Source organism: Moschus berezovskii, chromosome 5, assembly GCF_049115385.1.
Source record: "Moschus berezovskii isolate FMDL1 chromosome 5, NW_MosBer_1.0, whole genome shotgun sequence".
NCBI lineage: Eukaryota > Metazoa > Chordata > Mammalia > Artiodactyla > Moschidae > Moschus > Moschus berezovskii.
The window spans coordinates 45,965,794-46,037,882 of NC_142464.1; positions in this window are offsets into that span (position 1 = coordinate 45,965,794).

Consider the following 72,089-nt stretch of genomic DNA (forward strand, 5'->3'; position numbering starts at 1 on the left):
AGAACGGCATTGTAGCATGTATATTATCATAAGTGACCAGTCCAGGTTCGACGCTTGATACAGGATGCTTGGGGCTGGTGCACGGGGATGACCTGGAGGGAGGATAAGGGGAAGAGGGAGGTGGGAGGGGGGTTCAAGAAAAGGAACACGTGTACACCTGGGGCGGATTCGTGTCAATGTATGGCAAAACCAACCAATATATTAATGTAAGGTAATTTGCCTCCAATAAAATAAATTAAAAAAAAACCTGAAAAAGAATATGAAGATCTCATAGTCTAGGATTTCAAATAAGGATTTTTCTCTTGTGACAACTCTAATCTCCTGAAACACAGGCTTTGGAGAGATTTGCAGGTAGGGTGAAGAATGGGACTTGGGGATACTTTTACAGCTGACATCAGTAATCTCTCCAAAGACTGCTTTTTCTTTAGGATGAAAGAAGACAAGTTATCTATCCTTTGATATTTGCTAGTCTTATGCTCTCCATGTTTCTATTAGGGACCACCCCAGTGCTAACTTTCTTTCACAAGTTTAATTTATGTTACAATTTTGCATTGTTTGGTTGAATCATCATTGAGATGATTGAAAAAGTGCAGGGCATTTGGATCCTCAGGCTGTGACTTTGTACTAAAATCCAGTCCACATTACACATTAATGACTTCTGAGGCAAAAGTCTTTGTCTTTCTTTGAAGTGTTACTTGTTCCAAAACCAAATGATTTTTTTTTTTTTTTTAGTGTACCTGCAAACAGCAACAACTAGAGAGGGTGAGAGAGGGAGACAAATTACATTTTGAAGTAGTTTCTTGGAAATCAGTTCAAAGGTTTTAGCAGTATATTTGGATATAGTGTTAACCACCATGTGAGTTCTCAAAAACAGCTTTGGAACTCTTAGAATCTTGTCTATTTTTACATTTTTAAATTAAACATTTTTAGTCAGCCAAGCGCATTGAAAAAAAAATGATTTGAATTGAAGCAATTTCTTTAAGGTGAATCTTCAATTTTAAATGCGACTAATTCTTCAAAATGGAATTAAACATCATTAGTGGGTAATGGTTTTGATTTGTTTCCAAGAAAAAATAATTCATAGCTGCATATTTGTTACAGTGCTAATTAATTATTGCACCAGCAAGCACAATATTCAAAAAGATGAGAAAATACAAAACATTATTAGCAGTAGTAGTAGTAGTAATTGTTCAGTTACTAAGTTGTGTCCAACTCTGTGCAACTCCATGGACTGCAGACACCAGGCTCCTGTGTCCTCCAGGAGATAGTCTGGAGTTTGCTCAAATTCATATGAATCATTGAGTTGGTGATGCTATCTAACTGTCTCCTCCTCTGCTGCCTCCTTCTCATTTTGCCTTCTATCTTTCCCAGAATCAGGGTGTTTTTCAATGAGTCAGCTCTTTATATCAGGTGGCCAAAGTATAGTGGGGGCAAGAAAGAGGCAAGACTAAATAGGAGAGAGGAAGGAGGAAGGAAAGGGCATAAATAAGGAGAGAAAAGGGAGAGTGAAAGTGAGACAGACAGACAGACAGACAAAGATAGAAGGAGTAAGAATGTGCGAAGGGTGGGTGTCAGCCTCTGCTCCCTCTACCCCACCCTTACTAAAATTGTGTCATTTCCAAGGGATGAAGCAGCTACTTTTCAGTTTTAAGCTAATGCTTTCCCAGAAAATGTTTTTTTTTTTTGCTCCTTAAATTATTGATTGGGCTATTAAGGGTCTAAAATGAAAATTTAATTTATTGTTAGCCTTCCCAAAGTGTGACCTCCTGGAACACACTGATTGAGTTGCTACTCTGCTGTCTGACTAATTGAAGAGAGAGGATGGAAGTGCATGAGAGCAGAAAGCAAATTCCTGTGGGCAGTTGCAGTGGACCCTCCTCAGGGGCCATTCTGCAGGCTGGGCTTTGTGGGGGTGTAAGACCAATAAGAGGTTGGAAATTGTTCTATACTGTCCTTAGGAGTATAGGATCTTCCTGCCAGTCCCCAGTTAGCAGAGTTGAAACTGTCACTGGATTCTGTTTAGAGGTCAAAGGTACCTACCCCCACCCATCTGTCACACCTGACATCTGAGATTGGTGACCCAGAAGCTGAGGGTATTTAGTCATCAGGCCCTGTTAGGGCCTGAGAAAGTTCTGAGAGCCTTTCAGAACTTTCTGAAGGTGCAGTGGAATAGCTGTGGAAAAGGAAGTATTTGGCCTTATAAGACCCTGGATTTCAATCTTTTAGAGAAAAGATCAGTGACACAATCTTGGAAAAGGCAGTGTCTCTGTTACTCAGTGTTCTCAACTGTAAAATGGAGATGATGATAAAACAGGAAGGCCAATATGTGGAGAAAAAGATGTAATGTAAATAAGTTTAAAGCCATGCCTGGGAAGCATCCTCTGTTTTTACTGTCATTGTATTTGCGATTGCATTTATGTTGTCCATTATCAGAAGCAGGAAGATAAGGGCCAGATTGGGGTTTTAGTTCATTAGATCAGGAGCAAGTCAAAAGATCTGTGAGTAGGGAAGTGTTCAAGAAAAGAAATCAGCCAGGTCTTGGGAGAAAGATGGGCAAAGTATGGAGATCAAAACTTAAGTGAACACTTAACTAGTATATTACCAATACTAGTACTTATTATTTGCAGCTTATTTGCCAAGTGCTACTCTCTTTCTCTTGTATTATGCTATTGTTTCTAATCCTCATATCTGTTCTACGGAAGAAGAGAGTATAATTTTCCTGTTTTAACTGATGAGGAACACTTACATAACACCAAATAACCCAAGTTCCTATCCCCTGGTCTGTAATCTTGCCATTGCACCCACACTTCAGATTACTGCTCTCTGGGCCACTGGAAATATCTGTGGGTTCTGGTTTTTCTTTTCTGCTTTTTTCCTTTCATATGGTAATGGCTAGGATTTTGGGCCCCAGAGAAAAATTCAGAGCTCTGATCCTCACCCGTATCTTTCTGTTCTCATCTCCCTTTAATTTCCTGGCTCCAGTTTTATTTTGTGTTGTTGTTAGATCTTATTGTACCTCTGGTTTTATTATGAATAAAACATCTCAGAGTAAAGAGTATATCAGCTTGATATTGCATGTAATAAATAAGTCAGCCCCCCACAACAACCATTTGTTATTTCTCATAGTCTGTGTGTTGGCTGGGGGTTTGTTGGTGTAGCCTGGGCTTAGCTGCAGGTGGCTGTGCTTCAAATACCACATTCTCATTCTAGGACCATCAGGCCAGCACCAGTATGCAAATGGCATGCAAATAGAAGAAGTGCAAGAGAACATGTGGAAGCACACAAGTCTTCTTAAAGCTTAAAGTCAATATTGGCACACCTCACTTCTACCTCATTCCTTTGGTCAAAGCACATTACATGGCTGAGCCCTAAGTAAAGAAGTAGAGGGTGCTCTCACAATGGAGGACACTACTGTGTACATTTGTATATTTTCAAAATGCTGTGTGTGTGCTCAGTCGTTTCATCCTGTCTGACACTTTGTGACCCTATGGACTGCAGCCCACCAGGCTCCTCTGTCCATGGGATTCTCCAGGCAAGGGTACCAGAGTGGGCTTGCCATGCCCTCCTCCACAGGATCTTCCCTACCCAGGAAATGAACCCAAATCTCCTGAAACTCCTGCACTGCAGGTAGGTTCTTTACCACTCAGCTACCCAGGAAGCCCATATTTCCAAAATATATATTTCCTACTTATATATACCCAAAAGTATAATTAATTTATTTCCACAGGATATGGAAATAAGGCTGGGGTGGGAATTGGGGCCTTTTTTACAATTTGTCATAGAATCTGTCAACCAAGCAACCATTTTGCAACTTACTGTTGCCTGTTGATGTATCTGACTCTGACTTGAGGGTTCTCTCTCTTTCAAGTCCTGATAACAACCGTGGATTTCAGATGTCTTCCTTGGAGTAGTTGACACTGAGTGTTACTCTTTCTTGGCTCTCTCTCCACCCCATGAAATTGTAAACCCCAGAACAGAAGCACGGTCTTTATACTCTTGCATCACCAAGCAGGACACATTTGTGAAGTAACAGAGATTTTTTTCTTTGAGTCCCCAAACATGTTTTTAAAAAGTCTCTATTTTCTTTCATACGTTTAGGGACAACCCAAGTGGACAATTTATACTGTAATCCGATATTCTTGTGTTTTAAATGGTATTATATCTCTGTATTGCTTTTCTTAGTATTACTGTATTTTCAATGAAACTTTGTAAGACACAATACCTTTTGTCCAATAATAGTAGAATTGTGAGAAAGAAATATGCTGATTGAGTAACAGAGGGGCTCTGAAATTGAAATGTACTTGGGTGTGAATCCTGATTATTGCGTAGAATGGATGCTCAAACATGACACTAATGGACCACATGAATAAAATTCTCTCTTTTTGGTTCTGCAAAATTCTATCCTTCCAAGGATGGAATCTGAAACTTTTTGACAAAGTTCTTGGGAGGGGTTATAACATGCCATTTAAATCACTGTTAACCTCTGAGCCTCTCATTCTTTGACTTTTGTGCTCTCCTTCCTTTCCAACAACATTCTTAACACACAAACCTCTTTCCCTCTTAAATGCCAAGTTACTCCATGCTTCAGATCTTTGCACCATCTCATTCCCACTGTCTGAAATGTTCTTTTTTCAGCCTTCTGTCCTTCACCTGGCTAAATTCCTGCACATCGTTCAAGATTCAGTTGGCTCCTAATTTATTTGAGAAGCTGACCTGACTTCAGAGTTGTGGTTATCCAATCTGTTACCTTGTCGTGACACTCTCCATCTTTCTTCCGAGAACATTTCTAGAGAGTGAATGAATAATTGTATAGTTTTTGTTTCATGTCTGTTTTCCTCTCTAGTTTCTCAGCTCCTTGAGTATAAGAACCATTTCTTTTTTAAAAATTAATTTATTTTTTTATTGAAGCATAATTGCTTTACAGAATTTTGCTGTTTTCTCTCAAACCTCAACATGAATCAGCCATAGGTGTATATATATATATCCCCTCCCTTTTGAACCTCCCTCCCATCTCCCTTCCCATCCCACTCCTCTAGGTTGATACAGAGCCTCTGTTTGAGTTTCCTGAGCCATGCAGCAAATTCCCGTTTGCTACCTATTTTACATATGGTAATGTAAGTTTCCATGTTACTCTTTCCATATATCTCACCCTCTCCTCCCCTCTCGCATGTCCATAGGTCTATTCTCTATGTCATATCCTTTGCAACCACAGCTGTTAACCTGTACCCTTTGGTACAGAATCAGTGTTTTGTTACTTGTTAAACAAAGGAATGAACAAATGAAACTTTACAGAGAGATAAATGTTCAAATCTGGAAGACACTCTTGAAACAGCTCACATCTTATGAGTTCTACAGTAGCCCTCCCAGTCGCTGATTGCCTCTGCTTAAACTCTTCTCCCAGTTGGAAACTCATTCTTCTTGAGGCTGATGAATTCCATCTTTCTAACAGTTATAAAATTTCTATGCCCATTAAACTAAAGTTTGTCATTCCATAACTCATTCATTGGTTTTATGTCTTGCCCTTGGAATTTTATAAAACAACCCTAATCTATTTTATTTGGCAATATTTTGAAATTTTAAAACAGTGATTGTAACTCCCAAGCAGTCTTTACTGACATTGATATTCACACTTTATTACCATTATCTCATGTAATTCTCAACACAGTCCCCATTTTACAGACAAAACAATTAGCCAACAGCATGGAGCTCATAAGTGATAGCATCTAGATTTGAAACCAGGGACCATAATTTGTATAAGCTAGATATTCTTTTATGACTAGAGGACTAATATAGATGATACATTCAACAAATATGAAAGGCTCTAAAAAATTAACATACTAAGTGGTTGTTCCTTTCTTCCTTTTTAACTTTTATATTCTTTTGTATAGTTTTACAAAATTCTTTTGTCTGTACTTCCTTAGTGTCGGTGATCTTTGATTCCTATCTGCATTCACCTAATGGGCAACTAACACCCAAACGAACACCCAAAAAGATGTCCTTTGCATTATACGGGACTGGAATGCAAAAGTAGGAAGTCAGGAAAAACCTGGAGTAACAGGCAGATTTGGTCTTGGAGTACAGAATGAAGCAGGGCAAAGGTTAAAGCAGGGCAAAATTCTGCCAAGAGAATGCACTGGTCATAGCAAACACCCTCTTCAAACAACACAAGAGACAACTCTACACATGGATATCACCAGATGGTCAACAAGAAATCGGATTGATTATATTCTTTGCAGCCAAAGATGGAGAAGCTCTATACAGTCAGCAAAAACAAGACCAGGAGCTGACTGTGGCTCAGATCATGAACACTTATTGCCAAATTCAGACTTAAAGTGAAGAAAGTGGAGAAAACCACTAGATCATTCAGGTATGACCTAAATCAAATCCCTATGACTATACAGTGGAAGTGAGAAATAGATTTAAGTGACTAGATCTGATAGACAGAGTGCCTGAAGAACCATGGACGGAGGTTCGTGACATCGTACCGGAGACAGGAATCAAGACCACCCCCATGGAAAAGAATTGCAAAAAAGCAAAATGATTGTCTGGGGAGGGCTAACAAATAGCTGTGAAAAGAAGGGAAGCAAAAAGCAAAGGAAAAAAGGAAAGATATAAGCATCTGAATGCAGAGTTCCAAAGAATAGCAAGGAGAGATAAGAAAGCCTTCCTCAGGGATCAATGCAAAGAAATAGAGGAAAACAATAGGATGGGAAAGACTAGAGGTCTCTTCAAGAAAATGAGAGCTACCAAGGGAACATTACATGCAAAGATGGACTCAATAAAGGACAGAAATGATATGGACCTAACAGAAACAGAAGATATTAAGAAGAGGTGTCAAGAATACACAGAAGAACTGTACAGAAAAGATCTTCACAACCCAGATAATCACGATGGTGTGATCACTCACCTAGAGCCAGACATCCTGGAATGTGAAGTCAAGTGGACCTTAGAAAGCATCACTATGAACAGAGCTAGTGGAGGTGATGGAATTCCAGTTGAGCTATTTCCAATCCTGAAAGACGATGCTGTGAAAGTGCTGCACTCAATATGCCAGCAAATTTGGAAAACTCAGCAGTGACCACAGGACTGGAGAAGGTCAGTCTTTATTCCAATCCCAAAGAAAGGCAATGCCAAAGAATGTCCAAACTACTGCACAATTGCATTCATCTCACATGCTAGTAAAGTCATGCTCAAAATTCTCCAAGCCAGGCTTCAGCAATATGTGAACCATGAACTTCCAGATGATCGAGCTGATTTGAAAAAAGGCGTAGGAACCAGAGATCAAATTGCCAACGTCTGCTGGATCATGGAAAAAGCAAGAGAGTTCCAGAAAAACATCTATTTCTGCTTCATTGACTATGACAAAGCCTTTGACTGTATGGTTCACAATAAACTGTGGAACATTCTGAAAGAGATGGGCATACCAGACCACCTGACCTGCCTCTTGAGAAACCTGTATGCAGGTCAGGAAGCAACAGTTAGCACTGGACACGGAACAATAGACTGGTTCCAAATAGGAAAAGGAGTACGTCAAGGCTGTATATTGTCACCCTACTTATTTAACTTCTATGCAGAGTACATCATGAGAAATGCTGGGCTGGAAGAAGCACATGCTGGAATCAGGATTGCTGGGAGAAATATCAATAACCTCAGATATGCAGATGACACCACCCTTATGGCAGAAAGTGAAGAGGAACTCAAAAGCCTCTTGATGAAAGTGAAAGAGGAGAATGAAAAAGTTGGCTTAAAGCTCAACATTTAGAAAACTAAGATCATGGCATCTGGTCCCATCACTTCATGGGAAATAGATGGGGAAACAGTGGAAACAGTGGCTGACTTTATTTTTCTGGGCTCCAAATCACTGCAGATGGTGATTGCAGCCATGAAATTAAAAGACGCTTACTCCTTGGAAGGAAAGTTATGACCAACCTAGATAGCATATTAAAAAGCAGAGACATTACTTTGCCAACAAAGGTCCATCTAGTCAAGGCTATGGTTTTTCCAGTGGTCATGTATGGATGTGAGAGTTGGACTATAAAGAAAACTGAGCGCCGACAAATTGATGCTTTTGAACTGTGGTGCTGGAGAAGACTCTTGAGAGTCACATGGACTGAGAGCAAATCCAACCAGTACATCCTAAATGAGATCAATCCTGGGAGTTCTCTGGAAGGACTGATGTTGAAGCTGAAACTCCAATACTTTGGCCACCTGATGTGAAGAGCTGACTCATTGGAAAAGACCCTGAGGCTGGGAAAGATTGAGGGCAGTAGGAGAAGGGGGCGACAGTGGGTGAGATGGATGGATGGCATCTCTGACCGTCATCATCAATAGACGTGGATTTGGGTGGACTCCAGGAATGGTGATGGATAGGGAGGCTTGGTGTGCTGTGGTTCATGGGGTCACAAAGTGTCGAACACAACTGAGCGACTGAACTGAACTGAATGGGCAACTATGTGTGTATGTGTATGTATATCCACATATCCATATATATGTATATGTATATGATATTTCTTACCAACAGTGCAATGTTTGGCCTGAAGATGACACTAGTCACTTGGCTCCACCCAGTCACAATCCTGGATGGAGGTTATGTACCTGGCCAGAGTGTACAGTCCTATCATGTGTGCTGACACTGGTGGATTAATATTTGGTTTATATTTGATAGCTTCCATAAGACTAAGATATATCTTAGGGAAAATTTGATTGTATTAAATTGATACCTACTCAATATAACTCAAGTAAAATGAAAATTTATTACAATGAATCAAGGAATTTAATGGAATCCAGGGATTAAAGTACAGTAACTATGTACTTCATAAACACTGAAGTATATAAACTATGTGTATGTGTGTGTGTGTGTGTGTGTGTGTTCTGTCGCTCAGTCGTGTCCGACTCTTTGAGACCCCGTGGACTGTAGCCTATCAGGCTTCTCCGTCCATGGATTCTCCAGGCAAGAATACTGGAGTGGGTTACCATTTCCTTCTCCAGGGGATCTTCCCGACCCAGGGCTCAAACCCGGGTCTCCCGCATTGGAGGCAGACGCTTTAACCTCTGAGCCACCAGGGAAGCCCCATATAAACTATAGATGCAGCATCCATAATTATCATAAGCTATGAATATTGAAAACTGGAAGTCTTCCAAGGATGAGTTTGAAATTCTGTTACTTTCTGTGTTTTTAGGGACAGTCTTCTATCTCTGTTTACTTGCACATTTGAATCAGTCTTTTTTTTTCCTGTGCAAACTCTTTCTCTGTTTATTTCTTAGCACATGTGCCCTTAAAGTTGATCATCCCAGAATGGGAGATGGAACTCTTGAGTGTTTGTCTTTACAGTTTCAGGGTCTGCATCTGGCTAATCAGACTTTCTTGGATCCTTGTGTCAGTATCTTTCCATAGCCAAGTTAATAATGACTATCTTCAAGAGCAAACATGATGTCAGATGGTAGGTAGTAGTCCTGTCTCTAGGGAGCATAGAGGAAGATTTGATAGGCATCTTTATCACATTAGCCTTTTCTAGCATCAGCTTAAATGACCAATAATTTATAGTTCCTGGAAAAAGAAATTAGTCGTCATCTTCCCAAATAGTGTAGAACTTTAGGCAGCCTTAGTGTTCTTTTGGTTTTGCCTTTTCCAGCTGATTTCTGCAATTCTCCCTTATCACTGTACCTCTCAACTATTAAGATTTAAATCTCACCTAAATTTAACATTCTCTCCCCCAACCACTCCATATAGTCTCATCTACTAATTAACTGATAATTAAACAAATGAATATTGAGAGGATAGTATGTAGAGAGTATACTTCGTGTTGGATATGACCACAAAGGACTGCCCTCAAATTGCTTACACTCAAGTATTGACAGGTTTGTGTAAATTGAGATTCTAAAATCATGTTCCTGTGAGCAACAGATGACAGGCATCTGAGTATGGACAGACAAGAACTGACTTTTACAGAATATTCACTGTGTATCACCCACCATGTGCTGGGCCCTCTATAAATAATTTCTCATAAATCCTTACATTGCACCAACACAGATCAACATTATCATTATAATTTAAAGAAAATCAAGATTTTACATTCCACAGTCTTTTTTTATTCTCAGGTCAAGCTCCCTCTAAGAATGAGGTGGTGATTTTGGCCAGAGTTGATTAAACTGGATTAAGTCTTTGACTCTGTTCATTCTTCTTGGCTTGTAGCAATGGTTTTACAATCTTTCTTCTAAATCTTTTTATGAGAAAATTTGCTTCTCATAGTCAATAAATAACAGTGGTTTTTGATTTTGGTTCTTTGTTATTATTATATTTATGTTCTAATCTAGGTAAAGCTTCATGATAAGATGAAAAGGCCAAATGAGTATGTTGATCATTGAAGCTGAAAAGTGATGATTTCTGACACTGGCATGGTGGGAAATAAAATCTTATCAGAAATAGAGTTAACAATAACCAGGTTGTCCCTGAATGAATGCCTCTCTTTATGAGGAAGCTGACCCTTGGGGAGGATGTAAGACCTGGTTGCACTGTTTTATCTTAGAGTTGATAATTGTCTTTTCAGTTTCAGAGGCTCATCCAGCAGTTTATTAAATGGTGCCCTCATGGCCTCAAAGAACTCTGTCTTCTATGAATTACCATCTCATTCTGGGTAAATTGCTTAAGTCCTGGTAGAATACTGAAAACTGTAAAACTTCTTGACTTTCTCTGCTCTAAAAGGTTTTCACTAATGATCAATAAATTAAGGAGAGGCACAGTGGGGTGGTGGAAAAAACACAGAGCAAGGCAGATCTGGGTTTTAAATCTGGCTCTTCAACTTAGTAATTATGTAGACATGGGTAAGTTATTTAACCTCATTGCTAGTCAAGTTCCAGATCTGGATTAGAGAAGGATAATAGAATCTACCTCAGAGACATGTTTTAGGGCTTAAATGAGATAAAGCATATAGAAAATATTCAATGCAATTGTGCAACTGTAATGTATTTATACCAGCCTGCCATGAATAACTGTGTAAACTGGGAACTGTATGACTCTAAGGATTGCCATTCACATGTGGTCAGTACTGTGTAATGGTCACCTTTTAGAACCATGGTCTAAAGGACAGAAGCATACTGAAGGAATGAGCATACTGCCCAGTGCAAAGCAAGTATGTTTTAAAGAGCAGCCATTACTATATCCCATAAGGAATTTTACCACCTGGTACTCTCTCTTGGCATCTTACTTTTGGATTATTGGTTCTACTGAGCAACCTGCCTAACTTCAGTTTATTCACTCTGGCTGGACATGTATTCAGTTCAGTTTATTTCAGTTGCTCAGTCATGTCCAACTCTTTGCGACCCCATGAATAACAGCACGCCAGGCCTCCCTGTCCATCACCAACTCCCAGAGTTCACTCAAACTTATGTCCATCGAGTCGGTGATGCCATCCAGCCATCTCATTCTCTGTTGTCCCCTTCTCCTCCTGCCCTCAATCTCTCCCAGCATCAGAGTCTTTTCCAATGAGTAAACACTTTGCATGAGGTGGCCAAAGTATTGGAGTTTCAGCTTTAGCATCAGTCCCTCCAATGAACACCCAGGACTGATCTCCTTTAGAATGGACTGGTTGGATCTCCTTGCAGTCCAAGGGACTCTCAAGAGTCTTCTCCAGCACCACAGTTCAAAAGCATCAGTTCTTCAGTGATCAGCTTTCTTCACAGTCCAACTCTCACATCCATACATGACCACGGGAAAAACATAGCCTTGACTAGATGGACCTTGGTTGGCAAAGTAATGTCTCTGCTTTTTAATATGCTATCTAGGTTGGTCATAACTTTCCTTCCAAGGAGTAACCGTCTTTTAATTTCATGGCTGTGGTCAGCATCCGCAGTGATTTTGGAGCCCAAAAAATAAAGTCTGACACTGTTTCCACTGTTTCTCCATCTATTTGCCATGAAGTGATGGGACCAGATGCCATGATCTTAGTTTTCTGAATGTTGAGCTTCAAGCCAACTTTTTCACTCTCCTCTTTCACTTTCATTAAGAGGTTCTTTAGTTCGTCTTCACTTTCTGCCATAAGGGTGGTGTCATCTGCATATCTGAGGTTATTGATATTTCTCCCAGCAATCTTGATTCCATCTTGTGCTTCTTCCAGCCCAGCATTCCTCATGATGTACTCTGCATATAAGTTAAATAAGTAGGGTGACAATATATAGCCGTGATGTACTCCTTTTCTTATTTGGAACCAGTCCGTTGTTCCATGTCCAGTTCTAACTGTTGCTTCCTGACCTGCATATAGGTTTCTCAAGAGGTAGGTCAGGTGGTCTGGTATTCCCATCTCTTTCAGAATTTTCCACAGTTTTTCGTGATCCACACAGTCAAAGGCTTTGACATGTCAATAAAGCAGAAATAGATGTTTTTCTGGAACTCTCTTGCTTTTTCCGTGATCCAGCGCATGTTGGCAATTTGATCTCTGATTCCTCTGCCTTTTCTAAAACCAGCTTGGACGTGTGTTAATTGTGTATTAATTACTCAATCGTGTCTGACTTTTTGCAACCCCCGGACTATAGCCCACCAGGATCCTCTGTCAATGGAATTCTCTAGGCAAGAGTACTGGAGTGGGTTGCCGTTTCCTTCTTCACTGGCTAGACATAGCTTCTTCAATAGCCCACTTCAATTTTGGACACAGCAGACTGTGACCTTGAACCTTAGAGTACTTTTCCCCATCCTGGCGGTAGAGATTAGCTTTTCTGGTTGACTAGAAGGTGGAATCAGAGACCACGACTAACATGAGCTGGGTTTGGACAAGACAGAGGGCCTGCTTTTGTGAGTGACGGTGGTAGCTTCCTACTGTTGGCACTTGAACTTAAAATTGTGGTTGTTTACTTGAACTTATACTTCATTATCACAAGCACAAAAAAGCTTTTGAAAATGGTGACAAAAAGGGTTAAAGGATCAATAGAACTCTGTGAGTAGACATTTGGCACTTTTTTAGAGAGTATCTGTGGGAGGCAAAATTTGTAATTGGGTCATCATGCATTAATATAAATTTATGAATGTTGAACCTTAGGTGCAACAAAATTCCATTGTTAACTGGAGGAAAAGAAGTTTATGAATCTTAAAATGCATTGATTTTGCAGAACTTGGAATCATATTCCTATTTTTAACATGCTGACTACAAGGTAATGTCTTAATCAAATTGGTGCTATTTGCTCCATTCCTTTGGAAGTGCATCAGGAAAGAAAAGAGAAAAATGAGAAATTAGCACTCCCTTGGGAATCATAAGAAGGCTTGTTTTTTATTCTTCCTATATAAGTGAATTTATTTGAGACAAATATTTTGTATGTCGAAATTTGCATTGCTTAAGAGAAGGAAAGTGGGTATGTGATGGGTGGGATAAAGGATGAGATAAAGGAGGGAGCAATTAATATTTGTGAGCTCTACTCTGATCCAAATTCTTTCCATATTTGTTTATCCTCATGATATCTCCATGAGGCTGGGGTTATTGTTTTCATTTAACAATGAGAGAAACCAGGTTCAGAAAAGATAATTTGCTCAATAGCAAATCTTTATCCCACCTTTCATGTTGGCAGAATTTGGGTTCTAACCCATGTCTGTTGACTCCAAATCAGTTCTCTTTTCTTTAGACCAGGTTAGCAAATATTTTGGGGAAAGGGCTACAGTGAATAGGTTTTGTGGCCATATGGTTTCTGTTGCAACCACGCAACATGTTCAGTTCAGTCGCTCAGTCGTGTCCTACTCTTTGTGACCCCATGAATCACAGCACACCAGGCCTCCCTGTCCATCACTAACTCCCGGAGTTCACTCAAATTCATGTCCATCGAGTTGGTGATGCCATTCAGCCGTCTCATTCTCTGTCGTCCCCTTCTCCTCCTGCTCCCAATCCCTCCCAGCATCAGAGTCTTTTCCAGTGAGTCAACTTTTCGCATGAGGTGGCCAAAATATTGAAGTTTCAGCTTTAGCATTACTTTGTCAACAAAGATCCATCTAGTCAAGGCTATGGTTTTTCCAGTGATCATGTATGGATGTGAGAGTTGGACTCTGAAGAAAGCTGAGTGCCGAAGAATTGATGCTTTTGAACTGTGGTGCTGGAGAAGACTCTTGAGAGTCCCTTGGACTGCAAGGAGATCCAACCAGTCCATTCTAAAGGAGATCAGTCCTGGGTGTTCATTGGAAGGACTGATGCAACATGCTTATGTAGTGCAAAACCAACCGTTGACAATTTGTCAACATGTGAACACTGCTGTGTTCCAATAAAACTTTATTTATAAAAATAGGCATTGAGTGGAATTTAGTCTGCAAGCCTAGTTTGCCAAGCCCAGAAGGCATCAGAATAAAAATCAAATCAACAACCCCCCCAATCCAAAAGAATAGAAAAGAGCTAAGTGAAGGTAAAGCTTGGAGACACTTTGTAAAGGGTATCATAAAATATATTTAGTTTTCTGCGTATATTGAGAGGAAAGGCCATTTCATATATACTGTGTCAGTTGTTTGTGTCAGTCTCTGGAAGGCAATCAAACTTTTCCTCAAATATATTCATGATTAGAATTTCAAATATTGCATCTTATTTAACCACAGAAGACCAGGTCAAAGTATTTCCTTACATACAGAAACTGACTTGTACAGTTCCTCTCCAGCTGGGTGACTCATTCCTTCTCTTCATGTCATTGAGTAAATTTTAATGTAATCCTAAATTCTATTATATAAACAGGTCATCATGTTGTTGAAAGTGAAAGTGTTATGTCTCAGTCATGTCTGAGTCTTTGCAACCTCATGGACTATAGCTCACCAGGATCCTCTGTCCATGGGATTCTCCAGGCAAGACTACTGAAATGGGTAGCCATTCCCTTCTCCAGTGGATCCCAGAATCCTGATCCTGGGATCAAACCCAGGTCTCCTGAATTACAGGCAGATTCTTTACCATCTGAACCACCAGGGAAGCCCTTATATTGTTGAAACAATTCTAATATTATAAAGCCAGACAGATAAAATTGACTTTTAAGGTAAAATTATAATGTTATTTTCTCTACTGAAGATACCAGGGATAAAACACCTATAAAAAATATTTCTTTGACATTTCTTTATTAGCTTTACATGCTGAACAGATAAGAGACCCGAAACAAGATGCTAACTAAAATTTGGTGATAAAGTACTTCTTTACAAACATAAATGTAAATATATGAGAAATATGAAAAGAACAACTTCTTAACTCTCACTAAATTCAATAGGAAATCACCAACTTAGTCCCATATAAAAATATTCAGGGCATCTGATAGAAATTACCTAGTGCAGTAACTAAACCAAATAATGTGACTGAGGAATATGAAAAACTCAAAGTAATTTTGCAATAGGTATAAGGTTCAGTGGCTTAATACTCTGGTTCAGAAATTCTAATACAGTGGTTCAGGCTAGAAAGGATGGAAGTCTGAGTTGAGACAGTAACTCCTACTGTGCAAGGAAAGATGACTATGAGAAGTTTTTAATATTATAGAATCGACAGAATGTGGTGTATTAGTGAAAAATCAGTATAGTTGATGATAATAATGGTGGCTGTGATGATTTTTTCTGGCAGGTAGCAGAAACTGACTGGTGAACTTAAACAGAAATGGTGATTTATTGAAAGGATACTGGGTAGCTCACATAATTGAAGAAAAGCAGTGTGCATAATTGATCAAATCCTGGGAAGGCAGAAATCAGGAAACCTCTAGGGACATTAGCATTGAGCCTCCATGCATCTTCTTTCTAGGGTGTTGTCATATGGTTATTGACTTCCAATCTGTGGTTGGTTAGTTGTGTTAAAGGTCCCAATTAAAGACCTCATTGAATCCATGCCCTTTGCTCTGTAACTCTATAGTCCCATCACATTCTGATTTTGAAATTCTTCCTGGACCAGTAGCAAACAAAATGTAATCAGAAACTTGAATAAGCACTTTAGATTTCTGATTCCTTGCTTGTTCCTTTTCTTTGCCATGAGAATATGTCCAGGCTAGCCTATAGCATGATATGGCACATGGTGAAGGACTGAGTCATCACAGCTCTCTGAACTGAGCCTCTAGCTGTGACAGAAAGCTCACCTGAGAATTGCCTATCCCACCTGCAGCAGACTGATGCACATCATTAAGCCTCATCAAACCTAGTGAAGTTCAGCAGAACTATCTACCTGCCCCATAGACTAATGAGAAATAATGAATTGCTGTTTTAGGTTAATTTTGTGAGTGTTTGTTACACAGCAACAGCTAGCTGATACACCACTTCTGTGCCTCTTGATTCAAATTTCATTTTCTTGATAAGAGCAACTATTTGATCCAGCTTGGTTCTTGTGTTATATTCCTGAGTCATTTATCTGTGACTAAAGTGTAGGTGGTATGGTTAACAGGAGAAAAATCATGATTTGGAGAAATACCTCGGCTGGTAATTTACATATGGGGGAGGGACCAGAATAAAGAGAGTAAAATCTCCTAAAATATTTGTAAACATTCTCAGGGTTTTACCAAACTCTTTGTAAAAAATTTTATGTAATCGGTTTTCTGAAGTATAGTTGATTTACAGTGTTGTGTTCAGTTCAGTTCAGTCGCTCAGTCGTGTCCAACTCCCTGCAACCCCATGATTCACAGGACGCCAGGCCTCCCTGTCCATCACCAACTCCCGGAGTTCACTCAAACTCATGTCCATTGAGTCGGTGATGCCATCCAGCCATCTCATTCTCTGTCATGCCCGTCTCCTCCCACTCCCAATCACTCCCAGCATCAGACTCTTTTCCAATGAGTCAACTCGTTGCATGAGGTGGCCAAAGTATTGGAGTTTCAGCTTCAGCATCAGTCCTTCCAATGAACACCCAGTGTTGTGTTACTTTCAGGTAATACAAATAGCAAAGTGATTCAATTTCATACATATGTATGTGTGTGTTTGTGTATATGAATGAATATATATATATATATATATGGACATATATTTTTTCAGGTTCTTTTCCTTTGTTGGTTATTATGAAGTATTGAATATAGTGTCCTGTGCTATACAGTGTACACTAGATTTAAAAATTCGAAAAAAATCCACCAAAAATCCCATAAAGATAGAGTTAAAATCCATGTTAATTAACTGCCTTGTCTTCAGGGGAACTGCAGTTTTGCTCTTGAAGAAAGCAGGGGTGATGGCTCAGGCTAAAAGTCTCCTGTCCAGGGGCCTGAAGCAGTCAGACAGGAGCAGCCACCAGGCCTGGATTACAAGCCTTAAAGACTCAGGGTTCACTGTCAGTGTCCTTTGCTGCTTAAAATTACAACAGAGAACTTTGCCACAATTAAGATATTACCCATTTTTAAGGACATATCATTTTATTTTTTATGTGAAAAGCTCTTTAAGATTTTATATATTTTTTTTCATGATTGCAAAGTCTTTTTTTTTTAAATTGGAGTATAACTTAAAACATTTACAATGTCATGTTACTTTCTGCCATACAACAATATGTATCAGCTATATGTATACATATATCCCCACCCTCTGGAACCTCCCTCCCACTCCACCCCCATTGCACCCCTCTAGGTCATCACAGAGCACTGAACTGAGCTCCCTGGGCTATACAGAAGCTTCCCACTAGCTCTATTTCACACATGAAAGTGTGAACATGTTAGTCGCTTAGTCATATCCAGCTCTTTGTGCCCCATGGACTGGGGCTCGCTAGGCTTTTCTGTCCATGGAATTCTCCAGGCAAGAATACTAGAGTGGGTAGCCAATCCCTACTCCAGGGGATCTTCCCTACTGTTGGGTTGAACTCAGGTCTCCCATATTGCAGGCAGATTCTTTACCATCTGAGGCACCAGGGAAGGAGAACTTTATGCATGGTAGTGTATATATGTCAATGCTACTCTCTGCTTTGTCCACCCTCTCCTCCTCACTGTGTTCACAAGTCCATTCTCTATGTCTGTGTCACTATTCCTGTCCTGCAAATAGAATCATCAGTACCATTTTGCTGGGAAAAAAAAAGGATCATTAGCACCTAGCAAAATATGGCAGTAGAAAGCAAGATTTATTTTAGATGGGGGCTGAGCATCAATAGAATTGTCCAGAATAAAATAGGAACTGTTAATATGGAAGAGTGACTAAATTACATTGGTTTTAGATATATCAATACATGATGCCAGACAATATTAATTACAAAAAAGTAATAAATTGTGCAAGAAAGAAAAGCATTGATGGTATCATACAATAAACAAATGCATTTTTCCAGCAACCAGCCCTTGGAACCACCTGTTTATGGTATTTATGACTGTGATTCTCTTCTTTGTCATAATCATGGAATTCTAGAACTGGCAGTGAACTGAAATCCTTTGGTTTAGAGAGCCTCCTGTGGTATCAGGATACCTGACTGTAAAGTCGGTGCCTTCCCATTGCCCTACATGTTCCTCCCTTGTGGAAGTGAGTGTGATCTGAGTCCCCTCTCACTAAGTCACTCATTCATCTTGCACTCAACCAGCACATAGTTAATTACCGAACTTGCATGTGCCTATGCTCATGTCCCAGGAGCTGGGTGCTGCTGACTACTGTTCAGTCTCTGATTAATGGGATCCTAAAAAGCCAAAGTTGAATGGTTCTATGAAGACCTACAAGACCTTTTAGAACTAATACCTAAAAGAGATGTCCTTTTCATTATAGGGGACTGGAATGCAAAAGGAGGAAGTCAAGAAACACCTGGAGTAACAGGCAAATTTGGCCTTGGAGCACGGAATGAAGCAGGGCAAAGGCTAATAGAGTTTTGTCAAGAGAATGCACTGGTCATAGCAAACACCCTCTTTCAACAACACAAGAGAAGACTCTAAACATGGACATCACCAGATGGTCAACACTGAAATAAAATTGATTATATTCTTTGCAGCCAAAGATGGAGAAGCTCTATACAGTTAGCAAAAACAAGACCAGGAGCTGATTGTGGCTCAGATCATGAACTCCTTATTGCCAAATTCAGACTTAAATTGAAGAAAGTAGGAAAAACCACTAGACCATTCAGATATGACCTAAATCAAATCCCTTCTGATTATACAGTGGAAGTGAGAAATAGATTTAAGGGACTAGATCTGATAGATAGAGTGCCTGATGAACTATGGATGGAGGTTCATGACATTGTACAGGAGACAGGGACCAAGACCATCCCCATGGAAAAGAAATGCAAAAAAGCAAAATGGCTGTCTGAAGAGGCCTTACAAATAGCTGTGAAAAGAAGAGAAGCGAAAAACAAAGGAGAAAAGGAAAGATTAGCAAGGAGAGATAAGAAAGCCTTCCTCAGCGATCAATGCCAAAAATTAGAAGAAAACAACAGAATAGGAAAGACAAGAGCTCTCTTTAAGAAAATTAGAGATATGAAGGGAACATTTCATGCAACGATGGGCTCGATAAAGGACAGAAATGGTATGGACCTAACAGAAGCAGAAGATATTAAGAAGAGGTGGCAAGAATACACAGAAGAACGGTACAAGAAATCTTCATGACCAAGATAATCACGATGGTGTGATCACTCATCTAGAGCCAGACATCTTGGAATGTGAAGTCAAGTGGGCCGTAGGAAGCATCACTACGAAAAAAGCTAGTGGAGGTGATGGAATTCCAGTTGAGCTATTTCCAATCCTGAAAGATGATGCTGTGAAAGTGCTGCACTCAATATGCCAGCAAATTTGGAAAACTCAGCAGTGGCCACAGGACTGGAAAAGGTCAGTCTTCATTCCAATCCCAAAGAAAGGCAATGCCAAAGAATGATCAAACTACTGCACAATTTCACTCATCTCACATGCTAGTAAAGTCATGCTCAAAATTCTCCAAGTCAGGCTTCAGCAATACGTGAACTGTGAACTTCCAGATGTTCAAGCAGGTTTTAGAAAAGGCAGCGGAACCAGAGATCAAATTGTCAACATGCGTTGGATCATAGAAAAAGCAAGAGAGTTCCAGAAAAACATCTATTTCTGCTTCATTGACTATGCCAAAGCCTTTGACTGTGTGGATCACAATTAACTGTGGAAAATTCTGAAAGAGATGGGAATATTAGACCACCTGACCTGCCTCTTGAGAAACCTATATGCAGGTCAGGAAGCAACAGTTAGCACCAGACATGGAACAACAGACTGGTTCCAAATAGGAAAAGGAGTACATCAAGGCTATATATTGTGACCCTGCTTATTTAACTTCTATGCAGAATACATCATGAGGAACTCTGGGCTGGAGGAAGCACAAGCTGGAAGAAAGATTGCCGGGAGAAATATCATTTACCTCAGATATGCAGATGACACCACCCTTATGGCAGAAAGTGAAGACGAACTCAAAAGCCTCTTGATGAAAGTGAAAGAGGAGAGTGAAAAGGTTGGCTTGAAGCTCAACATTCAGAAAACGAAGATCATGGCATCTGGTCCCATCACTTCATGGGAAATAGATGGGGAAACAGTGGAAACAGTGTCAGACTTTATTTTTTGGGGCTCCAAAATCACTGCGGATGCTGACTGAAGCCATGAAATTAAAAGACGCTTAGTCCTTGGAAGGAAAGTTGTGATCAACCTGATAGCATATTAAAAAGCAGAGACATTACTTTGCCAACCAAGGTCCGTCTAGTCAAGGCAATGGTTTTTCCCGTGGTCATGTATGGATGTGAGAGTTGGACTGTGAAGAAGGCTGATTGCTGAAGAATTGCTATTTTTGAAGTGTGGTGCTGGAGAAGACTCTTGAGAGTCCCTTGGACTTCAAGAAGATCCAACCAGTCCATATTAAAGGAGATCAGTCCTGGGTGTTCATTGGAAGGACTGATGCTAAAGCTAAAACTCCAATACTTGACCACCTCATGCGACGAGTTGACTCACTGGAAAAGACTCTGATGCTGGAAGGGTTTGGGGCAGAAGGAGAAGGGGATGACAGAGAATGAGATGGCTGGATGGCATCACCGACTCTGTGGACATGAGTTTGAGTGAACTCCGGGAGTTGGTGATGGACAGGGAGGCCTCCGTGCACCGGTCGCAAGGAGTCGGACACGACTGAGCGACTGAACTGAACTGAACTGAATCACAAGGGAAGCATTCATTTCCCCCATTTTTGTTTCTCATACTTTATAACCCTCTGTATGCACCTTTGGGCTAAGTCTGGCAGCTGCGTTGAGGGGACTGCATTGGCAGGAGGGGCATGTCGGAGCGCTCTTCCTTTTGAGTTCTAGAAGTTAGTTAGATTTTAACCATTATCCTTCCTTCCTTTCATGCTTCTTTCCTTTTTGTGCCTTTCCTTTCCCTTTGAACAAAAAATGATCAATTTTGGTTTTTATAAAGTGGTATGCAGAACTAGAGACATCTTTGCTAACCACAAGTTGTCCTTACTCTAGCATATGTTATTAAAAAAAAGGAAGAAGGAAAAAACAGATTTTATTCAGATCTAAGAAGAAAACTAACAGTTGTGTACAGTTATGGTTCCTACGTCATTCCAGTTGTTGAGATAAAATCTTATTTGATCCATACAGCTACTCTATAAACTAGATATTCTTATCCTTATTAGTAGATAAATAAGATGAGGATCATACTGTTAGGTAATTTTCTCAAAGTCACACAGCTGAAGCACAGCAGAACTTGGATTTGAATTCTAGTTTTTAGATTAGTGACTGCAAAGTCTGCCCTCTTTTCTGTGCACATTGCGATAGCTCCATCACTCTTCAGTCAAAATTACTCTGAGCAAATGAGACATAGTCCTTGTATTATTTAGTTATTACCATAATATTTCTGTGTAGCAAACAACCCCCCATCCGCACCCCACAACTCACTGACTTATAGCAATAGCATTTACTTTTCTTACTGATGAATCGGCAAGTTGGCTAGCCTTTGGCTGATCTCAACTGAGCCTGGGTGGATTCAGCTGAGCTTAGCCCCCCAGGCTGACTGGATGCAGGTCTACTTCAAATGTCTTCTCAAATTCCATCTACCAGATCCTTGGACATCTTTTCCTGGTGAATAATAGGAGTGCAAGAGAGCCATTCAAGCCATGCAGACGCTCCACAGCTACTGCTCACATTATGTTCATTAACATTTCATTGACCAAAGGAAGTTACATGGTTAGGCAAACATCAAGGAGGCAGGGAATTATAGCCCACCCATAGTGGGAGGAACTATAGAGTTATATGGCAAAGTGTTCAGATGCATTAATTCTAGTGCTGTTGTTCAGTGCTGTTGAAAAACTGGGAACAATAATTCAGTGTACCACAGTCCCAAACCAGCAAAATGACCAAGCAAGTATGTATCAGTGATCTATCCTTTAGTGATAGAGTTTGAAATTCTGGCTCTGGTACTTCCACAACATGAAGCATCTGGCCTATCACTCAACGTTTCTGAGCCCTCGCCTGTGCTGGGATGGTGATTATAATCCCTGTTCCGTATTCCTCATGGACTTATATATATCCTAGAGAGTAAACTGATGCTGAAGCTGAAGCTCCAATACTCTGGCCACCTGGTATGAAGAACTGGCTTATTGGGAAAGACCCTGATTCTGGGACAGATTGAGGGCAGGAGGAGAAGGGGATGACAGAGGATGAGACAGTTGGATGGCATCACTGACTCAATGGATATGAGTTTAAGCAAGCTCCAGGAGTTGGTGATGGACAGGGAAGCCTGGTGTGCTGCAATCCATGGGGTCGCAAAGAGTCAGACATGACTGAGTGACTAAACTGAGAGCAAATGTGAACTTCTTTATAAACTTTACTACAAGCAGTATTCAAAGTTAATTGTTAGTATTGTTGTTTATTGTTTTTACCAATATCATTACCACCTGAATTAGAGTATTCTTGAAGTCTCTTTAGAGACTACCTAGCAATCCATAGTTGGAGAACCAGGTGGTCTGTGGGCTGTGGCATCAGTGCCTATTTATTTTATTATTATGTCTATGGCTTGGTTACTGGTATTATTAAGTCATTTGTTTATAATATTTAATAAAAGCAGGCATTGTCTGGTCTGCAGCCCATCAGAGGCAGTACCAGCCTTTCATTTCCTGGGGTGTGGTTTTCATCTGGGGAAGCCCCAAGTGGGAGTGAGGATGGTTGGTGGTTCGTGGGCATCCTCCATTTCACCAAAGTGGTCTGCAGTTTGCAGGAGGCTGAGAGCCCTGCTTCCCATAAGTGCACTGACTCTTGAGCTGAAAGCATTCACACAATTTCTGTTGCTTCATAATAGGCTGAATTCTCTATTCATCAGACAAACACAAATAGTGCTTGAGGTGAGTGAGAAAGAGCAGGTGGCAGCATCTGCTGGAACTAACTAGTTGCAAGTATAGATGCAAAATAATAAGCATTAGTAGTGAGGGGAGGAGGGAGAGGCAGAAGTTGCTGTTATAAACCAAACAGAACATTCCAGAGATAAATCTATACATATTTTTACAAGGCTCGTATGTTTGTTCTGTTCAACTTAAATCTATGAGCCACTAGGGTAAGCCTCTATGAAATTCAGTTCTCTACAATTCAATTCAATCAATATTTCTAGAGACTAGGATCAACAATTCAGGGACAGGCTCTAACTAAGAGATGAATAAAATATAAATGATGCACTAAAACACTCCAGCTAGTGGTGAACACATATACCCATAGAAGAAAAGTTAGGGGATATGAGCTAGAGTTTTGGAGTCAGGCAAGGCTGAGTTAGAATCCTGAAGCAAGGTCTTGACCTTGCCAAAGTCTCAGTTTCCTCATCTGTAAAAAGGGGACATGCTTCTCTGGTGCATGCAGGAGAGTAGATGTGGGCTTGATCCCTGGATTGAGAATATCCCCTGGAGAAGGAAATGGCAACCCACTCCAGTATTCTTGCCTGGAAAATCCCATAGACAGGGGAGCCTGGTGGGCTACAGCCGATGGGGGCCAAAAAGTTGGAAACGACTTAGTGATTAAACCACCAGCACCTAAAAGAGGGCAACAATGAATATTTCATAGATTTCATTAATATGCATTCATTTATCTAAAAATATTAAGCCTCTGTTTTGAGTCAGGAGATATACCAACCTCTGAGAAGCCAACGGGCTTATATGGGAGGCAGAGAATTAATAATAATTTTGAGAAGTCCTGACAAAATCAAATTTAAGATATGTAGGATCTGGGGTAATGAAAGAGTAGGTTACAGGGTATGGGGTATTCAGGGGACTTAAGCTAGGCAATCACGGACTGCTTTCCTTTTAAACAGAAAGGGAAAGTATGCATGTGATTTAGCATTCATGCACACACATCTCATATATTGGGGGTGAGGGAGTAGAATGTTTCAGAGAGAAGGAATGACATATGGAAAGACTTTTTGGTGAAATGGAGAATAGCACCCCAAGCATTAAAAGTAGTGGATATGGAGCTTGAAGGGTTGAAGGGACAGACCAAGGCTATGTGTGCAGAAATCGTATCAAGGTTTGGACTTTGTTCAGAGAGCGATACAAAGCTATTATGGGGATTTAAATGGTCGTGAAGGCTAGGATAGGATTAGCTGTGTTTCAATGTGAGTTGTGGTTGGAAAGAAGGCAAAAGTAGATGTGGGGTGGCCAGTTGTTAGTCTACTGCCATCTTTAGGAGAGAGGTGATATTATCCTTCTTGGTGGGAGTAGAGATGAAGAAAAAGACAATTTAGAAACAATCTTAGGAGGTCCCTGGTGTCAGGATCACGGTTGATCTCCATGTTACCAAATTCAATAGTCAATGCTCTGTCCTAATCTTGGCATATATTTGACACTAATTGATCATGCCCTTATTGAATCTTCTTCTTCCCTTTGTTCTGGACTGCCATCCTCCCTTCAATCTCCCCTGATGCCACTGATCACTTTTTATTGTGCTTTGCTGTATTGCTCTCATCTTTGAGGCTTACAAATTAGTTTCCTTCTGCAACTGACTGAAGGTTTTTTCCTCCAAGCCCCCAAATTCATACACTGAAATCCTAACCCCTAATGTGATGGTATTTGGATATGGGGCCTTTGGGAGATGATTAGATCATGAGGGTAGTGCCACCGTTCATGACTGGGATTCATGACCTTATAATGGGGACCCCAGAGAGCTTTTTAGCTCTCTTTCTTCTTTATGAGACTATGACAAGAGGTCTGTGAACTAGAGAGAGGGCTCTCAATATAACCCAACCAAGCTGGTACCTTGATCTCAGACTTCCAGTCTCCAAGACTGTGAAAAATAAATTTCTGTTTTTTATAAACCACCATGCCCTATGGTACTTTGGTATAGCAGCTTGAAGATTACTCCTTTTAGTCAATCCCTTACAAATTATTATTTCCAGCTGAACTCCTCTAGGACTTCTGTATCCAGGTAATATCTCCACTTAGATATGTAACAGTCTTGAAAAGTATCAAATCCAAAGTGGAGCTGTTAATTTTACCCCTTGTCTTCTGGATTTTATGAATCTATTTTTCTAGTTACTCAAAGCAAAAGAATTTAGAGTCATCAGTGCTGCTGCATCACTTCAGTTGTGTCCGACTCTGTGTGACCCCATAGACAGAAGCCCCCCAGGGTCCCCAGTCCCTGGGATTCTCCAGGCAAGAACACTGGAGTGGGTTGCCATTTCCTTCTCCAGAGTCATCAGTGCTTTTCTCTAATTCATATCCAGTCCCTAAACAGTGTCAGAGTTTATTTTTTGGGGCTCCAAAATCACTGCAGATGCTGATAGCAGCCATGAAATTAAAAGACGCTTACTCCTTGGAAGGAAAGTTATGACCAACCTTGATAGTATATTAAAAAGCAGAGACATTACTTTGCCAACAAAGGTCCGTCTAGTCAAGGCTATGGTTTTTCCAGTGGTCATGTATGGATGTGAGAGTTGGACTGTGAAGAAAGCTGATCGCCGAAGAATTGATGCTTTTGAACTGTGGTTCTGAAGAAGACTCTTGAGAGTCCCTTGGACTGCAAGGAGATCCAACCAGTCGATTCTAAAGGAGATCAATCCTGGGTGTTTACTGGAAGGACTGATGCTAAAGCTGAAACTGCAATACTTTGGCCACCTCATGCGACAAGTTGACTCACTGGAAAAGACTCTGATGCTGGGAAAGGTTGGGGGCGGGAGGAGAAGGGGACAACAGAGAATGAGATGGCTGGATGGCATCACCAACTCTGTGGACATGAGTTTGAGTGAACTCCGGGAGTTGGTGATGGACAGGGAGGCCTGGCGTGCTGTGATTCATGGGGTCGCGGAGAGTTGGACACGGCTGAGCGACTGAACTGAACTGAACTGAAGCACATCCTGGATACTTGCTGCAGGTTAACTGCCTTAATGAACTCAGTTTAATGACATCCTTGTAACCATATCTGTTGCAATGCAGCTTTGCAACTTCTTCCATGAAAATATAGAGTCTGTTTCCTAACCCTTGAGTATAACCTAGTTTTGTCAATAAGATGAGCAACTGTACAACAGAGGTGGACAGAAGCCAGACTATGTTTAAAAGCAGAACCCTGACCCACAGCCTGCAGCAAAGAGCCCAGGGAACCAACATCGTACTTATAGTAAGCAAGAAGTCAAGCTATTATCTGGAGCAACCAGACTAGGAAGTCAAACAATAGTCTCTGTAATGGTTGGCCCCAAATGGCCAGGACATGAGTAATAACTAACAACTTTTCTAATTTTTGACCTCACTTCTACATGAGAACCAACCAAAGAAAGCTACATAGGCATCCTAACCAATCACATGGGTGTACCCTTCTGGTTAGCCCATCGACAGCATCCTCAAGCCAATTTCCTCCAATCAGAACATATCTGAAGCCTCCCCGGCTTTTCCTCTATAATGTTTTCTTATTTCTCTGCCTGCCTTTGAGTCTCTGCCAAATGCAAATGATGGTGGCTGACTCCATTACTGTACTAATCTCTGAGTAAATAGACTTTGCTTGGTCTCATTTGGGCGGTCTTCATTTATTTCTGCAAGAATATGGTAGAGGTAACAATGTGGCTATTCTACATCCATGTCTCAAGAGATCTTTCTCTTGATTTTCTTCTGTCGCCATGAGAACAAGCCTGGGCTGGCCTCCTTGGAGTTCAAGGGCCTCTTACAGCTCAGGTGTTGTTTTGAAATCGAATATGCTTGGCAATGGGGCTGCCTGAAAATAAGAAGCCAAAATAAGGAAGCAGAGAAACTTAGTTATTTGGACAACATGAGGGGAGTTGGAGGATTTAACTTTTCAGTCAAGTAATACGCAAACTGGCTGGGAATAGTGCTCTTTTGGATTACTCTTTGATTCGTACAGGAAGTAAAAGAGGAAGCAGGCTCATTTGGAGGCAGAGCAATGATGCTGCTCCCAGGAACCACTGAGCCAACCAGCTTTTGCTCCACTCTGACCTCTTGAGGGTGGAAACCTCTCAGAAAGTAGCATAGACAAAGCAACAATATTTCCTGATGCATTTTAAAACATAGCTTATGTAAGAAATATTTTCTTTTATAGAGTTGTGAGGGAAGACTTTGTGTTTATTAATCCTAAACAAGTACTATGAAAAAGAACAGGGACACATTTATCTAGGGAAATCTGCTACATGTGATGAGCTGGTTGGGGTTTCTGTTGTGGGGAAGGAATGCAAATCAGCCTTCTGAGCACTCTCAAAATGTTTGCAACCAAGGACACAGTTTGCATTAACTAGACCACAGCTTACACCTTAACAAGAATATAGCAACCAAAAAAATATTAATGAAATGAAATTTAAACCAAATTTGAAATTTCAGCTTCCCAGGGTTTTCTTTTGTTTTCTTTTTCCCTTTGTACAAAGGATACTTTGAGTTCTTTCATGATATTTCTTTTTCTTTGTGATTCACATCCACCACAGGTCCCTTATATATGTATCGTGTTTGGGGCCCAAGAATTTATAATCTCTTTACAAATCAGATACTGAGAACCATACAAGTGAGCCCCTCATTAAAGCAGGAACAATTTCTAAGTAGTTCACTAAGAAATTTCCCAAGGGCTGTCTACTCTTCATTGTTACTCAGTAGGGTTTGAATGGAACTCAAACAGCCCTTTGGGTATTTCAATCACTAGCTTTTATTCAGTGCTATGCTAGACACGGCTTCCCGGGTGGTGTTTGTGATCAAGAACCTACCTTCCAACACAGGAGATGTAAAAGATGTGTGTTCTATCCCTGAATCTGGAGGATCCCCTGGAGGAGGGCATGGAAACACACTCCAGTATTCTTGCCTGGAGAATCCCATGGACAGAGGAGCCTGGCAGGCTACAGTCCATATGGTCACAAAGAGTTGGACACAACTGAAGCAATTTAACACACATGCTAGACACTAGTGGGCTCCCTAGATGAAATAGACATGCCTCTTTGTCATGGAGCTGAGAGGCAAGCAGAGAAATGTAGCCATTTGCTTACATTGCTCTTAGATATAGTATGATGTGACAAGTGGAGAAGCATAAACACACTTTCCTAGCCTTACCAAGGGAAGAGAGTCCTCAAGATCTGTGAGAATTGTGGACTAAAAGGCTGAGGCAGGCTTGAGAAATGTCAAACTTCTCAACTTGGCTGGGATTTAAGATGTTTTAATGATATTACTATCAATTATTGGGCATTTAATATGTCTCAGACAACAGGTTATACTTTATATACTCTGTTCTATTCAATAAGAACAACTGTGTAGTAGTGAACAACGTTGTTTGCAAATAAGCAAATTCTAATGTTGAAAGTGAAAGTCTAAGTTCCTTCAGTGATGTTCAACTCTTTGTGATCCCATGAACCGTAGCCTGCCAGGTTCCTCTGTCCATGGAATACTCCAGGCAAGAATACTAGAGTGGGTAGCCATTCCCTTTTCCAGGGATCTTCCTGACTGAAGGATTGAACCTTGGTCTCCTGCATCACAGGCGGATTATTTACTGTTTGAGCCACCAGGGAAGCCCTCTAATGAAGAGAGGCCAATTAATATTCAGGGTCAATCAGGAAGTGAGTGATAGAATAAGGATTCTTTAATTCATTAATTCAGTGAGTAGTACTGATGGCCAACTGGCTGGGTGCCAGGCTTTCTGCTAGGTTCTGAGAAGACCTGGCTTCTGGTCCAGGAGCCGGTGTTGTCCACTGCTCCTTCATGTTGGAAGTTATGAATGATCTCTTAGTTCCATCCATTAGTCAGTAGGAAGCCACTAAAGATGGAGAGGGAGTGTAGCCCTTCTGGTCAGTATTAAGCTTTGGGAAAGGATGAATTTATGAGGCATTTGAAGAGGACAGAAAGATAAGAAGGAGGCTTGTATCTTATCAAATACAAAGTGAGTAAAGAGAAGGCTAGATACTTAAAGAGATCAGTTGAGATTCATACTGATGTTTGGCAGAAACCAACAAAATTCTGGAAAGCTATTATCCTTCAATTACAAAATCAATTAATTAAAAAAAGATTAGTTGAAACACAGTATAAACCATGAATTTCTATAGCTGATGGGCTATGGTTGGGAAGGGATGTCTGCTCTGGCCACAGTGGCTTTCTTCTGCCCAGACTGCTAAGCAAAGTAACATGGATTAGGTGGCTCAAATAACACACTGTTTCTCACAGTTCTGGAGACAGGGAATTCCAGGGTTACAGGGCTGGTGATTTGGTTCTTGGCGCTGGTCCTCTTCCTAGATTGCAGATAGCCACCTTCTCTCTGTCTTCACATGGAAGAGACTGGAAACTCTGGTCTTTTCTGTTGCTTTTTTTGGGGCACTGATCTCATCATGAGGACCTATCCTTATGACTTCAGCTACCCTTTAATACCTCCCAATGTCCTCACCTCTGAATACTATTACCAAAGGCATTAGGACTTTAATATAGGAATTAGGGGAGGCATAAACATTCAGTCCATAATGGTGACTTATTCAGTGTTCTAGATTTCTTACAACACCAGGTAGGTGTGTCCAGCTTTCACTTTGTCATTACTTAATTTGTTGTTGATTTGGATTTGAAGAGTATCAGAAAGGTTGTTAGGTTGTGATGACTGATTTGGATTGCAATTCAGCCTAGGTAATAAGTGCTTTATATTTACTTGATTCTTTATGCCTAGTAAAGCACATTTATGTGTGATATTTAAAAACTGTCTTACAGAAGAGAAAGATGAGGTTCTGAGAGGTTATATAAATTTCCAAAGTTCGCATATTTGCTAAGAAGCTGGAAGAAAAACAGAATTCAGAACTTACAACTGAGTCCTGCATTCTTTCCAGGCTACCGAAGACTTCTTTACTGACCTCAGGCTATAAGGGGCTTAACCAGTATGCCTAAAGCATAAAATATTTGAGCTACCAGGGAATGTAGAGACCATCTAGTCCCAACTCTTTGTTTTGAGGCCCAGAGAAATTACATGATTTGATAGATCCCAAATTTAGGATATAATAAGAGTTGAGTTGAGAACTTTTGTCTTTCGATTGCTGATCCAAGATCTTGTTGACCCTAAAACATGTTTACCAATTTTCAATCTACCTAGCACCTTCCCTTGGGAAGCCTTAGTGGCTCAGCAGGTAAAGACACCACCTGAAATGCAGGAGACGTGAGTTCAATCCCTGGGTCAGGAAGATCCCCTGGAGAAGGAAATGGCTATCCACTCCAGAAATCTTGCCTGGGGACAGAGGAGCCTGGCGGGCTACAGTCCATGAGGTTGCAAGAGTTGGATACATCCTAGCAAACATACACCACTACCACCAAGCACCCTCTCTTAAATTACGGCCTTTACTTATAAGAGCAGTCTTGTAAAATAAAGCAGGCATCAGCCCATTTTATTGATGAGAAAGCAGAGGTTTTGAAAGATTAGGAAACATGACTCATATTGTGTATGTGGTAAGTGGTGAGCTAGGTACTATGAACCTCTTTTGAGAATGGATTTCCTAATTTCTGATAAGTTAAGCCATGTGTCTATGAACTTAGGCATGAAGCCAGACCTTATGATTGCACATTAAGTGCACATTAAGTGCAATTGTGCCTCTTTTGCTCTGTGCCCTTCTTTTTCTCTAAGGCAGACAAAGGGTGTCCATTCTAGTTTTTGCCTTTCCTTATCTCAGTATGATTGCTTTCTGGACATGCCATGGCATCTATGGCTGCAAGTCTATTCTCCTCACCCTCAGATACATACCTGTTAACACTCTGACCTTCCCCACAGATTTGCTCTGTGGATCACCTTCTGTCTAGACAATTTGTTTATAGAAGGAAGACATCTTCTTATTGTCTGTGTCATAAACTGCTGCCTATGTCCCATCCTTCCTCCCTCCTCATCTGTCATGCGGGCTCCTGTCAGAAGCAGGGTCAATTAACTTCCTACAGAGATGTTAACTTGGCAGACACAACTTGATTGATTTGTTTTAATCTGACTCATTTTTGCAATGAGAATCTCAGGTAGGAGGGATAGCCAAGCCTGAGAACCAGGGTGAATATCAAGATTGATTGCTCTTTTATTTTAAAAGAAATACAAAGTAAATAGTAGATGGAGGCTGATGGTAGATTTGTCTGATAGATTGGTGTCATCAAAAGCTTGAATGAATTGCTTCCTTTTTATAGTATTCCTGCTTTACAGCATCAACCGCCACTGCTCCATGTCATCATCTTTCTCTATAACAGCACCTGCTCTATCTTGGGTGCTGTCTTCACTGTTCAGTTAATGGCTCAGTCTAGAAACCAGTAATCATCCTTATCAAGTTTCTTCAGTTCAGTCCAGTCACTCAGTCGTGTCCAACTCTTTGCGACTCCATGGACTGCAGCAAGCCAGGCCTCCCTGTCCATCACCAACACGCTGAGCTTACTCAAACTCATGCCCATTGAGTCAGTGATGCCATCCAACCATCTCATTCTCTGTCGTCCCCTTCTCCTCCCGCCTTCAATCTTTCCCAGCATCAGGGTCTATTCCAATGAGTCATAAGTCCTTCCAGTGAATATTCAGGACTGATTTCCTTTAGGATGGACTGGATGGATCTCCTTGCTGTCGAAAGGACTCTCAAGAGTCTTCTCCAGCACCACAGTTCAAGAGCATCAATTATTTGATGCTGTTTTCTTTATAGTCCAACTCTCACATCCATACATGACTACTGCAAAAACCATAGCTTTGACTAGATGGACCTTTGTTGGTAAAGTAATGTCTCTTCTTTTTAATGTGCTGTCTAGGTTGGTCATAGCTTTGCTTCCAAGGAACAAATTCTTGATTCTCAGTTCCCTTATCTGCATAATGGTAATCCTTACATTTATCTTATTTATCTGTGTGGTATTTGTATAGCTTGTATGTATGTGTTTAATAAATCAGAGTTAATGCCATTTAATTTTATGGTCAAAGTTCTATGATACTATGGTAGAAAATGAAGTGCCTTTTGTGCCTCATGGTGATAAAGTGCGGGAGGTAAGGTTTGTATAAAACTGTCATTTGACTAGAGTCACTGACTGAGATCACTAAGAGTATGCCAAGAGAGCTGGCAAGAATCAGTGATAATAATAATAACTAATACATACTGCTCACTGTGTACTGGGCAGTGATCTAAGCATGCACCTGGGATAGTTCATTAAGAAATGCTATGCATAGGCACTTTAATTATATTCCCATTTTACAGATGCTTGGAATCAAGATTGCTGGGAGAAATATCAATAACCTCAGATATGCAGATGACACCACCCTTATGGCAGAAAGTGAAGAGGAACTCAAAAGCCTCTTGATGAAAGTGAAAGAGGAGAGTGAAAAGGTTGGCTTGAAGCTCAACATTCAGAAAACAAAGATCATGGCATCTGGTCCCATCACTTCATGGGAAATAGATGGGGAAACAGTGGAAACAGTGTCAGACTTTGTTTTTTTGGGCTCCAAAATCACTGCAGATGCTGATTGCAGCCATGAAATTAAAAGACGCTTGCTCCTTGGAAGGAAAGTTATGACCAACCTTGATAGTATATTAAAAAGCAGAGACATTACTTTGCCAACCAAGGTCCGTCTAGTCAAGGCAATGGTTTTTCCCGTGGTCATGTATGGATGTGAGAGTTGGACTGTGAAGAAAGCTGATCGCCGAAGAATCGGTGCTTTTGAACTGTGGTGTTGGAGAAGACTCTTGAGAGTCCCTTATACTGCAAGGAGATCCAACCAGTCCATTCTAAAGGAGATCAATCCTGGATGTTCATTGGAGGGACTGATGCTAAAGCTGAAACTGCAATACTTTGGCCACCTCATGCGACGAGTTGACTCACTGGAAAAGACTCTGATGCTGGGAAAGGTTGGGGGCGGGAGGAGAAGGGGACGACAGAGAATGAGATGGCTGGATGGCATCACCGACTCTGTGGACATGAGTTTGAGTGTACTCCGGGAGTTGGTGATGGACAGGGAGGCCTGGCGTGCTGTGATTCATGGGGTCGCGGAGAGTCGGACACGACTGAGCGACTGAACTGAACTGAAGAATAGGCACAAAGAAGTTAAGTGACTTCTCCAAGGTCACACTCCTAAGTGGAAATACAGATAAGAATGGACCTAGGTCCTTAGGTTCCAGGATCATGCTTCTAAACATTCTACTGCCCAAAGAAACACTGTCAAGAGCAGGGCCGTGGGAGAACCTAGTGGACCTTCTACCATGGCTAGAATGAAACATATGGGAGGGTGGGGGCTGGAAGCATGAGGGCTGCAATTGCCTAGTGGTGAGACTGAAGAAGTTGGTGAGGGTTTACTAGGGAAGTACTTTGATTGTCTTGCTAAAGAATCTAGATTTTATTCTATGAACAGTGAGAAGCCATGGACGATTTCTAAGTTGGAAGTAATATGATCAGGGTTTTATTTCAGAAAGTGAATTCTAGCAGCTTGGTAGAGAGTGCACAGGAGCAGATAGAGGTCAGAAGCAAGGAGACTAGTTATGAGGGTACAAAAGGACTGCACCGCTCCAAGAAAGGGATGTTGATGGCATGAGCAGCAGGGAGGTAGCATCAGGGGTACACCCAAGAGACAGAGTTCCTGGACTTGGTGGTAGGAATCACATGGTGTAGCTCATTATGTCATTTTAGTATTCTGTTTCTCCACAATTGTCCCTGCTTATTTTTCTCTGACATATGCTTCTGAGTTGGTCCAGATTTTTCTGTTTTTTTTCCTCTCAAATGGCCTTTACACTGTTATTTATATTGTGGAGATTATGACACATGATAATTACAATGGTTCAGGTTATAGCTCTGTGTAAACACAGTGTGATTATTGTTCCTCTGAATATTTTTTTCTTAATGTTTAATGGTATACAGGGCACCAATAATCATCTAATTGCTATGTAGTTATTGAAATTAGATACGATGCTATATTAAAGATTACACTGATTATGAGGTAAATTTATAAGATAGATTCTTTCATTGTCTAGTTTTAGGCCTGCAAAATTTTTAAGAGGCAAAAGGTTGAATAGGGTACTGTAATCTCAATGCTCTCCCATTCAGTGCCTGTCTCATTTGGCTGTTAGGGCAACCTTTGTACACAAATGGACTGATTCTGGTCACACTCATGACTTTGATGAGACCTGGCAGCATGAGAACCTGTAATAATGCCCTGAAGCATTCTGGGAAAATCATTGTTCCCTAAAATGAGGACTCATAGGACATAAAACCCTTGTACTTTTATTTCTAGCTAGATTTTCAACGATTAAAATATTTTCTCCATTCACTATTTGTATGTTCTTGTACAGAACATTTTTTTTTAATGATTCTACTTAATTAGGTTTTCACTAATGTCTCTGAAATGATAACAGCAGTTTAACTTTCCAGTTATTAAAATTTGAATGTAACTTCAGCAGTGGAAAAGGTTTGTAAGAAGGAAATGCACCCCAATCTGAGCCAAGCAAATGCTCCAGCTCTGTTAACTCTGTGTCACAGCTCAATGCTGGATCTGGGGTGGCCTTCACAAGGGAGGAGACTTGGCCTTGGGGTGCAGAGATGACCAAATCCTGGAGCCTAGGTGGGCATATGGCAGTCATTGCTGGCACTTAAGCAGTGAATCAGATCTCTGATAGTGGCTGTTCCACACAATTCACACACTGATAATGTGCTGAGAATCCACACTGGCCTGTACTGCTCTGCAGTATAAGTCATAACAGGGGAGGGGGAGAGGAGCCTTGGGGTCAGTGATAGGCTTTAAGGACAAAGGGGACGAGTACCTGAGCTTATGTCTGAGCAGAACAAGAAAAACAGTTGTGGGTTTCTTCACGGGAACTTCATCAAAGACAGCTCAGACCTCTGTCTGTGGTTGACAGAAGCCAAGAGCCCACCTGAGCACCTCCCCCCACCCCCAACACCCTTTCATCAGCATTCTCCACCTCTGGGGCAAAACGCCTGGTGCTGGGAATGTGGAAAACACATATTTAAAAGGAACAAAGCCAGCTGAGGCCTTATCCTCATGGCTTTTGCTCCAGCAACTTGGTATCAGACTCCACCTCTGCTAGGGCGCAGCAGGCCACTGAGCAGAGGGTAAGCCCTGCCTCATCCCCGATGCCAGCTCTAGCCCCTTCATCTCCAGCCCACTTCATGCCAAGATAATAGCTTCCAGTACACTCTGAAGAAAGATAGGACTTTTGTCCCTGTCAAACCCAGTTCTTCCAACACTTTGGGACATACAATCTGTATAGAGAAACTCACATAAAAACACCCTTTCAATACCAAAATAGGTAACTTTTTCACCTAAATTTAGAGTTAGAGAAAGTTAGCAAAGTGAAAAGGCAGAATGACTGCTCTCAATTTAAAGAGCAAGAGAAACGCCCTGAAGATATAAATAATAAAACAGAAATAAACAATCTATAAAGGTAAAAAATTAAAAGCATTGGTAACAAATGTGTTAACTGAATTAGGGTAAAGAATAGATGGACACCATGGAATTTTTAACAAGGAACTAGAAAATATAAAAAAGACCTAATCATAAGCGAAGAATTCAATAACTGAAATAATAACAGACTGGAAAGAATGAATAGCAGACTAAGTGATACAGATCACATGAGTGATCTGGAAGACAGAATAATGGAAATTACTCAGTTAGAACAGCAAAAAGGAAAACTAATTTTAAAAATGATAACAGTTTAAGAGATCCTTAGAATAACATTAAATGTACTGACATTCATATTACAGGCATTCAAGAAGGAGGAGAGAGAGCAAAGGGGATTAAAAATGTACTTGAGGAATTTATGGCTGAGAAATTCCCAAACTGAAGAAGGAAACAGACACCAGATATAGGAAGCCCAGAGGGTCCCAAAGATGAACCCAAACAAACCCACACCAAGATATATAATAATTAAAATGGCAAAATTAAAGAGAAAATTCTAAAGGCTGTAATAGAAAAACAGTCATATACAAGGGAATTCCATAAGGCTATTAGCTGAGTTTTCTGCAAAAACTTTGCAGGTCAGAAGAAAGTGGCATGATATATTCAAAGAGCTGAGGGGAAAACCCTGCAATCTGATATGCTACCCAGCAAGATTATCATTTAGAATTGAAGGAGATGTAAAAATTTCTTGGGTAATAAGCAAGTACTAAAAGAGGTCATTAATATTAAATCTATCTTAAAAGAAATGTGAAAGACTCTTCTTTAAGTTAAAAAAAAAAAGAATCTATAGGAAAGGGAGAAATCACTAAGAAAGGCAAATATATAGTAACGAACAAGGGTCAATCATTTAAATAAGCCAATTTAAGGATTAAAAAATGAAAAATGTTGTAAAAAACAATACCAACTTCAATGAACTATTAAGAGATAAACATGAGGATGTGAAGTATGGCATCAAAACCCCAAAATGTGGGATAGGGGATAAAAATGTACATCTTTTAGAATATGCTTGAATTTAAATGACTACCAGTTTAAAGCAAAGAGCTATAGTGACAACTATGAACCCCACAGTAACCTCAACAGTGAAAATCTGAAAGCATTTTCTTTAGACTTAGGAAAAAAGATAAGGATGTCCACTCTATCCACCTCTATTTAACATAGTATTGGAAGTTCTAACCACAACAAGAAAAAGAAATAAAATGTATCCAAATTGAAAGTGAAGAAATAAAACTGTCACTACTTGTAAATGATGTGATATTTTATATAAAAAGCCATAAAGACTCCACTCAAAACTATTAGAACTAATAAATGAATTCAGCAAAGCTTACAGTTACAAAATTAATATATAGAGATCTATTTTTTAATATCCTAATAGTGAACTATCAGAAAGAGGAAGTTAAAAAAATCCCCTTTAAAATCACATTGAGAAGAATAAAACACCCAAGAATAAACTTAACAAGGAGATAAAAGTCATATCCTCTGAAAACTATAAAACATTGGTGAAGGAAACTGAAGGTGATACAAAGAACTGGAAAGGTTTACCATGCTTTTAGATTGGAAAAATTAATATTGTTAAAATTACAATACTACCCAAAGCAGTCCACAGATTTAATGTGATCCCTATCAAGCATCACTACTAACAAAGCTAGTGGTGGTGATGGAATTCCAGTTGAGCTATTCCAAGTCTTGAAAGATGATGCTGTGAAAGTGCTGCACTCACTATGCCAGCAGATTTGGAAAACTCAGCAGTGGCCACAGGACTGGAAAAGGTCAGTCTTCATTCCAATCCCAAAGAAAGGCAATGCCAAAGAATGCTCAAACTACCGCACAATTGCACTCATCTCACACGCTAGTAAAGTCATGCTCAAAATTCTCCAAGCCAGACTTCAGCAGTATGTAAACCGTAAACTCCCAGATGTTCAAGCAGGTTTTAGAAAAGGCAGAGGCACCAGAGATCAAATTGCCAACATCCACTGGATCATGGAGAAAGCAAGAGAGTTCCAGAAAAACATCTATTTCTGCTTCATTGACTATGCCAAAGCCTTTGACTGTGTGGATCACAGTAAACTGTGGAACATTCTGAAAGAGATGGGAATCCCAGACCACCTGACCTGCCTCTTGAGAAACCTGTATGCAGGTCAGGAAGCAACAGTTAGAACTGGACATGGAACAACAGACTGGTTCCAAATAGGAAAAGGAGTACGTCAAGGTTGTATATTGTCACCTTGCTTATTTAACTTATATGCAGAGTACATCATGAGGAACGCTGGGCTGGAAGAAGCACAAGCTGGAATCAAGATTGCTGGGAGAAATATCAATAACCTCAGATATGCAGATGACACTACCCTTATGGCAGAAAGTGAAGAGGAACTCAAAAGCCTCTTGATGAAAGTGAAAGAGGAGAGTGAAAATGTTGGCTTGAAGCTCAACATTCAGAAAACAAAGATCATGGCATCTGGTCCCATCACTTCATGGGAAATAGATGGGGAAACAGTGGAAACAGTGTCAGACTTTATTTTTTTGGGCTCCAAAATCACTGCAGATGCTGATTGCAGCCATGAAATTAAAAGACGCTTGCTCCTTGGAAGGAAAGTTATGACCAACCTTGATAATATATTAAAAAGCAGAGACATTACTTTGCCAACCAAGGTCCGTCTAGTCAAGGCTATGGTTTTTCCCGTGGTCATGTATGGATGTGAGAGTTGGACTGTGAAGAAAGCTGATCGCCGAAGAATCAATGCTTTTGAACTGTGGTGTTGGAGAAGACTCTTGAGAGTCCCTTGGACTGCAAGGAGATCCAACCAGTCCATTCTAAAGGAGATCAATCCTGGATGTTCATTGGAGGGACTGATGCTGAAGCTGAAACTGCAATACTTTGGCCACCTCATGCGGCGAGTTGACTCACTGGAAAAGACTCTGATGCTGGGAAAGGTTGGGGGCGGGAAGAGAAGGGGATGACAGAGAATGAGATGGCTGGATGGCATCACCGACTCTGTGGACATGAGTTTGAGTGTACTGCGGGAGTTGGTGATGGACAGGGAGGCCTGGCGTGCTGTGATTCATGGGGTTGCGGAGAGTCGGACACGACTGAGCGATTGAACTGAACTGAACTGAACTATCAAAATGTTCATGATTTCCTTTAGATAACTGGAACAAATAATCATAAAATTCATTTGGACCCACAAAAACCCATGAATTACCAAAGCATCTTGAGAAAAAAGAACAAGGCTGGAGGTGTCATCCTCCCAGTCTTCAGACCATAACACAAAGCTATAGTAACCAAAACAGCATGGTGCTGGCATGGAAAGAGACATATAGATCAATGGAACAGAATAGAGACCCAGAAATGAACACACACACTTATGGTCAATTAATGTTTGATAAAGGAACAAGAATATACAGTGGAGAGAAAATAAGGGTCCTTACCTCTTCAGTAACTGGGGCTGGGAAAACTGGACAGCTACATGTGAAAGAGTGAAATTAGAACAGTCTCTAACACAACATAAAAAATTAAACTCCAAATGGAGTAAAAGCCTAATGTAAGTCCTGAAATCAGAAAACTCCTAGAGGAAAACATAAGCAGAACATTCTTTGAAATAAGTCAAAGTAATATTTTTTGGACTTGTCTTCTAAAACAAAAGAAATAAAAGCCTAAATGAAATAAAGAAATAAAAGGCTAAACGAAATAAAGAAATCAGTTCAGTTCAGTGGCTCAGTTGTGTCCGACTCTTTGCGACCCCACGAACCCTGTCCATCACCAACTCCCAGAGTTCACCCAAACTCATGTCCATTGAGTTGGTGATGCCATCCAACCATCTCATCTTCTGTTGTCCCCCTCTCCTCCTGCTCTCAATCTTTCCCAGCATCAGGGTCTTTTCAAATGAGTCAGCTCTTCGCATCAGGTGGCCAAAGTATTGAAGTTTCAGCTTCAACATCAGTCCTTCCAATGAACACCCAGGACTGATCATCATTAGGATGGACTGGTTGAATCTCCTTGCAGTCCAAGGGACTCTCAAGAGTCTTCTCCAACACCACAGTTCAAAAGCTCAGCTTTCTTTATAGCCCAACTCTCACATCCATACATGACTCCTGGAAAAACCATAGCCTTAACTAGATGGACCTTTGTTGACAAAGTAATGTCTCTGCTTTTTAATATGCTGTCTAGGTTGGTCATAACAGTTATAAATATAAAGAAATAAAAGGCTAAATTGAACTTAATTAAGCTTAATAGCCTTTGCACCACAAATAAAACCACTGACAAAATGAAAAGACAACATATGAAATGGGAGATCATCTTTCAAATGATATGACCAACAGTAGGTTAATATAAAAATATAAATAGCTTATATAGCTCAATATCTGAAACACAAAGCCCAGTCAAAAAACATGCACAAGACTTGAATAGACATTTTTACAAGGAAGACATACAAATGGCCAACAGGGACATGAAAATATGTTCCAAATTGCTCATTATTAGAGAAATGCAAATTAAAGAAATGAGATATCACCAAACGTTTGTCAGAATGGCTGTAATCAAAATGTCTACAAACAAAAAATATGGATAAGAATATGGAGAAAATTGGACCTCTGTACATTGTTGATGGGAAGGTACGTTGGTGCAACTACTGTGGAAAATATGGAAGTTCCTCAAAAACTAAAAATAGAACTGCTATAAGACCCAGTAATTCTACGACTGATAATATATCTGGGAAAAAAAACTCATTTGAAAAGATACATGCACCCCAATATTCATAGCAACGCCATTTACCATAGCCAGTCTAAGTGTCCATGAGCAGATGTATGGATAAAGAAGATGTAGTATATATACACAATGGGATATTACTCAGTCATAAGAAATTAAGTTCTGCCATTTGAAACATGTATGGACCTAGAGAATATCATACTTAGTGAAATAAGTAAGAGAAAGACAAATACTATATGATATCACTTATCTGTGGAATTTGAAAAATAAATGAAACTGTATAGCAAAACAAAAGAGATTTACGGTTACTGGAAACAAACCTGTGGTTACCAATTGGAAGAGGGAAGTGGGGAGGAGCAAGTTAGGCGTATGGTATTGACTATTATGTATCAAATAGATAAGCAAAAAGGATAGAGCATGGGGAATTATAGGCATTATCTTTTAATAACTTTTAATGGAGTATAGTCTGTAAAAATACTGAATTACTATGCTGTGCACCTGCAACTTTCACCCTTATGGCAGAAAGTGAAGAAGAACTAAAGAGCCTCTTGATGAAAGTGAAAGAGGAGAGTGAAAAAGTTGGCTTAAAGTTCAACATTCAGAAAACTAAGATCATGGCATCTGGTCCCATCACTTCATGGCAAATAGATGGGGAAACAGTGGAAACAGTGGCTGACTTTATTTTTCTGGGCTCCAAAATCACTGCAGATGGTGACTGCAGCCAAGAAATTAAAAGACGCTTGCTCCTTGGAAGGAAAGTTATGACCAACCTAGACAGCATAGTAAAAAGCAGAGACGTTACTTTACCGACAAAGTAACATCCATCTCGGAGAAGGCAATGGCAAGCCACTCCAGTACTCTTGCCTAGAAAATCCCGTGGATGGAGGAGCCTGGTAAGCTGCAGTCCATGGGGTCGCTAAGGGTCGGACACGACTGAATGACTTCACTTTCACTTTTCACTTTCACACATTGGAGAAGGAAATGGCAACCCACTCCAGTGTTCTTGCCTGGAGAATCCCAGGGACAGGAGAGCCTGTGGGCTTCCGTCTATGGGGTCACACAGAGTCGGACACGACTGAAGTGACTTAGCAGCAGCAGCAGCAGCAACGTCCATCTAGTCAAGGCTATGGTTTTTCTGGTAGTCATGTATGAATGTGAGAGTTGGACTATAAAAAAAGTAGAGCGCTGAAGAATTGATGCTTTTGAACTGTGGTGCTGGAGAAGACTCTTGAGAGTCCCTTGGACTGCAAGGAGATCCAACCAGTCCATCCTAAAGGAGATCAGTCCTGGGTGTTCATCGGAAGCACTGATGCTGAAGCTGAAACTCCAAAACTTTGGCCACCTGATGCGAAGAGCTGACTCATTTGAAAAGACCCTGATGCTGGGAAAGATTGAAGGCAGGAGGAGAGGGGGAGAGCAGAGGATGAGATGGTTGGATGGCATCACCAACTCGATGGACATGGGTTTGGGTGGACTCTGGGAGTTGGTGATGGACAGGGAGGCCTGGCGTGCTGCGGTTCATGGGGTCGCAAAGAGCCGGACACGACTGAGCGACTGAACTGAACTTAACACCTGCAACTAATATAATATTATAAATCAACTAATACTTCTATTAAAAAAAGAGATAATTGGAAAGGTTAGCCTGGGAAGAGATGAAGTTTATATCTTCTTCTGAGACAAGATGGGAGGAGGTAAGTGTGAGTAAACACAAAGCCACCTTAAAATCATGAGGATTGTGTAATTGATAAGGGCAAAGGGATGAGAATATATTGAAGCAGGGAAGCTTCAGCTTTCCTAGAAATAGTAGATGAATTCATCTGCTAAGTTTAAAAAGGTGCCATTTGGAGATTGAGAATTGTGAAAAAAGAAACTGCAGATCTGGTAAATGTTAATGCACGATGAGGAGTAGCTTGAAGTGTAAAGATGTGAGGGCTCAGTGTGACCTTGTTAAATAAAAGCAGATCCTGTCACTCTCTTGATTTAAATGCTGCAGTGAGCTCCCATTGCTCCTTGGAATGAAGATCAAAATTCTTGACAGGATGCACAGTCCCTCCATGATCTTGCCTGCTTTCCCTTGTTCCTGACTCCACTGTGTTAAATGCCCTATGTTTAGTCCCACTAACTGACCGTGTGCTTCATGCTTCAGGGCTCTGCCTGAGAGGTACTTCTCCTAGCTCTTGGTCTTGTTAATATCCACTCATCTTTTAGAACCCAGAACAAATCTGACACTCTTAAGAAGGGTTCTTTAATTCCTCAGACTACACATTCCAATAATACTCTTCCTTTATAATATTTCCCCCTGAATATGATTAAATAAATTACTGTACAAATCAAGAGATGGCTGGTTTGAAATTAGAATGGATTTATGTGAGCTCAGCACTGTCAGTATAATTTGTGGTGCTCAGTGCAAAATGCAAGCACCTTTTTCAAAAATTATTAAGAATTTCAAGATAGTGACATTAAACCAAGCAGGAGGCCCTTCTAAGCACAGTGCCTGGTGCAACTGTATAAGTCACCCACTCATGAAGTTGCCTTGTGAGAGATTCTCTCGCAGGTAACAGGGCCTGTGAACTCTGGATTTATTATTTCAATGGAAGTTTGAGGGGTGCCACTCTACAGTGCCAGTGAGAGCAGTGTTGAAATGACAAACCCCTGAATTTAGAACCAAAAGGGCTGTAAAAAGAAGTCAGAGTGAAGCTGATGAACTGGCTGAGTAGGAAGCAGCAAAATGTCACTGCAGTGAAGTTTTGGGGTGATGCAATTGAGTGTTGTCCATTACTTAGTAACGCATCAAGTCAGCATTTAATAATTTGTTGTTGTTTAGCTGCTAAGTCAAGCCAGAGCCTTTTGCGATCCCGTGGCCCACCAGGCTCCTCTGTCCATGGGATTCCCCAGGCAAGAATACTGAATTGGGTTGCCATTTCCTTCTCCAGGGGATCTTCCTGATGCAGGGATTGAACCCACATCTCCTGCATTGGCAGGCAGATGTTTTACCACTGAGCCACCAGGGAAGCCCATTTGATATTTTAGCCCTTATTTTATGTTTATGGGAGAAGGAATTGAATTTTTCAGTCTCTTCAAAAAGAAGACATTGAGAAATGTTAGAGAGAGGAAGATTTGGAGTCTGAGTGATTTAAAGAGCAGGTTTTAGAGTCTATTTAATGCTCCAGTTACTAGTTATAAGCTCTGTGACCTTGAGGGTTACAAGCTTCTCTGTGCTTTAATTTGGAGAAGGGGGATATAAACTGGAATGATGTTAATGTATTCTGTGATTGTTTAAGGAACTAATGAGTGAATTAAAATGCCTGGTTCATAGTGCGTACTAAGTTGCTTCAGTCGTGTTAGACTCTTTGCGACCTGATGGACCAGAGCCCACCAGGATCCTCTGTCCTTGGGATGCTCTGGGCAAGAATACTGGAGTGGCTTCCCATGCCCTCCTCCTGAGGATCTTCCCGATCCAGGGATTCTTACAATTCTTCCCGTGTCTCTTACATTTCCTGCATTGGCAGGTGGGTTCTTTGTCTGCTGACTGGGGAAGCCCCTGGTTTGTAGTGAGTCCTTGTTATACTTTCACACTAGTGACCTCTTAGTTTCCTCGTCAATGCTGTTTTCTTTCGGTGAGGTAGTGAATTCAGTCACAGCGCTGCCATATAATATAAACAGCTCAACTTCATTATTGGGCTTAGAAGAGGCCATAATGAAGAATTCTTTGCAATTAATGCAAAGAATTTACTAGGATGCTTTGTGAAATTTGTAATGGGATTCATTTAAGCAAAAGGAACATACTATACAAGATAACTCATCTTCATTATAGTGCATAGGTGTCAAGCACTTATCTAGAACATATTAGCATATTTATGTATAACATATTTCAGCAAAGTCCAACATTTTATATTTGTGTCTTTATAGTCCGAGAGCCTTCTTTTGGTAACCTTAAGATGGTGACCAATTGTGAGAAATTGTGGACAACAAACTGGATTTAATGAACTATGGTTCTGTCTTCTGTTTTGTTAAATCCTTTGAAATTATCGGTATCTATTATTATTGAGCATATAGTATTTTTTAATTGTTAGGATGTCCTTTTATTTTAGGTTGATCTGCTCTGGAAAATATTCTGATCAATTCCTGAGTCATTATCCTAGGTATTTTCATGGTATGTAGGACCATCAACATGGTCTTCTGTGGGCAAACCCTATAACCACCAATTGCTTCTCGATCTGCCTCTCCAGCCTACCACTCTCTTGTGAGTTCCAAGTATGAATGTACAGTTATCTGCTTAACATTTCACCAGGATATCCCCCAATACCTCAAAGTTTACTTGCTTCAAGTCACATTTATTATCTTTTCTGAAAACTCAACTTGTCTTAACTAATTTGTAGAACCACTCTGTTTATAATTTCTGAATGCAAACTCATCTTTTTATTCCTTTTGCCATTGGCCTAGTTCGAATCCTCATCATGTTTCTCTTTGATCACTATGATAGGCTGTCAACTACCTCTTATCCTTCAGTTTTCTTTCTTCTTGAATCTACTCTGTGTGTGTGTGTGTGCCCAGTTGTGTCTGACTTTTTGTGACCCTATGAACTGTAGCCCACCAGGCTCCTCTGTCCATGGCATTTTCCAGGCAAGAATACCGGAGTAGGTTGCCATTTCCCACTTCAGGGAACCTTCCTGACCCATGGATTGAACCTGTGTCTCTTGCATCTCCAGCACTGGCAGGCAGTTTCTTTACCACTGCACGACCTAGGAAGCCCTACTCTGTACTATACTCTACTTACTAATCAGAGCAATTTTTCTAAATGACATTTTTTTTTTCTGATCATGAATTCAGTTATTTCCTCTTTGTTCAATAAGTAAATTCCAAATGTTTTAAGTGAAATATGAACACCTGGACAGTCTATGCCTAACCCTTCTCTCTGCCCACACCTTCTGCCATTTCACTGAGCTTAGAGGGTTGCAGCAGTTACCATCAGAGCTCATCCGAAGGCACCTCACACCAGTAGAGCCTCCTTAGAGGACGTGACGTCTGTGTTGAGTTAACCAGGTAAACACCAGAGAATCCCTGTAATGAGATATATACTACAAATTGTAATTACTTGTTTATATGGGCAAATAGCTTCATAATAAGAAGCCTCAATTACTTTCCAGCTTTATTGAGGTACAATTGGTACACAAAAAATTTGCACATAATTAATGAATACAATTTGGTGAGTTTGAACATAAGTATACACTTATGTTACCATCACCATAATCGAGGTAATAAATATATTCATTACCTTCAGAAGTTTCCTTGTGTCTCCTTTTTTGTAGCAAGACTACTTAACATGAGATCTACCCTCTTAACAGATTTTGAAGTGTGCAATATCTTGTTGTTAACCATATGCACAATATTAAACAGCAGATCTCTGGAACTTATATAGCTATAACTTTATAGCCATTGACAACAGTTCTTCCTACTCTCCCATCTCCAGGTAACTACCTTTCTATTGTCTATTTCTGTGTGTGTGACTTGTATTTCAGGTAAGAAGAATAATCTAGATTTGTCCTTCTATGACTGACTTGTGAAGAAATTGCAACTCTTGCACACTGTTGGTGCGAATGTAAAATGGTACAGGCATTATGGAAAATGTCTGTGGGGATCCTCAGAAAATTAAAAATTAAACTACCATGTAATCCATCAATCCCATTTCTGAGTACCTATCCAAAAGAATTGAAATTAACATATTGAAGAGATACCTTCACTCCCATGTTCATTGCAGCATTATTCACAATAGTCAATTTATGAAAAGTCCAAATATCCATTGACAGATGAATGAATAAAGAAAATATGGCATATACATATAAAAAGAAAGAAATTTTACTATTCTTGATAACATGGATGGACCTGGAAGAAAACTTTACTTTTCTGTATTTCCCGTTTCCTTAAAATTCATTTTAGTTGCACTTTCTCTCTGGCTGTTAGACTGTTCCAATTTTATCTACCTTGAAGATTCCCTCTAGTCTAGTGGGACTCTCCTTGTGGGAACAGGTATTTAGTGTTAGAGCCCAATTTATGTTATCTATTCATTCAACATATAATTGCTGAGTATTAAAACATGGCAGGTACTGTACTGCTTGCTGAGAGTATAATGAAAAATAAAACTGCCATCCTCCCTGCCTTAAGGGAACTTATATTCTTTGTGCTGCTAAGTCACTTCAGTCGTGTCCGACTGTGTGACCCCATAGAGGATATTAGGAGCCCAGGATAAAGACTGCTAGGCGATGATGAGCAAACCTCACTTGGTGGACACAAGAGGCTTCTCGAAAGAGGTGCCACTGAACCTGAAATCTGAAGAATGAGAATGGCATGTGAGGAAGAGTATTCCAACTGGAGGGATTTATATACATATATATATAATGTATATACATATACATATATATAAAATGTATGTATCTATTTATTTATAGTTTAGGTGAGGGAAAGAGTATGGTGTATTTGATTTGGCATGGAAGAAACCAGTATGACTGGAGTATAGTGCAAAATAGAGGTTTTGGGAAAAAAATCCAAATCTGTAGGCTATGGCATGATAAGGAATTTCATCTTTGTTTTCAGAGAAATTGAAACCAGAAAGAATTTTTAGGTAAGCCTAATGGGGAGAGGGCCATTAAATGGGGAAATGTTGGTGGAATGATCATCATTTTAGAAGCTCTTTCTGGCTACTGCATTCAAAATCAATGAATGGAAGACAAGGATGGTAACAAGAAGCTTGTTGTCATTGTCTAGCTAGAGTTGATAGTGGACTGGCTGTTTCAGTAATTAATGAAACACTGAGCATCTACTTTGTCCCAGCCTTTTGCTAGGGGTTGACATATGATAGGATACCATCATACACATAAACAGCAAAACCTTTGATGGAGAAGAAAGATTCAAAAACATTTCTTATAGGATTCACACAAGCTGTATTAGCAGTATGAAAAATAAGCTGAGGCAACTAAGAGAAGGGAAAGATCATCCCTGCTGTAGCTGCGACCAGTGGACTTCACAAAGGAGACAGCAGTAGCTGGGTCATGGTTGCCAGGGTTGATACAAATTCACAGGTGGCAAAGAATGTGAAGAGCATTCCCTGCTGCTGTCCTTTATGGTAGGTGGTGGGAACTGAGGGCAAGTTCTTAGATCTTGATTCTGAAGAACTAGGAGCAGGGAGTATGCCAAATGCAGCCAGTGGTATGCCTTTCATAGCCTAGTTCTTATCAGCTTCAAGAGTAGTAATTTTTGCCTGCCTTTTGATCTTTTCCGTTTTCCTTGCTTGACATAGTCGTTGGCAAAGAGACTACTGCTAATGAAGTGGAGCTGACTTCATAACCCCTGATGATTCGGTGTGCTATTTTATGGCTGAAGTTTCCACTTTGATTGGATGAGACCCAAAACAAAGAGTCGACTACTTCTGGTGATTAAAAGCTCCCTTGACGATTTTTTAAAGGGATTGTTCAAAGCTTTTAGTGCCACTGAGTAGGGAATTACACTTTGCTTCCCTAAAACTCCTCCAGCAATTGCATATGGACATGGCAGACTTTCTTTCCTGCTGTCCAACACTACAGAGAGTTTCCTTTTAAGGGTAGCAACCTTTTTAGTAGAAGGTTAAGTGATCCCTGTATATATAATTTATAAAGCACTCAGAGCTTTTTGTTATGAAAGCACACTGAAAATGTAAAATTATTATTACTTATATTGTTATTAGCTTATTTTCTCCTGCCCTCATGAGACATTTGTTTCTGAGCTAAGGATTCAGAGCAGGACTATTGATCATAAATATAAGAAACAATAGATTGGACAACCATGAAAATTAGGAATGAATAGCCAGAACAGATAAGGATGAGTAGGATATAATATTTGTTTGTTCTTGAATGATGCTTTTTGATAAATGTTGTGTGAACATTTTTTTCTCAGGTTTTTATACTTAAAGAATCCTGTAAATAGTGAGTTGTTCACACATACATATGCATACACACAAGGCACATGCATTCAGTACCTAAACCTACAAATTGAAATATCTATTTTTCTTCTGCCTCCATGCCTCTGACAAATAAACAATTACATTACATAACTGGAATTGTAATGCTTTTAATTAAGATACAGAAAAGAAAATATGAACTTTTGTCTCTTTGACTTCAATCAAAGAACTTGTTCTAGATATTGGTAACTTGTTCAGCTTTAGAAATTTTATATGCCCAGGGCATTGGATTGATAATGCGAGCATAATACAAAATTTGATTAATGTTCTAATCCCTTTAGGATAAAAAAAATCATGGTTTAAATCAGTCTTTTTTTCAACTATTGTCACATTAATTAAAACATTTGAAGGTCTTTTATATATTAGGATTAAACCTGATTGTATACAACAGGAAAACAAATAGCAGGGACCCAAGTAAGAAAGAAGTTTATTTTTCAGTTAATGTAGGATTGGATGTAGGTATGGATACAATCCTTCCTGGATGTTAGGGCTCCCTGTTTATTAGGGACCCAGATTACTTATATCTTGTTGCTCTGCTGTCCATAACAGGTTGCCTTTAGTTCCAAAATGGACATCAAAGTCCATTTCAGTCCAATATATATTGCAATATATTAGCAATCCTGTTTATATTTCACTGGCCAGAAATTAGTCATATAATGGGTAGCCTGCTGAAAGGGATACTGGGCAATATAATTTTTGCAACAAAGTACCTAGCTAAAAACTTACATTCTTAAACCTGAGGGATGTAGGGAGAATGGATATCAGAAGCCAGTTTGTAATTTCTACCATTGTACTTACTTCAGCTTGATGTGAATCATTTTTTTTCCCCTGAAGATGGAGAATTTTACTTGGTTTAGATTTGGTTGATTTTATTGGGTGTAATGCATGTAGTGTGGTGCAGTGGAGTGAGTCATGGAGTCCTAGATTCTAATTCTAGCCTAATATGACATTTGGCTTCAATCAGTTCAGTTCAATATCTCACATTAAATAAGGAGGTTTGTATTATAGGTCCTCCAGGGATTCTTTCAAGTTTTACTCCCTTATCTAGTTTCCCAATTTTTACAACAAAGGTAGGTGTGTATGTGTATGTATGCACATATATAACTGTATGATATGGAATTTAAAAACTTTTTTCTATAGAAATAAAAGATGTACATGTATGACCAAATTAGCAGAGTGACTTGATACTATCTTTTCAATTTTCATATCCTTTGCTCTCATTTGCAAGCAAAAGAAACTTGCGTGGAAGTTAAAAAACTAAGAGACTAAAGTTGGGACTTAACTGTCCTCTTTCAAACTGAAAATCAACTTTTCACCTTAAAGACAGGCCCATTTTACATTTTTCATGTTTTTATTACTGTTGTGTTTTGCCCATTACTAACTGCAGAAATCTATGATCTGGCAGAATTGGAATTTGTGTCCTTAAATATATGATGTGACAGAATCCTTGGTCTTTTGGAACATCTGGGTGTATTAATACTGGTCTTCTTAGGCAATGATAATATGAATAGTAGCATTCTATCTCTTGTTTCCTACTTGGTTTCAGATGACTGTGATTCTTTGTCCTGGGGCAGTTGCTATGCAGCACTGGGTAAATTCCCCCTCCAGGGGGAATTGCTTTGTGCCGCTTGGTTACTGCACAAGTCACACAGGTGTTTTTATCAGATGGAGTGATTCCATGACACTAATGATTCTAAAGAGAGCTAATAGGAAAAAAACAAAACAAAAATAACAAAAAAAAATACTACTGCATTCTCTTCCTAACTATTGTAATGTTTAATCCTAGGGGCATGGGGCACGGACCATAGAATGCCATTATCCCTTTCAAATCCTGTACGGAATAAGGTGAAGGAATGAACAAACAAAATGAATAAAATCACCTTTCTATGCAGTTGAAGCAAAAATATCACTATCAGTTAGATGGTTTAAGTTGAACCATATGAAACTGCTATTTTTGTAGATCCAAAGTGGTCAGATACAGGCAGTTCCTAATGGTTCAGTGTTTTCTATTCTGTCTACACAATAGAAATCATTGACCTTAAAACTAACACTATCTGAATTTATTCCTTAGCAGCATGTCTTTATTATAAAAACATTTGGTTATTTGGTGATATTTTTAACTTCAAAGAAATACATATTTATTATTGATATTAAATGTAATTTAAAAAATCCATCCAAAACCCCACTGTTCTTACACGATTATTTTATTTTCTGTTCCTTTCCTAGCTCTATTCATATATTATAACTGACATCTTCCAAGGTGAAGAATTTAAAAATTTAAATCATACTTTCCAAAAGACTGCATAGATTCAAAAAATCCAAAGAAATCTTCCCTGATCGTTAAATTTTGAATCTATGAGTGGACACACAATATAGTGGAGCTGAAACAAAGCCCTTTCATAATGAAATCTGCGAGGAACTTTATTGTGGAAAATGACACCCTCTGATAGCCTCCAGTACTCTCCAAAGGCAAAAATATATTTTACGAATTATCTTAACGAGCTGAGGGACATATGTTTCCATTAGGAATGATTGAATATCCACACAGTCAAGCCTGAGTGATTCAGGAGGAAACAAGATTTCTTCCCCCTCTCTGCTTGGAGGTGAACCCCTCTAGTGCCCTTGTTCATGTTCTTGAAGTCCTCAAGCAATTCTTCAGCCTAGGTCCCCTCTCTCCAGGATCAAGGAAGATAAGGGACATAGTATAAAAAGTTAGAGTAGGGCCAGGGTGGAGTATTGAAGGGCTCATTGTGACTTGTTATGTTTTGCTGCTCCAGGGAACACTGGGGGTGTTTGCCTTGGATGGCCCTGATATCTTTTAGTTTTGGAAGCACTGAAACCACCAGCTAGCTACCCGCTGGCTCCGGGGTGCTGAAACCTTGTAAGGTAAATGCTAAGCGCTCCAGGTAGCCAATGCCTGACCTGCGTGGTTACTAAGAAACCATCTACCCAGCTGGTTACTAAGAGAGGGAGGAGGAAAGAGAGGAGGAAAATCAGCCCAGGATGCAGAGTCCCTCCCCCCTCACTCTGGCTTCTTTATGCTTTAACATTTTAGATTCAGACCTGAGAAGAGAAGCAGTTCCCAAAAAACTAAGAATCCTCTGGATGTAAATAAAATGTCCTGAGTGGCATTTCAGGTTTTTTTCCTCCTGAATTCATATGCAAATTTCTAATTTACTTAAAGCACACTGTCATGCATTATAATAAAGTCTAATACATGCTTCCATGTAATTATGTGTAATAACCAGTGATCAGTGGGAGGAGGGAAGGGGAGAAGGGAATTGTGTTTCCAGCTGGCCCTCCACACCTGCAAATAACAGACAACTCCTTTCAGTGTAGAGGAAACAAGATAATGACAGTATGATATTAAATACAAACATTAATTCTTAGGAACAAAACATAAGGAAGAGGTCTATCAATTAAGATGTGTGATAGTGAGCAACTTAAATTACATGCTGCATCATCTTAAAAAAAATAAGGACCAAGCAGAATGAAAACCTTAATTTGTTATTTACTAAAATACTCCTGAGCCATTATTTTTATTTTCATTTCTGAAAAAAATAAAATATACGTGTGCCACTCGAATCCTATGTTGAGTCCCACTGTTCATGCTCATTTGGTTTGATTTAAGAATCAAGTTGCAGTAATGCTGTATCTCTCTGTCTCTGAAAGGACAAGTCAGATCCTAGAAAAATCCCAGGAGCCCAGTGGGGCTTCAAGTTGTGGGGAAGCAAAGCAATATAAGGAAATGCTTTGTGAACAGGAAAGTTCAGTCCTAATGTGAGAGACTCCTATTGTCCTGGCTGCTGTCAATGTAAGTTGTGTTATATGAGACGTATGTGAAACCACTGGCAGAAAGAATTTCTTGACATCTAACATCTGTTTTCATGTGTCAGGCAGTTTAACATTGTGGTTAGGATCTTTGTAGTCATTTCAACTTGATTTTCTTCTGTTAGCAGCACACAGTGTTACTTAAACTCAGGTTCCACAACTGTAAAATGGGAGTAAAAATAACTTCAACCTCTTGATGGCATTTTTGTGAGAACCAAGTGAAGTAACTTATCTCTTGTATACCAGGCTTAATTCCTGGGCCTGTAGATAGTGCTTGTAAAGAAATAATTTACTTGTAAATTTTTATGAGAGTAAAATTTTTACTCTATTTTATGAGAGTAATCATGTATATCAGAATGTAGGTTCTCCACATTGGTTTATGTGTCAAAAGAAATGGTGGATCAATAAGTCCATGGGCTGCAAAAGTTTCTGGTGAGTGTTTTACATCTATTATAATATAGAGTAGTAAAAAATGAGTATCCACACAGAGCTGGAGAGAAACCAAGTAGCCAACAGTTTAATTCCATCCTTTCTACTTACTAATTCTATGATCTTGGGCAAGTTGGTTACTCAGAGAAGAATGCCCTTTTGGAACATGTTTCTATTGTATACAAGATTGGCAGATCCACAGTTTTTACTTTTGTTCACTTATTTAAGGATGAAAACACAGTCACATTCCAGTTCCTGGGAGAATAGATAGGCATTTCCCCTGGTTCCATCCTTTCTTGGCCCTACAGAGAGCAGTGGGATCTTTTGTGTCTCTATCTGGGAGGCCAGTAAGTTTCATTGGGGGAGAAATATATGGCTTTTGGTATTGTGGGGTTGATAAGAAAGAGAGCAGAAGCATGAAAAGACAAGATATGGGAAAGTAAAGATTAGACACTTGAACTCCTTTGAGCCAAGACTCCGAAAGTGCTAAGGCTGATGGACCAAGGATAGTGCTACCAGGAATGTGCTGCGGAAAGTTCCAGAAATGGATAGATTAGATTTCTGAATACATTCCCTCACCATAACCTGAGAAATAGGCCATTGCAGGAGTAGACTCCTTGCTGGGTTTTTAGAACTTCATTATTGATGCCTTGCCTCTGTGTGTAACTTTAATCTGTGCTGTGATTGTGCTTCAAGTCTGATGCCACAAGCCTTTGATGACTGAATGAGGGAACATCTCAGGGCCCAGGACACTGGGCAGTTCTTAGACATTAAGATATCTAAAGGAATGGGAAAATTAACCCCAGATTAAAGGCTTCTCTAACATTGCTAAATAAGATGGAAAACAAGGTTTGAAAGGATCAAATAATTTAAAGGTAACTTGATTATGTCCCAGAAAAAACCTTAAGAATGAGAAAAAAATGACATAACAGAATGTTCATCCCCAGAAATGAAAAATTCATGAAGTCTGGCTTCCAAAATGATAATAAAATTGCTTGGAACTAGTGATAAAGAGAAAATCTTAAAGTAGCTAGAGAAAAAGATATTATGTACAGGAGAACAGCTAAGAAAAGCAGCAGATTTTGCAGTGGTAACAATACTGGCATAAAGGCAGTGGAGCAACCTCTTTCGGTACTGAAAGAAAAAAAGAAAACTGCTAACCTAGAATTTTTACCCAGTGAAAGTATCTTGCAAAAGAAAAGGCAAAAAGAGGACTTTTTTCCCGAGACATATGAAAAGCAAAAGAACTCATCAGCAGCAGTCTCATATTACAGAGAAATAGTGAAGAAAATCTTTTACATTATATCAAAAAGAATAAAATACCTAGGGAAAAACCTACCTAAGGATGTAAAAGACCTGTAGTTGGAAAGCTGTAAGATACCGACGAAATAAATTGAAGGTAACACAAACCGAGGGAAAGATATAACATATTCTTGGGTTGGAAGAATTAATATTGTTAGAATGACTGTACTACCAAAGTTAATCTACAGATTCAATGCAATCCCTATCAAAGTACTGATGACATTTTTTCACAGAAGTAAAACAAATTTAAAAATTTACATGAAAATAAAATATTCAGAAAATATCTGAATAGCCAGAATAATCTTGAGGAAGAAGAATAGAGCTGGAGAAATCATGTATCCTGCCTTCAGACTATACTATAAAGCTACACTAATGAAAACAATATGGTACTGGCACAAAGACTGATATATAGACCAACGAAAAGAAATAAAGAACCCAGAAATAAACTCACACACTTATAATCAATTAATCTATGACAAAAGAGGCAAAAATATATAATGGAGAAAAGACAGTCTCTTCAATAAGTATGCTGGGGAAACTGGACAGCTACATGTAAAAAAATGAAAACAAAATATTCTCTAATACCATATATAAAAATAAACCCAAAACAGATTAAAGATCTAAATGTAATACTAGAAGCTATTAAAATTCTTATAAGGAAACATAGGCAGAACTCTTTGATGAAAATCATAGGAATAGTATCTTGGGGTGTCCGTTTCCTAAAGTAAAGAAAGTAAAAGCAAAACTACACAAAGGAACCTAGTTAAACTTAAAGACTTTTGCACAGCAAAGGACACTACTGACAAAATGAAAAGACAACATACATTATGGGAGAAAATATTTAGAAATGTGACTGATAAGGGTTTAATACCCAAAATATATGAACAGCTCATCCAATTCAACATTAAAAAAAAAAAAACGCACAAAATAAAACAAACAACCCAATTATAAAATTTGGGCAGAAGATCAGGATGACATTTTCCCAAAGCGGACATGCAGATGGCCAACAGGCACATGAAAAGATGCTTAGCATCACTAATCATCAGGAAATGAAAATAAAATCAAAATGAGATGTTACCTAACACCAGCCAGAATGGCTGTTAGCAAAAAGAACACAAATAACAAATGTTGGTGAGTATGTGAAGAAAAGGGAACCTTCGTATACTTTGGCGGGAATGTAAATTGGTACAGCCACTTTAAAAAGCAGTATGGAAGTTTCTGAAAAAACTAAGAAAAACAGAACTGCCATACAGTCCAGCAATTCCTTTCCTGGATATTTAGCTTAAGAGAAAAAAATCCATTAATTTGAAAAGATAGGTGCACGCCAGTGTATGATTATTATTATTATTATCATTTACAATTGCTAAGACATGGAAACATTCTAAGTGTCCCTCAACAGGTGAATGAATAAAGAGGATGTGGTGAATATATACATGATGGAATACCACTCAGCCATAAAAAGGAGGAAATTTTGCCATTTGCAACATAGATGGACTTGGAAGGTATTATGATAAGTGAAATGTCAGAGAAAGACAAATCCTGTATGATTTCACTTATGTGGCATCTAAAAAACACAGCAAGGTAGTGAATATAACAAATAAACAGACTTGCAGATACAGAGAATTAGTGATCACCATTGAGGATAGGGAAGAGAGGAAGGGAAATATTAAAAGTTACAATCTATTATGTATAAAATAAGCAACAAGGATATATTGCACAACACAGGAAATACATAATAGTATTTTATAATAACTATAATTATAACCTTTAAAAGTTGTTCAATTTTAGCATGTTATATTGTACATCAATTATACTTCAGTTCAAAAAAAGGCAAGAAAATCTTTGAGGGAGAAGAAAAATGATATCGACATAAATCTGTATTTACAAAATGTAGCAAGGAGCCCCCAGATGGTAAATATGTTGTAAATACATTGCATTTTCTTATATTTTAAATCACTCCAAAAGATAACCAACCATTTGAAGGAAAAATCATTATGATGTATTGTGGGATTTGTAACAAATGTAAAAGTAAAATGTATGACAAATTTACAAATGAGAAAAACTGAAGGAGAAATGGAAATACAGTGTTGTAAAGTTGCAGAGTACATCATGAGGAACGCAGGGCTGGAAGAAGCACAAGCTGGAATCAAGTTTGCCGGGAGAAATATCAATAACCTCAGATAGGCAGATGACACCACCCTTATGGCAGAGAGTGAAGAGGAACTAAAAAGCCTCTTGATGAAAGTGAAAGAGGAGAGTGAAAAGGTTGGCTTGAAGCTCAACACTGAGAAAACGAAGATCATGGCATCTGGTCCCATCACTTCATGGGAAATAGATGGGGAAACAGTGGAAACAGTGTCAGACTTTATTTTTTGGGCTCCAAAATCACTGCGGATGCTGACTGCAGCCATGAAATTAAAAGATGCTTCCTCCTTGGAAGGAAAGTTATGACCAACCTTGATAGTATATTAAAAAGCAGAGACATTACTTTGCCAACAAAGGTCCGTCTAGTCAAGGCTATGGTTTTTCCCGTGGTCATGTATGGATGTGAGAGTTGGACTGTGAAGAAAGCTGATCGCCGAAGAATTGATGCTTTTGAACTGTGGTTCTGGAGAAGACTCTTGAGAGTCCCTTGGACTGCAAGGAGATCCAGCCAGTCCATTCTAAAGGAGATCAATCCTGGGTGTTCATTGGAGGGACTGATGCTAAAGCTGAAACTCCAATACTTTGGCCACCTTATGCGACGAGTTGACTCACTGGAAAAGACTCTGATGATGGGAAAGATTGGGGGCGGGAGGAGAAGGGGACAACAGAGCGTGAGATGGCTGGATGGCATCACTGACTCGATGGACATGAGTTTGAGTGAACTCCGGGAGTTGGTGATGGACAGGGAGGCCTGGCGTGCTGTTATTCATGGGGTCGCAAAGAGTCGGACACCACTGAGCGACTGAACTGAACTGAACTGAAAGTTGTATTACTATATATGAAGTTACACAATATAATTTGAAGTCACATTTAAGTTAAATTTGTATAATAAAGTACTAAAGTACTACTGAAAAACCTGTGTGTGCCAAGAAGGAGAAAAAATGGAATCATAAAAAATATATATATATTTAATAGGATACAAAGAAAAAAGAGTGGATGGAGAATAGGTGGGACAAATAAAAAAACAGACATCTAGATTTTAGATTTAAATACAATTATATCAATAATCACATTAAATGAACTAAATCTTAAAAGGGAAAATTTCAGATTCAATAAAATGCAAGACCCAGTATATACTGCCTATAATATATACACTATAAGTGTAAAGATGTATGTGGTGCATACTAAATGGCTTCAGTCATGTCTGACTCTTTGTGACTCCATGGGCTATAGCCTGCCAGGCTTCTCTATCCATGAGATTCTCCAGGCAAGAATACTGGAGTGGGTTGCAATGCCCTCCTCCAGCAGATCTTCCAGACTCAGGGATTGAACCTGAGTATCTAATGTCTCCTGCATTGACAAGAAGGTTCTTTACCACTAGTGCCACCTGGGAAGCCCTAAATGTAAAGACACAAATAGGTTAAAAGAATAATGATGGAAACAAGATATACCAGGCTAACCTAATCAAAAGAAAGCTGTTTAGTATTTGACTTTAGTGTTAGCTGTTCCCTTCTCCAGGGGCTCTTCCCAACCCAGGGATCAAACCCAGGTCTCTCGCATTGCAGGCAGCTTCTTTACCAGCTAAGCCACAACCAGGAATACTGGAGTGGGTAGCCTGTTCCTTCTCCAGTGGATCTTCCTGACCCAGGAATAGAACCAGGTTCTTCTGCACTGCAGGCACGTTCTTTATCAACTGAGCTATCAGGGAAGTCAGTGTTTGACTAAGTGCATTTAAAGCAAGAAAGACCAGAGATTAAGAACTTAGTTTAATAAACATAAAAAGATCAAATTTTAAGAAGGACATACATGTGCTAAACATAGTGAGAACATAAATATGCTTAGCATATTGTGCTTATTAACAAAGCTTCAAAGTGTGTAAAACAAAAACTGATAAACTATAAGAAAAAATAATCAAACACCAGTGTAGTGAAGATTTCAAAACTCCTTAATGATCAGTCAGTTCAGATCAGTTCGGTTCAGTTCAGTCATTCAGTCGTGACCCACTCTTTGCGACCCCATTAATCACAGCATGCCAGGCCTCCCTATCCATCACCAACTCCCGGAGTTCACCCAAACTAATGTCCATCGAGTTGGTGATGCCATCCAGCCATCTCATTCTCTGTTGTCCCCTTCTCCTCCCACCCCCAATCCTTCCCAACACCAGAGTCTTTTCCACTGAGTCAACTCTTCTCATGAGGTGGCCAAAGTATTGGAGTTTCAGCTTTAGCATCAGTCCTTTCAATGAACACCCAGGATTGATCTCCTTTAGAATGGACTGGTTGGATCTTGCAGTCCAAGGGACTCTCAGGAGTCTTCTCCAAAAATGATAGATTGCTGCAAATCAGCAAGCATATAGATTTTATCATCACTATCAACAACTTGATCATACTGACATTTAAAAACATCGCACCCACAAAAGCAGAATGTGCATTCTTTTCAAGTATACGTGGAACATTTACCAAGATAGAATGTATTATGGACTGGTAACCCAACATTCAGAAAACAAAGATCATGGCATCTGGTCCCATCACTTCATGGGAAATAGATGGGGAAAGAGTGGAAACAGTGTCAGACTTTATTTTTTTGGGCTCCAAAATCACTGTGGATGCTGATTGCAGCCATGAAATTAAAAGACACTTACTCCTTGGAAGGAAAGTTATGATAGTATATTAAAAAGCAGAGACATTACTTTGCCAACAAAGGTCCGTCTAGTCAAGGCTGTGGTTTTTCCAGTGGTCACGTATGGATGTGAGAGCTGTACTGTGAAGAAAGCTGATCGCCGAAGAATTGATGCTTTTGAACTGTGGTGCTGGAGAAGACTCTTGAGAGTCTTGGACTACAAGGAGATCCAACCAGTCCATTCTAAAGGAGATCAATCCTGGGTGTTCATTGGAGGGACTGATGCTAAAACTGAAACTCCAATACTTTGGCCACCTCATGCAACGAGTTGACTCACTGGAAAAGACTCTGGTGCTGGGAAAGATTGGGGGCGGGAGGAGAAGGGGATGACAGAGAGTGAGATGGCTTGATGGCATCACTGACTCGATGGACATGAGTTTGAGTGAACTCTGGGAGTTGGTGATGGACAGGGAGGCCTGGCGTGCTGTGGTTCATGGGGTCACAAAAAATCGGACACGACTGAGCAACTGAACAGAACTGAACCCAATTTGAATAAATGTAAAAATATTCAATTCACATAAAGCATTCATTCTGACCACATGGACTTTACAAATCAATAGCACAAATTTCTGGAAGACCCTCAAGTGTTTAAAAACTAACACACTTTTAAGTAACTCGCAAGCAAAACTATAATTTAGACTGAATGAAAAGAAGCCCAACATTTCAAAATTTAAGGAACGTGATAAAGCAATGATTACAGGGATATTTATAGCACTAAACATCTATATGAGAAAGTCTCAAATCATTGATGAAAGCTTCCACATTATGATTTTACCTTATAAAGAGCAAAATAAACTAAAAATAAGTAGAAATAGAAAGAAGAAATCTAAGAGCAGAAATAAAGTAGAAGTGAGAAAAATCAAGAAAAAAACTCACTGAAACCAAGTGATAGTTCTTTGGGGAGATCTATAAAATTGAAAAACTCTAGCTAAACTGATCAAGAAAAAACAGACAAGAGGAAAATTAGAGGGGAGATATTGATATAAACAATCAGAAAAATGAGAGAGGAGATAATAGTATAAACCCTCAGAACATTAAAGGTATAATTAGGGATTATTATTAAGCTTATCCCAATAAATTTTATAACTTAGATGAAATAATCAAATTCCTTAAAAGACACAACTATTCAAGTTTACTTGAAGGGAATTTGATAGAACTGAATATTCCTGTATCTAGGAAACAGTTGGTTGTTAAAACCTTCCCTGGAAGAAAGCTCAATCCACAATGGCTTCATGAGTGAATTTAACTAAATATTTAATTAAGAAATAATAGAAAATCTATATGAGGTATTTTCTGGAAAAATTAAGAGAAGGGAACATTTCTTAACACATTCTAGGAGGCTATCTTCATCCTGATGCTAAAATCAGGTAAAGATATTATGAGAAAAGAAGACTTACTGTATGTCTCATGAACACAGCACACGCTGAAAATTTTAAAAGTTTAACAAAATGAATCCAGCAATAAATAGAGGGAATAATATACCATGATCAAGTTTTGTTTAACTCAAGAATATAATGCTGGTTCAGTATTCAAAATCACTCAGTATAATTCAAATCAAGAGATTAAAAAAAACATCTTATGATCATTAAAAACGCAGAAAAATAATATAACATTATCTTCATTAACTCCATGGTAGTTTGGCCTCAGTCAAATAACAGAGGGAACACAGGCCTGCCCATCAACAGAAAATTGGATTACAGATTTCCTGAGCATAGCCCTGCCCATCTAAACAAGACCCAGTTTCCCCCTCAGTCAGTCTCTTACATCAGGAGGCTTCCATAAGCCTCTTAACCTTCTCCATCAGAGGGCAGACAGAATGAAAACCACAATCACAGGAAACTAACCAGTCTGATCACATGGACCATGGCCTTGTCTAACTCAATGAAAGTATGAGCCATGCCATGTAGGGTTACCCAAGATGGATGGGTCATGGTGGAGAGTTCTGACAAAATGTGGTCCACTGGAGAAGGGAATGGCAAACCACTTCAGTATCCTTGCCTTGAGAACTCCATGAACAGTATGAAAAGGAAAAAAGATAGGACACTGAAAGATGAACTCCCCAGGTCGGTAGGTACAATATGCTACTGGAGATCAGTGGAGAAATAACTCCAGAAAGAATGAAGAGACAGAGCCAAGCAAAAACAACACCCAGTTGTGGATGTGACTGGTGATGGAAGTAAAGTCTGATGCTGTAAAAGCAATATTGCACAGGAACTGAGAATATTAGTTCCATGACTCAAGGCAAATTGGAAGTGGTCAAACTGAAGATGGCAAGAGTGAATGTTTACATTTTAGGAATCAGCGAGCTAAAATGGACTGGAATGGCTGAATTTAACTCAGATGACCATTATATCTACTACTGTGGGCAAGAATCCCTTAGAAGAAATAGGGTAGCCATCATAGTCAACAAAAGAGTCCAAAACGCAGTACTTGGATGCAGTCTCAAAAATGACAAGATGATCTCTGTTCATTTCCAAGGTAAACCATTCAATACCACAATAACCCGAATCTATGCCCCAACCAGTAATGCTGAGAAAGCTGAAGTTGAATGGTTCTATGAAAACCTACAAGACCTTCTAGAACTAACATCCAAAAAAGATGTTCTTTTCATTATAGGGGACTGGCATGCAAAAGTAGGAAGTCAAGAAACACCTGGAATAACAGGCAAATTTGGCCTTGGAGAACAGAATGAAGAAGGGCAAAGGCTAATAGAATTCTTCCAAGAGAACGCACTGGTCATAGCAAACACCCTCTTCCAGCACAAGAGAAGACTCACCAGATGGTCAATACTGAAAACAGATTGATTATATTCTTTGCAGGCAAAGATGGAGACACTCTATACAGTCAGCAAAACAAGCTGACTGTGGCTCAGATCATGAACTCCTTATTGCCAAGTTCAGACTTAAATTGAAGAAAGTAAGGAAAACCACTAGACCATTCAGGTATGACCTAAATCAAATCCCTTATGATTATACAGTGGAAGTGACAAGTATATTCAAGGGATAAGATTTGACTGACAGAGTGCCTGAAGAAATATGGACGCATGTTTGTGACATTGTACAGGAGACAATGATCAAGACCATCCCCAAGAAAAAGAAATGCAAAAAAGCAAAATGGTTCTCTGAGGAGGCCTTACAAAGAGCTGAGAAAAAAAGACAGGCTAAAGGCAAAGGAGAAGGAAACGGTAACCCACTCCAGTATTCTTGCCTGGAGAATCCCATGGACGGAGAAGCCTGGTAGGCTACAGTCCACGGGGTCGCAAAGAGTCGGACACGACTGAGCGACGGAATGGAACGGAAAGGCAAAGGAGAAAAGGAAAGACATACCCATTTGAATGCAGAGCTCCAAAGAATAGCAAGGAGAGATAAGAAAGCCTTCCTCAGGGATCAATGCAAAGAAATAGAGGAAAACAATAGAATGGGAAAGACTAGAGATTTCTTCAAGAAAATTAGAGATGCCAAGGGAAAATTTCATGTAAAGATGGACACAATAAAGGACAGAAATGGTGTGGAATTAACAGAAGCAGAAGATATTAAGAAGAGGTGGCAAGAATACACAGAAAGTGAGCAAAGTGAAAGTCGCTCAGTCGTGTCTGACTCTTTGTGACCCCGTGGACTATATAAAACATGGAATTCTCCAGGCCAGAATACTGGAGTGGGTAGCCTTTCCCTTCTCCAGGGGATCTTCCCAACCCAGTGATCAAACCCAGGTCTTCTGCATTGAAGGTGGATTCTTTACCAGAAGAACTATACAGAAAAGATCTTCATGACTCATGTAATCATGATGGTGTGATCACTCACCTAGAGCCAGACATCCTGGAATGCAGAGTCAAGATAAGTGGGCCTTAGGAAGCATCACTACAAACAAAGCTAGTGGAGGTGATGGAATTCCAGTTGAGCTATTTCAAAACCTAAAAGATGATGCTGTGAAAGTGCTGCACTCAATATGCCAGCAAATTGGGAAAACTCAGCAGTGGCCACAGGACTGGAAAAGATCAGTTTTCATTCCAATCCCAAAGAAAGGCAATGCCAAAGAATGCTCAAACTACCGCACAATTGTACTCTTCTCACACACTAGCAAAATAATGTTCTAAATTCTCCAAGCCAGGCTTCAACAGTACATGAGCCATGAACTTCCAGATGTTCAAGGTGGATTTAGAAAAAGCAGAGGAACCAGAGATCAAATTGCCAACATCAAAAAAGCGAGAGAGTTCCAGAAAAATGTCTACTTATGTTTTATTGACAATGCCAAAGCCTTTGACTGTGTGGATCACAATAAACTGTGGAAAATTCTGAAAGTGATGGGAATACCAGACCACCTGACCTGCCTCCTGAGAAAACTATATGCAGGTCAAGAAGCAACAGTTAGAACTGGACATGGAACAACAGACTGGTTCTGAATAAGGAAAGGAGTATGTTAAGGCTGTATATTGTCACCCTGCTTATTTAACTTATATGCAAAGTACATCATGAGGAACGCTGGGCTGGAGGAAGCACAAGCTGGAATCAAGATTGCTGGGAGAAATATCAATAATCTCAGATATGCTGATGGCACCAGTCTTATGGCAGAATGTGAAGAACTAAAGAGCATCTTGATGACAGTGAAAGAGGAGAGATTAAAAAGTTGGCTTAAAACTCAACATTCGGAAAACTAAAGATCACGGCATCTGGTCCCAACCCTTTTTTTTCAAATAGATGGGAAAACAATGGAAACAGTGACAGACTATTTTTCTGGGCTCCAAAATCACTGCAGATGGTGACTGCAGCCATGAGATTAAAAGACGCTTGCTCCTTAGAAGAAAAGTTATGACCCACCTAGACAGCATATTCAAAAGCATAGACACTACTTTGCCAACAAAGGTCCATCTAGTCATGTAGAGGATGGTTTTTCAGTGGTCATGTATGGATGTGAGAGTTGGACAATAAAGAAAGCTGAGCACTGAAGAATTGATGCTTTTGAACTCTGTGGTTGGAGAAGACTCTTGAGAGTATTTTGGATAGCAAGGAGATCCAACTAGTCCATCCTAAAGGAAATGAGTTCTGAATATTAATTGGAAGGACTAATGCTGCAACTGAAACTCCAATATCATGTTCACCTGATACAAAGAGCTGATTCATTTGAAAAGACCCTGTTGCTGGGAAAGACTGAAGGCAAGAGGAGGAGGAGATGACAGAGGATGAGATGGTTGGATGGCATCACCGACTCAATGAACATGAGCTTGAGTTTGAATAAGCTCTGGGAGTTGGTGATTGACAGGGAAGCCTGGTGTGCTGCAGTCCATGGGATCACAACGGGACAGACACAACTGAGCAGCTGAACTGAACTGAACTGAAAATTACTTAACTTGTAGAATAAAAGTTAGGGGAAATTCTTTGGACCTTAAATTAAGCAAATAATTGCTTAGATGAGACAACAAAAGTGTGACATAAAATAAAATATCTTTATATTTGATTTAATTCTATGTTCTCATAAAAACAGTGTTAAAATAATGACTTAACAAGTCACAGACTGGGAAAAATATTTGCAATTGCCATATTTAATCAATTACATTTTTTTCTGAAATATATGAATGATTATAAAATTTCAGTAATAAGAAAACAGACACTTCACCACAAAAGGTATTCAGATATAAAATAACCATATGGAAAGCTTCTTAACCTTCTCTGTCATTGCTGCTGCTGCTAAGTCACTTCAGTCGTGTCCAACTCTGTGCGACCCCATAGACGGCAGCCCACCAGGCTTCCCTGTCCCTGGGATTCTCCAGGCAAGAACACTGGAGTGGGTTGCCATTTCCTTCTCCAATGCATGAAAGTGAAAAGTGAAAGAAGTTGCTCAGTCATGTCCGACTCTTAGCGACCCCATGGACTGCAGCTTACAAGGCTCCTCTGTCCATGGGATTTTTCAGGCAAGAGTACAGGAGTGGGTTGCCATTGCCTTCTCTGTCCTGGTCTTAGGGAAATGCAAATTAAAGCTACAATGAGAGACTACTATACTCTTTGTAGAATGGATAAAATTTTTAAAAGAAACTGAAAATGTTAAGTATTCATGAGGATTCATTGTTAATTCTGAAATGTGGGTTGTATAAATTATTGGACAATACCCTCTCTAGTAAAGAAAAACCATAATTAATATTGTTCAATTTGACAAGCAATTGCAAGACATGGCATGGAAAAGAGGTCCCAACCCTTCTGAGCAAAGTAAGATTGGGTATCCTGAAAGGCTTTCTTTCGAGAGAAAAAGAGGATAACTAGCACCAGTTGCACTTATTAGAAGTCCTTCCATCTCCTTCAGTTCTTTAAGGTACTGTAACTTATTCCTCAGTAATGGCCTGGAAGGAAATAAACCTTACACCACCATTTTCATGGACAAGGAAAATGGACTTCCTTTTGTCCTTTTATGAAGGTTTCTATTCCATGCAGTATTCATAAGGGAAGCTGCCAGAAACAGTGAAAGGATCGTGAAACAATATGTTGACATTGGTAAAGAATGATTTTGACATATTCTTCTGACAACCTTTTGATTAATTTTCTGCTTCATTAAAACCCTTAATTAAATTAACATGGGGTGTAGCAAGATCCTTGACAGTGTATCAACAAACAAGGCCTCCAATTTTAAAGACAGTGGCAGTGCAAGGCTCCTGAAGCCAGGTTAGTAGTTTCCAGGAACATGTGGTCATGAGGGACTGAACTTGTTGGATATGGGCAGTGAAGCTGATGAGAGCACAGAGGAAGTCCTATGTGGATTAGCGTCATCACTCTGAGACCCCAGCCTGGCACTGTTGCCTGTCTTCCATCCACCTCTCCCCTGCTTCATCTGTTCTTCTTTACCCAAGTCATTACAATTGAGTTCAGTTAAGCTCCTGGGCAAATAATTCACCCTACCATATTTAATCCTTGAGGTGTCCCCTTAACACTTACAGATATAGCTTGGTAGGCATGCTTTTTAATGTGAGGCTTGAAAACTGGAGTGCCAGGACTCATATCTTGAAAACTGCTAAGAATGATAAATTGATCGTTTTTAAAGTTCCTCTTTCACCTCTCCCCGTATGTTGGATTTAGCAGCACATATGCTGCCGTTGGCATGGTATCGATCCCTGCATTGTGTAGAACTACAAACATGCGGGTGGGGGAAGGTAGCGAAAATCAAAGGTCCAAAAACCTACATAAAATTATTAACACTTATAAATTCATAAACTTATTCTTTAAATCAAATTATTTTTTAAATAACATTCAAATTTCATAGAAAAAAATTTTAAATTTTCCAACAAATTCTTTTCTGATATAACTCCCTAGCAGAGACAGGTTATGGTTGCTCACAGTCTTCTATAATCTTATATGAGTGAGATTAATACCCTTTATACCATTGTAATCACTGACATAAGTCAGATGTTGGCTTATAGATGTTCCGGTAAACAACAATAGTTTACCATTTTTCTTCACTTGGTAGCAAGAAAACACATGCTATGGTTCCTACCTTTTGGAGGAACATCATGAGGGTTAGTTTATGTATTTCCATGTGAATGTACATATTTTGAATGAGGTTAGTTGAGTTTCATCCACTTGTTCATTCAGCACTGAAGAATGCCTTCTATTTAATATGTACTATGTGCCAAGCTTGGCCTGGAAATACAGAGATGAAAACCATAGTTTCTGTCCTCACAAATGTCACAGGTCAATTCATCAAGTGTAGTGTCTGAGTTTAGCACATGGGAATATGGGCATATCTAGGAAATGATATATCAGCAAGGTTATCCTAGAGTCCCCAGTGCTAATGCTGGGTCTTGATGGATGAAAAGAAGGTATTCAAGTATGGGAACTTTATTGAACTATTGAAGGAGTGTCAGGAAGAAGAGCATCATGCAAAGATGTAGCTGTATATCCGAAGCAGAGAGAGGCAATGCAACAGGTGAGAGCCAGGGATGAAGAAGATAGAATTGTCAATAGTAGACACAGTGAGGTCAATCTGCAGATTAGGAGAATGGTTCAACGTGAATCTAGAGAGGAAAGCAAAAGACAGTTCACAGAGGCTTGTGTGTGGCAAACTAAGAAATGTAAATTTACCTTGGGAAATTTGAGGAGCTTCTGGAATATTCTAGGGAAGAATCTGTCTGGTTGGATTGTGCTTATCATAAAGTTAGCGCTGGTAGAAGTGTAGAAAAGTGGCATAAATTTGGGGTGGAGAGTTGGAGACAAGAAACAGTGGAACAAGGTAGGAGAAGGCTGAAAAAAAAAAAAAAACAGAAACAATGAGAGCTTGAACCAGGAGGATAGAGAGGAGGGGGGTGCTCAATAAAAGCTGTTGAATGAGCAAAAGGAAAGCTGCCTTCAGCACTAGTCAGGAATGTAGACCTCATGGAAAGCCTTTTAGAAAATGATATCTACCAAAGATAAAATATAAAGCCATCTCCATGGTTACAGCACACAGCCTTGTATATTGGGTGATCCATATCACTGAACATATTGTTTTACCTTGAACACTTTATTTTTACACATGCTAGAGTTGTTTGGCTAGAGAAAGAGTGGCAAAAGGGATCTCAGAATGTTTGGCTTCTGTGTGGGAGATGTTAAGGGCTGTGCTGAGTATGGAGCACGGGCATTAATTCTACTTTTGACAAAAATCGTTTGAAATTGTACTCTTGTCAATGCCATGTGAAATTTAAGGAGACTTGGACACAGAGATTTAGTGACTTGACTGAGGCCACACAGTTAGCAAGGGGAAGAAGAATTTCATCTCAAATTCTTTCCTCTTTATTCCCCACCTTCTCTCATGATGCTTTGGGCTTCCCAGGTGGCACGGTGGAAAGAATCCACCTGCCAATGCAGAAGATGCAGGAGACAGGGGTTCGATCCCTGGCTCAGGAAGATTCCCTGGAGTAGGAAATGGCAACCCCCTCCAATATGCTTGCCTGGAAAATCCTATTGCACGGAGAAACCAGGCAGGCTACAGTCTATGGAGTCACAGAGTCGGACATGACTGAACAAGTAGGCATGCACATAATGCTTTGCTTTCTCTCATGCTCTTTCATTGGCCTCCTAATTTCCTGATTCTATATCTACAACCTGAATAACAAGACAGATATAAAATCTTTAAGAAGATCTTTTCTATAATCAGTAAGCCGGAGTAATTATGAATGATTCAGGCCCTGGAGACTGAATGCCTGCGTTCATATTCTGCCTCCTCATTTACTAGCTGTGTAATTTGGGGTTCTATGCCTCAGCTAACTCATTTATAAAATGAAAATGTTATCTTCATTTTAAGGTTTGGGGGAAGATTAGATGAGTTTATGGATGTAAAGTATCTATAAACACAACAATGCCTGATGTCATGTATGAATTCATCTTGTCTATGTTTACTTATTTCAATGTCTTTCTCTAAATGTATAGCACACCAGAAACATCCAGTCACAGAGATTTCTGATCAATAAATTACACACACTTCTTATTACCTTAAAAGACTTCTTTAGCCAATTTTCTGGATAACTAGTAAAGTGCCACACTCATCTAGCTTGTTCTCAGAGTGGCAATGTGATCAAAGAAGCATGATTCATCAACACAGGACATTTCAAAGAAAATCTGATTCCTAATTGCATATTTCAATCCCCATAAGGAAGCTAGGAGGTACTCTCAGAATCATTTAATCTTTCTTTCATCTACTTCTTCTCTCACATACCCAGCTGCTCCTGCCCCTCTTTTTCGTCTAAGCGTTCTTAAAGAATTCCTATCCAACCTTAGCTTACATACACATATCCTTACGCAGTATATCACATTCGTACATGATCATTGAAACACAAAATCCAAGAGAGGCCCCCTGGCAAAAAAAGATTACCCATAGAAGGTGAAGATGGAAAGAACTTAAGCTGAGCAAGAGACTCCTGTTTAGTTGACTTGGAAAGAAAACTCTGGGAGTATTAATTTTGTTCCACCCTACTGTTGCCTTCTTTTCCCTCAGATCACAAGACATTTGATGATTGGGTTGCTTTTAGTGTTAATGTTAATCTTATCTGTGTTGCCTCCTCATACCAGGTCTAGCTTCTAAAGAGCTCACAATAGTTTTTATAACTATTTGAGGAAAAGTGGGTCTTGAAGAAATCCATAGATTTTATAGTCACTTGTCCTTGATTTTGACATTGTTTTCTACAGTCAGACTACATTTTATAATTTGTCTTTGGCCGACTTGTTCCCTATACCCTGAGTCAAAAGGCAGCAGTGACACGTGTAGACCATGCAAAGCTATACCCTTGACTTTGTAAAGAGAGTGAGTGCGTAGCTTAATTAAGGTGTGTGTTCTGACTTCTTTGGAAGAGAATTTGGCTCCAGTCTTTGGCAAAGCTTTTCATATTAAGGAATGCCTTATTATTGGCAGTCAATTTCTTTGACCAATAGTAAGCTGGTAAGAATTATTCTCATTGACTGTCAGGTTGTATTCCTTAGGTCATGAATATGAATAGCTGAATAGAGGAGCAGTAGATTCAGGGAGACTTCTTAAGTTCTGCATTTGGGAAATTTATTTGTTATTATGAAAAAAGACCTATATTCTTATGTTATCAACTTTCAGTTCAGTTCAGTTCAGTTCAGTCACTCAGTCGTGTCCGACTCTTTGCGACCCCATGAATCACAGCACGCCAGGCCTCCCTGTCCATTACCAACTCCTGGAGTTTACTCAAACTCATGTCCATCGAGTTGGTGATGCCATCCAGCCATCTCATTCTCTGTCATCCCCGTCTCCTCCCACCCCCAATCACTCCCAGCATCAGAGTCTTTTCCAGTGAGTCAACTCATCACATGAGGTGGCCAAAATATTGGAGTTTCAGCTTCAACATCAGTCCTTCCAATGAACACCCAGGATTGATCTCCTTTAGAATGGACTGGTTGGATCTCCTTGTTATCAACTTTAGGAAACATTTAAAAATAATTTTTATGGAACTTTATGGCCTTATCTCTCTACAAATTGACACATCGTTTATATTTTTTTTTCTGGAGATTGCGTATAACTCAAACTTAAAAAAATCATTGTTAAGTGATCATTATTATGTTCTTTAAAATGGAAACATGCAGATTGTTACAAAATAGAGATAACTTGTAAGGGTTGGAAAGTTTTTATTAAAAGCAATATTGTGATCAAGTCATTCATAATGTGACAAAGCATCACTAACATTTATCCTGTACTTAGGCAAGGGCTTCCCTTGTGGCTCAGCTGGTAAAAAATCCTCCTGCAATGTGGGAGACCTGGGTTTGATCCCTGGGTTGGGAAGATCCCCTGGAGAAGGGAAAGGCTATCCACTTCAGTGTTCTGGCCTGGAGAACTCCATGGACTATCTGTAGGGTTGCAAAGAGTCAGACACAAGTGAGCGACTTTCACTTCACCACTTAGGCAAAGAGAACTGGGTGCTGAGTAAGAAGGCCCCATCCCCGAAGTAACCGGATCATCTTGAGCAAGTCATGATCTTTATTTAGTTTAATAAAATTTGCAAGGGCTAGATTCTATGATAAACTGCCCCTAGCATCCTTCCAAAACTGACCCAGAATAAAAATTCAAGGTTGTCCAATAAAATCATTGAATGAAAGATCGTTGAGGGGTGAAGATGACAAAAAATGGAAAGAATCAGGCATCTGTACTTCCTTTTCTTTTCATTTCAGCTTGTGGGATCCTAATTCCCTTACGAGAGATTGAACCCAGACAAAGGCAGTGAAAACACCGAGTCCTAAACACTGAACCATCAGGGAATTCCCAGATGTACTTTCAAAGTCTATGCCATGGCAGCTGCATGGATTCAGACTTGGTTAGTTTAATCTCCAAACTTTGGCACAGGTTTGTCTCCCTTAACAATCACAAACCCAACGGCCATTCTTTGAGCATCTATTGATACTGTTAGATATGCCCCATGTTTATTCTTTCAGAAAAATTGTGGCAAATCTGTGTTTTATTTATGAAAATTTAAAACTTAAATCTCAGAGATGTTAAATAATTTGTCCCAGGAGCGAAAGCTAGTAAGCAGAAGGCTGGGAGTTCAAATCCAGGTCTGCTTGATCCCAAAGATTATGGTCTCTTTTGGCCGTTCCATTCTTCTTGTAAGGATTGAAAGCAACTCATATTTGTAAACATTTTCACAATGGAAGAGAAAGCCTAATACATAATACAGTATAGGTTCACAAAGGAGAGTGGTAACTAAATCACCTCATTGGAGCTCAGGAAGTCACGAATGGCACAAAACACTAAGTGACCTCACACCTGTGGAAACCAACCACTTAAGACTTTGTAAATGCAGATTCCACGTCCTGGGGAAGGATCATTTGTTTGTTGTTTGAAGGAAATGATAACCTTTCAAGAAGAGGTCAGAAATGAACCACGAAAAGACAGGCATGGGTTTCAATATCCTTAGTAGAAATTCATTTGCTCAGATTAAACAAGCTCTTTTGTTCCTCTTGTGCCTGAACATGAGCTTTCAGTCGTGCTGTTATCAAACACAGAGAATAGTATCCTGGAACTTTGGACTGAGTAGGGCATTTCAGTTCAGTTCAGTCACTCAGTCGTGTCCGACTCTTTGCGACCCCATGAATCACAGCACACCAGGCCTCCCTGTCCATCACCAACTCCCAGAGTTCACTCAAACTCATGTCTATCGAGTCGGTGATGCCATCCAGCCATCTCATTCTCTGTCATCCCCTTCTCCTCCTGCCCCCAATCCCTCCCAGAATCAGAGTCTTTTCCAGTGAGTCAACTCTTCACATAGGTGGCCAAAGTATTGGAGTATCAGCTTCAACATCAGTCCTTCAAATGAACACCCAGGACTGATCTCCTTTAAAATGGACTGGTTGGATCTCCTTGCAGTCCAAGGGACTCTCAAGAGTCTTCTCCAGCACCACAGTTCATTTAGACACCATTTAATTCAGCTTTCTCATTTTGTTGATTACAGCACTGAGATTCAGAAAGATTAAGGAATGCATCTTGACATATACACACAGTTGATTATATGTATTTTGGTTCAGAAAAAACTCAGGGAGATAGTGAAGGACAGGGAAATCTGGCATGCTGCAGTTCATGGGGTCACAAAAAGTCAGACATGACTTAGTGACTGACCAGCAACAATGACAACAATTCTGGTTTAAGTGGCCTAGCTCTTGATATCATCCAGTGATGAGCTTTCAAAATACTTGGGACACAGACTACATCAGACTTTGTTTCAAAGTCTTCACACTCTTGGGCACAGGACTGGATCTATGGTAGATATGTAATTTAAAGTAGTGGACTCAGATGGAAGATATGTAGCAGTGAGTGCTTCACGTTATCTTTTTTGAGGATAAGCAGAACAAGAAAAGAGTTTTGCTGAACAATGAGAGTTACT